This window comes from Oncorhynchus keta, chromosome 19 (assembly GCF_023373465.1).
Source record: "Oncorhynchus keta strain PuntledgeMale-10-30-2019 chromosome 19, Oket_V2, whole genome shotgun sequence".
Taxonomy (NCBI): Eukaryota; Metazoa; Chordata; class Actinopteri; order Salmoniformes; family Salmonidae; genus Oncorhynchus; species Oncorhynchus keta.
In genome coordinates, this window is record NC_068439.1 from 66349600 (window position 1) to 66421688 (window position 72089).

At 42.5% G+C, this 72089-nt stretch overlaps 4 protein-coding genes across 5 annotated transcripts; all 4 read left to right on the forward strand.

Annotated features, from left to right (window-relative positions):
- The first annotated feature begins 19469 nt into the window (after nucleotides 1–19469).
- On the forward strand, nucleotides 19470–21837 carry LOC118398719 (trace amine-associated receptor 1-like). The gene is made up of 4 exons (XM_052471060.1): nucleotides 19470–19881; nucleotides 19995–20114; nucleotides 20571–20665; nucleotides 20772–21837. The coding sequence occupies exon 4, from the start codon at nucleotides 20791–20793 to the stop codon at nucleotides 21826–21828; it is 1038 nt and encodes a 345-aa protein (XP_052327020.1). The 5' UTR covers nucleotides 19470–19881; nucleotides 19995–20114; nucleotides 20571–20665; nucleotides 20772–20790; the 3' UTR covers nucleotides 21829–21837.
- Nucleotides 21838–22362: 525 nt separating this feature from the next.
- On the forward strand, nucleotides 22363–23794 carry LOC118398720 (trace amine-associated receptor 13c-like). The gene has a single exon (XM_035794359.2). The coding sequence runs from the start codon at nucleotides 22363–22365 to the stop codon at nucleotides 23389–23391; it is 1029 nt and encodes a 342-aa protein (XP_035650252.1). The 3' UTR covers nucleotides 23392–23794.
- A 388-nt stretch (nucleotides 23795–24182) lies between these two features.
- On the forward strand, nucleotides 24183–36567 carry LOC118398721 (syntaxin-7-like). 2 transcript variants are annotated; one of them, XM_035794360.2, is made up of 10 exons: nucleotides 24183–24686; nucleotides 25568–25684; nucleotides 25947–26016; nucleotides 26139–26229; nucleotides 28312–28449; nucleotides 30918–30967; nucleotides 31505–31607; nucleotides 33236–33308; nucleotides 33682–33764; nucleotides 33877–36567. In XM_035794360.2, the coding sequence occupies exons 2-10, from the start codon at nucleotides 25600–25602 to the stop codon at nucleotides 33970–33972; spliced, it is 789 nt and encodes a 262-aa protein (XP_035650253.1). In that variant the 5' UTR covers nucleotides 24183–24686; nucleotides 25568–25599; the 3' UTR covers nucleotides 33973–36567. The 2 variants fall into 2 exon arrangements, with proteins under 2 accessions (XP_035650253.1, XP_035650255.1); XM_035794362.2 differs by having other exon boundaries at nucleotides 24185–24693; nucleotides 25571–25684.
- A 618-nt stretch (nucleotides 36568–37185) lies between these two features.
- On the forward strand, nucleotides 37186–52653 carry LOC118398722 (DBH-like monooxygenase protein 1 homolog). The gene is made up of 12 exons (XM_035794363.2): nucleotides 37186–37630; nucleotides 39178–39324; nucleotides 39517–39684; nucleotides 39897–39980; nucleotides 42610–42789; nucleotides 42934–43036; nucleotides 43224–43390; nucleotides 43618–43809; nucleotides 44833–44892; nucleotides 48416–48558; nucleotides 51782–51950; nucleotides 52178–52653. The coding sequence occupies exons 1-12, from the start codon at nucleotides 37349–37351 to the stop codon at nucleotides 52331–52333; spliced, it is 1851 nt and encodes a 616-aa protein (XP_035650256.1). The 5' UTR covers nucleotides 37186–37348; the 3' UTR covers nucleotides 52334–52653.
- The last annotated feature ends 19436 nt before the right edge of the window (nucleotides 52654–72089 follow it).

Sequence of the window (72089 nt, forward strand, 5' to 3'; positions counted from 1 at the left end):
AGCAATTATGATTAAATGCCTTGCTCAAGGCCACATCAATAGACTTTTTGCCGAGTCAGCTCGGGGTTCAAACCAGCAACTTTTCGATTAGGCGGGTGGGAAACATGTTTCCCTAGTGGGACTGAAGGGGGGAATAGGTTGGGGTTATCTTTGTGCGCATTTCTTTGATTGTTTTTGTACCTGTAACCCCCTCTCAGATTTTTTTTTACGAAACTGAATTAAAAGTTGGTCACACAAAAAAATGCTGTGTTAAATAAATAGTCATCCTGTCTTAAATTAAATAGTAATGCTGTTTTGAACTAAATAGTAATTATGTGTTAAATTAAATAGCCATGCTGTTTTTACCGGTCACTTAGAAATGTCTTTGTTTCTGAAAGAAAAGCACATTTTTTATCCATTAAAGTAACATCAAATTGATCAGAAATACAGTGTAGACATTGTTAATGTTGTAAATGACTATTGTAGCTGGAAACAGCATTTTTTTAAATGGAATATCTACATAGGCGTGCAGAGGCCCATTATCAGCAATCAGTGTTCCAATGACATGTTGTGTTAGCTAATCCAAGTTTATAATTTTAAAAGGCTAATTGATCATTAGAAAACCCTTTTGCAATTATGTTAGCACAGTTGAAAACTGCCAGAAACAAAGAACTTTCTTCTGAAACTCTTCAGTCTATCGTGAGTTGTTGGCCGTCAAGAAGGCGCTGAAAGCATGGTGGCACTGGCAGGAGGGTGCTAAACACCCATTCCTTGTCTGGACAGACCACAGGAACTTGGAGTATATTTGAGCAGCGACGAGGCTGAACCCGTGTCAGGCCAGGTGGGCCCTATTCTTCGCCAGGTTTGACATTACCTTCCATTACCGGCCAGGATCAAAGAATGTTAAGGCTGATGTGTTGTCCCGGGTGCATGACACAGAGGATCGGATGGAGAAAGTGACACCCATTATTCCCCTGTCCCGCATTGAGCCCTCACCTGCCCACTGTCCTGAGGGGTGTATCAACGTGCCCTCTGATGTGCTGTACTGCACCCAGGTATAGCCAGTACTATCGACTGTCTCTCCGCTAAGTACCGTGGCCCAGGACGTCTCTTCCTGCTCCACCTGCACACAGAGCTAGACACCTCCCCTATGGCAAACTCCACCCGCTGCCAGTTCCACAATGACCTTGGTCCCATCTCTCCATGGATTTTGTCACAGACCTTTCCCCCTCGGAGGGGCACCACCATCCTGGTCATTGTGGACCGGTTTTCCAAACGCCTGTCATTTGATTCCTCTGCCTGGTCTCCATCTGGCCCTGCAGACCATGGAGGCTCTCTTCTCTCACGTCTTCTGGCACTACAGGATCCCGGAGGACATCGTGTCTGACCATGGTCCTCAGTTCATCTCCTGTATCTGAAAGGCCTTCATGGAACGACTGGGGGTCTCGGTCAGCTTCACCTCCGGGTACCGTCCCCAATCAAATGGTCAGGTGGAAAGGTAAATCAGGAACTGGGTAGGTACCTTCGTAGTTACTGTCAGGACTGGCCGGGGGAGTGGGCCGCACAAAACTCCCTCCGTCACTCCTCCACTAACCTCAGACCTTTTCAGTGTGTTCTAGGCACTCAGCCGGCCCTGGCACCCTGGCACCCGAGTCAGATCGAGGTTCCTGCGGTAAACGATTGGTTCCGGCGCGCCAATGAGGTATGGAACACTGTGCACACCCATCTCCAGCGTGTCGTCCTCCGGCGCAGGCCGATCGTCATTGCAGTGTGGCCCCGGTCTTTCACCCCGGTGACAGTGTCTGGCTTTCTACGAAGGACCAGCATCTCCGATTGCCCTGCCGGAAGCTGAGTCTGCGGTTTGTGGGGCCGTTGAAAGTCCTGAGTAGAGACAATGAGGTGACTTACAGATTACAGCTCCCCGTCACTTACCGTATCTCACCCTCATTTCATGTATCTCTCCTCGGGCCGGTGGCAGTTGGTCCCTTGGCTAGTGCTGGACCCCATAATGCATCTCCCCTCCCTTTGATGTCGGGGGGCCCTGGCATACACCATCTGCAGCCTGTTGGGCTCACGGCATAGTGGGGGGCTTCTTCAATACCTGGATGACTGGGAGGGGTACGGTCCCGAAGAGTGGTGCTGGGTTCTGGCGCGGGACATCCTAGATGTTTCTCTCATTCGGGACTTCCACAGGCATCGTCCCGACTGACCCGCACCGCATCTCCGGGGTTGTCCCCAAGGTCGGCGGCGCCCTTGCTTTGGCTCCCCCTCCTGTCCAGCTCAGACGCTCGCCGTCTCCGGCCTTCTAGCTGCTGTCTAACCTACTACTGGCAAACGCCCTTCACTCAAGTAGACTAATGTAAAAAAATATATAATAAAAAAGTAACACAATAAGAATAACAATGACAAGGCTATATACAGGGGGTGACGGTACTGAGTCAGTTTGCTGGGGTACAGGTTAGTTGAGGTAATTTGTAAATGTAGGTAGGGGGAAGTGACAATGCATAGATAATCAACAGCGAGTAGCAGCAGTGTAGAAAAGGGAGGGGGGTCAATGTGAATCGTCCAGTGGTGAGTTTATTAACTGTTCAGCAGTCTTATGGCTTGGGGGTAGAAGCTGTTAAGGAGCCTTTTGGTCCTAATCTTGGCGATCCGGTAACGCTTGCCGTGTAGTAGCAGGAAAACAGTCTTTAACTTGGGTGACTGGAGTCTCCAGTTTATGGGCTTTCCTCTGACAGTGTCTATTATATAGGTCCTGGATGGCAGGAAGCTTGGCCCCAGTGATGTACTGGGCCATTCGTACCACACTCTGTAGCACCTTACGGTCAGATGCCGAGCAGTTGTTATACCAGGCGAGGATGCAACTGGTCAGGATGCTCTTGATGGTGCATCTGTATAACCTTTTGAGGATCTGGGGATGTCAAATCTTTTCAGTCTCCTGAGGGGGAAAAGGTTTTGTCGTGCCCTCTTCACGACTGTCTTGGTATGTTTGGACCATGATAGTTCGTTGGTGATGTGGACACCAAGGAACTTGAAACTCTCGACCCGCTCTACTACAGCTCCATCAATGTTAATGGGGGTCTGTTCGGCCCGCCTTTTCCTGTAGTCCACGATCAGCTCCTTTGTCTAGCTCACATTGAGGGAGAGGTTGTTGTCCTGGCACCACACTGCCAGTTCTCTGACCTCCTCCCTATAGACCGTCTCGTCGTTGTCGGTGATCAGGCCTACCACTATTGTGTCATCAGCAAACTTAATGATGGTGTTGGAGTCGTGTTTGGCAACAAAGTCATGGGTGAACAGGGAGTACAGGAGGGGACTAAGTACATACCCCTGAGGGGCCCCAGTGTTGAGGATCAGCGTGGCAGATGTGTTGTTGCCTACTCTTACCACCTGGGGGCGAGCCGTCAGGAAGTCCAGGATCCAGTTGCAGAGGGAGGTGTTTAGTCCCAGAGTCCTTAGCTTAGTGATGAGCTTCATGGGCACTATAGTGTTGAATGCTGAGCTGTAGTCAATGAACAGCGTTCTCACATAGGTGTTCCTTTTGTCCAGGTGTGAAAGTGCAGTGTGGAGTGCAATTGAGATTGCATCATCTGTGGATCTGTTGGGGCGGTATGCGAATGGGGGTGGGTCTAGGGTGTCCGGGATGATGCTGTTGATGTGAGTCATGACCAGCCTTTCAAAGCACATCATGGCTACTGACGTGAGTGCCATGGGGCGGTAATCATTTAGGCAGGTTACCTTCGTCGCTTCCTTGGGCACAGGGACTATGGTGGTCTGCTTGAAACATGTTGGTATTACAGACTCGGTCAGCGGGAGGTTGTCAGTGAAGACACTTGCCAGTTGGTTGCGCATGCTTTGCATACACGTCCTGGTAATCCGTCTGGCCCAGCGGCTTTGCAAATGTTGACCTATTTAAAGGTTTTGTTCAGGCCTCTCGGGTGGCGCAGTGGTTAAGGGCTGTGCCACTAGAGACTCTGGGTTCGCGCCCAGGCTCTGTCGTAACCGGCCGTGACCGGGAGGTCCGTCGGGCGATGCACAATTGGCATAGCGTCGTCCGGGTTAGGGAGGGATTGGCCGGTAGGGATATCCTTGTCTCATCGCGCACCAGCGACTCCTGTGGCGGGCCGGGCGCAGTGCACGCTAACCAAGGTTGCCAGGTGCACAGTGTTTCCTCCGACAGACACATTGGTGCTACTGGCTTCCAGGTTGGATGCGCGCTGTGTTAAGAAGCAGTGCGGTTGTGTATCAGAGGACGCATGACTTTCAACCTTCGTCTCTCCCGAGCCAGTACGGGAGTTGTAGCGATAAGACAAGATTGTAGCTACTAACAATTGGATACCATGAAATTGGGGAGAAAAAAAGGGGGGAAATTCAACAACAAAAAACTAAAAAAACAACAACAAAAAAGGTTTTGTTCACATTGACTACCGAGAGCTTTGTCACACAGTCATCCAGAACAGCTAGTGATCTCGTGCATGCTTCAGTGTTGCTTGCCTCGAAGCGAGCATAAAAGTAATTTAGCTCGTCTGGTAGGCTCGCATCACTGTGCAGCTCGCATTTGGGTTTCCCTTTGTAGTCCGTAATAATTTCGAAGCCCTGCGTCAGAGTCGGTGTAGTAGGATTCAATCTTAATCCTGTATTCACACTTTTCTTGTTTGATGGTTTATCTCAAATCAAATCAAATTTTATTTGTCACATACACATGGTTAGCAGATGTTAATGCGAGTGTAGTGAAATGCTTGTGCTTCTAGTTCCAACAATACAGTAATAACCAACGAGTAATCTAACCTAACAATTCCACAACTACTACCTCATACACACAAGTGTAAAGGGATAAAGAATATGTACATAAAGATATATGATTGAGTGATGGTACAGAACGGCATAGGCAAGATGCAGTAGATTGTATCAAGTACAGTATATACATATGAGATGAGTAATGTAGGGTATGTAAACAAAGTGGCATAGTTTAAAGTGGCTAGTGATACATATATTACATAAAGATGCAGTAGATGTAGAGTACACTATAAACATATACATATCAGATGAATAATGTAGGGTATGTAAACATTATATTATTTAGCATTGTTTAAAGGGGCTAGTGATATATTTTTACATCAATTTACATCAATTTCCATTATTAAAGTGGCTGGAGTTGAGTCGGTGTGTTGGCAGCAGCCACTCAATGTTAGTGGTGGCTGTTTAACAGTCGGATGGCCTTGAGATAGAACCTCTTAAAGCTAGGGGGCAGAATTTTCACTTTTGGATAAATAGCGTGCCCAATTTCAACTTCCTGCAACTCATTCCAAGAATATAAGATATGCATATTATTCGTAGATTTGGATAGAAAACACTCTGAAGTTTCTAAAACTGTTTGAATCATGTGTGTGAGTATAACATAACTTATGTAGCAGGCAAAACCCTGAGGACTAACTGTTCAGATTTTTTCCCCCCCTCTCTGTTCCCTATATTGTCTTTGCCATGGGATATTTCATAGGAACCTATTTTCAGTTCCTGCCGCTTCCACTAGATGTCCTCAGTCTTGGACTTTGGTTGAGGTTATTCCTTTGTGCAATGAAGAAGTAGGCCAACTCGGAACTGGGGACACTTTTGTGAGTTGCGCAAGACGTGAAAAGCAGCGCTGGTTTCTTTTCTTTCCTGTATTGAATACAGATTGCCCCGTCTACAATTTGATCGATTATTAACATTTAAAAATACCTAACGTTGTATTACAAAAGTAGTTTGAAATATTTTAGGCAACTTTTGAAATATTTTGTAGTGACGTTGCGTTTTTGTAAGCTGTTTTTTTCTGGATCAAACGCGCTTTATAAATGGACATTTTGGATATATATGGACGGAATTAATCGAACAAAAGGACCAATTGTGATGTTTATGGAGCATATTGGAGTGCCAACAAAACAAGCTCGTCAAAGGTAATGCATGTTTTATATTTTATTTCAGCGTTTTGTGTAGCGCCTGCAGGGTTGTAATATGCTAACTCCTTTGTTTATTGCTGGTGCAGATGGTGCAGGCTATCAGATAATAGCTTCTTATGCTTTCGCCGAAAAGCATTTTTAAAATCTGACATGTTGGCTGGATTCACAACGAGTGTAGCTTTAATTGAGCATCTTACATGTGTGATTTAATGACAGTTTGAATTTTATAGCATTTTATTTGAATCTGGCGCTCTCCATTTCCCCTGGCAATTGGCCAGTAGAGACATTTGCGTCCCGCCTATCCTTAAGAGGTTTTAACAGTCTGATGGCCTTGAGATAGAAGCTGTTTTTCAGTCTCTCGGTCCCTGCTTTGATGCACCTGTACTGACCTCGCCTTCTGGATGATAGCTGGGTGAACAGGCAGTGGCTCGGGTGGTTGTTGTCCTTGATGATCTTTATGGCCTTCCTGTGACATCGGGTAGTGTAGGTGTCCTGGAGTGCAGGTAGTTTGCCCCCGGTGATGCGTTGTGCAGACCTCACTACCCTCTGGAGAGCCTTACGGTTGTGGGCGGAGCAGTTGCCGTACCAGGCAGTGATACAGCCCAACAGGACGCTCTTGATTGTGCATCTGTAGAAATTTGTGAGTGCTTTTGGTAACAAGCCGAATTTCTTCAGCCTTCTGAGATTGAAGAGGCGCTACTGCGCCTTGTTCACGACGCTGTCTGTGTGGGTGGACCAATTCAGTTTGTCCGTGATGTGTACGCCGAGGAACTTAAAACTTACTACCCTCTCCACTACTGTCCCATCGATGTGGATAGGGGGGTGCTCCCTCTGCTGTTTCCTGAAGTCCACAAGCATCTCCTTTGTTTTGTTGACGTTGAGTGAGAGGTTATTTTCCTGACACCACACTCCGAGGGCCCTCACCTCCTCCCACCTCCTCTTGTCATTGTTGGTAATCAAGCCTACCACTGTAGAGTCGTCCGTAAACTTGATGATTGAGTTGCAGGCATGCATGGCCACGCAGCCGTGGGGTGAACAGGGAGTACAGGAGAGGGCTCAGAACGCACCCTTGTGGGGCCCCAGTGTTGAGGATCAGCAGGGTGGAGATGTTGTTACCAACCCTCATCACCTGGGGGCGGCCCGTCAGGAAGTCCAGTACCCAAAAGTCCAGTACCCAATTCTCACAGACCTGTTAGTTTTTCTTTAAGATCCCTCCTGTTCTCCACTCATTACCTGTATTAACTGCACCTGATTGAACTCGTTACCTGTATAAAAGACACCTGTCCACACACTCAATCAAACAGACTCCAACCTCTCCACAATGGCCAAGACCAGAGAGCTGTGTTAGGACAACAGGGATAAAATTGTTGGACGCAATGCGGAACATATCCCAATCCACGTGATCGAAGTGTGAAATCAGATTGGTCGGACCAGCGTTCAACAGACCTGAGCGCGGGAGCTTCTTGTTTTAGTTTCTGTCTGTAGGCTGAGAGCAACAGAATGGAGTCTTGGTCAGCTTTCCGAAAGGAGGGCGGGGGAGGGCCTTATATGCGTTGCGGAAGTTAGAATAACAATGATCCAGGGTTTTACCAGCCCTGGTTGCGCAATCGATATGCTGATACAATTTAGGGAGTCTTGTTTTCAGATAAGCCTTGTTAAAATCCCCAGCTACAATGATTGCAGCCTCAGGATATGTGGTTTCCAGTTTGCATAGAGTCAAATAAAGTTTGTTCAGGGCCATCAATGTGTCTGCTTTGGGGGGAATATATACGGCTGTGATTATAATCTAAGAGAATTCCCTTGGTAGATAATGCGGTCGACATTTGATTGTGAGGAATTCTAAGTCAGGTGAACAGAAGGACTTGAGTCCCTGTATGTTGTTATGATCACACCACGTCTCGTTAACCTGTTATAGCCTCAAGCTCATTACCATAACGCAACGTTAACTATTCATGAAAATCGCAAATGAAATGTTTCTCAACATTTTTACAGCCTCATCCCTCAGTCTTCCAAAACAAGTGGCGGGGTGTTGTTTTTTTAATCAAAGATTTCCCCTTTAAAGATGCATGATCAGAGCCTAATCTAAATGAGTACAAACTGCCAAACATGACATCACCGCTATTGTTTATCAACACCTTCTGAGTGGCGAGACACCTGTAAGAATGGCATCAGATAATAGGTGCTACCATGGCACTGTGGTTCCTCCATTGGCCCTCCTGTATACCAGAATCATTGGGCCTACTAACTAACATGGACCTCCTACATTTGAAATGGAATAGTTTGTATACCAGAATCATTGGGCTTGTCTTTAAGCTACCAATATTATCATATGTGTGAGTTAGTTTGGATATAGTTTAGGTGTTGTTTCGATGGGCCAGTGTCAGATGTGCATCCAGCTGTCAGGTGAAGAAAGGGCAAAAAGGGCACTGGTTATAAAATCAATATCAAAATCAAATGGAACATGCACCGAATATTAAAGGTGTAGGTAAACTTTATGGAATTGCTGTCATATTCAGCAATAAATACCTCTTCCCCCTTTTTCCTCTCTCTAACCTAACAAAAAAAAAATACATTTGAAATGGAATAGTTTGACATTGAACATATGGTGTACTTTATGATGTCAGTTCGGTTGTCATCTTTCTCACACCACCATGGGCTGAGGGCTGGGAACTGTACTTCCTCAGTGGTAGGGAGGCGAGCAGGCCAGAGGTGGATGAACGCAGTGCCCTTGTTTGGGTGTAGGGCCTGATCAGAGCCTGGAGGTACTGAGTTGCCGTTCCCCTCACAGCTCCGTAAGCAAGCACCATGGTCTTGTAGTGGATGCGAGCTTCAACTGGAAGCCAGTGGAGAGAGCGGAGGAGCGGGGTGACGTGAGAGAACTTGGGAAGGTTGAACACCAGACGGGCTGCGGCGTTCTGGATGAGTTGTAGGGGTTTAATGGCACAGGCAGGGAGCCCAGCCAACAGCGAGTTGCAGTAATCCAGACGGGAGATGACAAGTGCCTGGATTAGGACCTGCGCCGCTTCCTGTGTGAGGCAGGGTCATACTCTGCGGATGTTGTAGAGCATGAACCTACAGGAACGGGCCACCGCCTTGATGTTAGTTGAGAACGACAGGGTGTTGTCGAGGATCACGCCAAGGTTCTTAGCGCTCTGGGAGGAGGACACAATGGAGTTGTCAACCGTGATGGCGAGATCATGGAACGAGCAGTCCTTCCCCGGGAGGAAGAGCAGCTCCGTCTTGCCGAGGTTCAGCTTGAGGTGGTGATCCGTCATCCACACTGATATGTCTGCCAGACATGCAGAGATGCGATTCGCCACCTGGTCATCAGAAGGGGGAAAGGAGAAGATTAATTGTGTGTCGTCTGCATAGCAATGATAGGTACCAATTTGTAAGTCGCTCTGGATAAGAGCGTCTGCTAAATGACTTAAATGTAAATGTAAATAGGAGAGACCATGTGAGGTTATGACAGAGCCAAGTGACTTGGTGTATAGCGAGAATAGGAGAGGGCCTAGAACAGAGCCCTGGGGGACACCAGTGGAGAGAGCACGTGGTGAGGAGACAGATTCTCGCCACGCCACCTGGTAGGAGCGACCTGTCAGGTAGGACGCAATCCAAGCGTGGGCCGCGCCGGAGATGCCCAACTCGGAGAGGGTGGAGAGGAGGATCTGATGGTTCACAGTATCGAAGGCAGCCGATAGGTCTAGAAGGATGAGAGCAGAGGAGAGAGAGTTAGCTTTAGCAGTGCGGAGCGCCTCCGTGATACAGAGAAGAGCAGTCTCAGTTGAATGACTAGTCTTGAAACCTGACTGATTTGGATCAAGAAGGTCATTCTGAGAGAGATAGCGGGAGAGCTGGCCAAGGACGGCACGTTCAAGAGTTTTGGAGAGAAAAGAAAGAAGGGATACTGGTCTGTAGTTGTTGACATCGGAGGGATCGAGTGTAGGTTTTTTCAGAAGGGGTGCAACTCTCGCTCTCTTGAAGACGGAAGGGACGTAGCCAGCGGTCAGGGATGAGTTGATGAGCGAGGTGAGGTAAGGGAGAAGGTCTCCGGAAATGGTCTGGAGAAGAGAGGAGGGGATAGGGTCAAGCGGGCAGGTTGTTGGGCGGCCGGCCGTCACAAGACATTATAGTGTGTGTGCGCTGAATATTCCCCGCCTCAGTGTTGTTCTCTGAAGTAGTCAGTGGGGAATGTAAGCGAATACAGTACATATCTGTAGGAGGGCCGAGAAAGCTACTTAAAGAAATCTGAGAAATAGAGCGTTTGGCCAAATGCAGGGCTATTTCTACCTGGCGCGTTTCAGACGCGGGTTGACTCGGACATTATTAATTTCTCGAGCTAGGACAAAGTGCCAGCCGATTGAAATTCAGGAGATAAGCTTGACCAGCGATATATATCTCTGTCTCTCTCGCTAGTAGACCAAGGCACGTTTTTTGCCACGTGTTCCAGTTAAAACATCGTCAAAAAACGCCGTGATTAAATCCCTCCGCCTTGCAAACCGAAGTTCCGCTCCGGATAGTTCAGTTTGATTTCAGCGTAATGACATGTGCCCAGTATATTCGTTCATGAAGAATTATTGATGTCACACTTTCTTATGCTATCCAGACGGATATCAATGTCTTGTCTAATTGAACTAATAAGTGTAAATCTGGCAATTTACAATCTGAAATACATATTTTTAAAAAATATCCAAATTGATGAGTTTTCTAAATAAGACATTGTAAACTTTTTCCAAACTATCCTAGATGAAGCAATTTCTCAGGTTAATTAAAGTTTAATTCCCAAATAGCCTATACAGGTCTGATTTATCATTAAATTAATAAATCAGTAAAATTTGTTTTTTGCAAAACCATTCAGTAATCCAGTACTGACAGAAGCCCCGCCCCAGCGGGAAGCCCATGTGGTTTCGGCCTTGGAGAAGTGCACCAGTGTTGAATATTTCCAACATTTGATTTACTGTTTACAGTTATGATATCCAATCAATGGAGATTGTATGGATTATTGTCTCATTCAATTTAATAAACTAAATTGTTGAACATAACTTAATGATCTTCCAATCAAATGAGACACTTTTAAACTTCTCATATTAACCTAGATGAAGCAACTTCTCAGGTTATTTAATTTTAATACCCAGATAGCCTACCCAGGTAGGATTAATCATTGGCATTGATGAATTAATTAAATTTGCTTTTGCATTATTATTCACGTCCAACTTCCACATTACTGGTGCGGTACCGATGGTTCATCAACATCTATAAATAGATTAAACTTGTCTTTACAGCTTCCAATGAATTCCAAACCCAAACGTTCTAAAAAAAATAGGAACATTTTTCCTCTAAATTTTTCGAATAATGTGCAAGCTATCAAAGGAGGTGGTCACCACTCCTCCACTAGTTAGTGAACCTCCACCCATAAAAGGACTGATCTCTGACCTCAGCAGCGACACCAACCCTAATTATGCCATTAGCGAAAAAACATCCGAAATTGCGAATGCTCACCAAAATCAACCATCAAACACAGGCTTTGTGACGGTTCTCCCCACCTTTGGTGATGTATCGCCAGAAAAATGTGACATCGGTCCAATACAACAGTGCACAGCTGAAACACGTGCCAGACATGGCTAACATGAGGGGACAGGTGGGGAGAAATGAGCAACTATTGACAAAAGCAGGAAATGAAAACATTCTGCTAATCGAGAAACTGCGTTTGAAATCTGAACAATTAAAAGTAATTGCAAATACTTATGACGATGAACGAGCATAAACTCTTCAACAAAATCATTGTCTCCAGGAACAACTCGATTTAGCCAAAACTAAATACGAGGTAATCCACTCCAAACTAGATAAATCTGTTGAGTTATCTACAAACAGGAGCACGCAATTTGATAACATGCAGGCAGTTTTGTTGAACGTTACTCAGAGTAACACGGTTCTACTCAAAATTCTGCAGACCAAAGACAATCAATTGATGAACAAGATGACAAAGTTGGATGACAAATCAGCAGAACTCACTGAAGTCGCTGACCAAATGAATGATGAGAGAACTCGGGTGATGAAGATGGAAATCTTGATTTCTAAGCAAGCGGAAGAAATCTCATCACTGAATCTCTCGCTCAGTACTCAAGACCTCTATTTGCAAACCATGACAGATAAGTTTGAGACCGAAAGGAGCAAGTGCAACACTCACGTGTCCAAAATCAGTACTCTAAGCGCTCAAGTGGACTCTGCAATGCAGCAGAATACCACCGTTAGGTACCATCTGGAGGAAATCCAGAATGGTCACGCTCTACTATCCATCCAAGCAACCGGAGCCCGGGACTCAAAGGAGTGAAGACGATAGGTTTCAGACATTGCCTCCAACATGTGTCCCTCAGTCTTCTCCTCTTGGCCATTCGGCACTGAGTAATATAGCGCCTCTTGGCCAACAAAGCCAAAGCTTGGCTTCTCATCTTGGCCTTTCGGCCCCACTTTCCCCACAGGATGAAGCCAACCCTCTCCGCCCGCTTGACGCGGAATACCTTGACAAACTCATCAAGACTTTCCCCACCTTTGACCCCGTTCCAGGTCAGCCAAACGATACTGAGACGTTCTTAGCTGACATAGAGGACGCGGTGGATGGCTACCCGAACGCTATGGGTTCTGACAGGGTTCACCTGTTGAAGCGAACGTCGAATAGACACGTGACAAGGTTCATTCGCCTACAACAGCAACACGTGCTAAATAACTACGCTAAACTTGGCACAGCTATGAAATTAGAATTCAGTGGTTCTGCGACTCGCAAACACGATAGCTCACTGGCTACACGGAACCAACACCCACAAGCTTAGGCTTCGTTCAGCTTACTTTGGCCTACTCACTGAAACAGGCATGGAAGACCTGTTACCATTTAAACAAATGTTCCTGTCGAACATGTATCCTATCTTCATTACCTACTTGGGCCCTGCAGCCCACGTTGGCTTGCCTATCTTACAACTCAGAGAGCTTGCAAGCACAGCTTTTGAGGCATCAAAAGCTCGCAATGCTAAGAGCCCTGACCACTCGGTTTTGAAGTTTGACCAGGAGCACTCACTCCAGTCAGAGGGTGAATTATCAGGTATTGGAGCGTTAAGAGATGACGCACAACAACAGTTTCTACCACGAAACCATGAATCCAATAACCTCCGCGGTCTAAATAACTGTAAAGCACGTTGCCATCAAAACGACTACCGCTACAATCAACCTGTTCACTACGTTCCTGCACCCAACCCACACAAAGTGTCAGAGCACAAGGGTAACAAAGGGTTGAAGGATGATCAAAATGTAGACCAATGTTCTCCAGAAGTTCCACTACGTGAAGAATTAAAGCGAGAAACATTTGAGAAAAGTGTAAAAGATAAGTCACAAGGACTAGACGGGGAATTACCGGACACCAGGTCCACAGGAAAATTCAAATCTCTCCAACTCTCACTCGAGACCCTATCCAGGGCCCGCTTGATCAAGAAACAAGCCCACCGGCTTTGTCTATAGACTCTGATACAAAAGTTGCGAAGAAAAAGGTCAAACGCTTCGTTAAAGCCAAGCCCACTCAAAATCATAAAAGTTGATCTGCTTCCACGTTGAACAGAATTGACACATCACGTCGTTGTGAACGACCACTCCACTTTGTGGGGAATATGTCCACTAAACACGAATCGAAATGCCCATACCTACCTATTGTCATGCGTTAATTGATTCGGGTGCGACAATATCACTCATCTCTCAAACACTGTTTGATGATCAAATCAAATCAAATCAAATTTATTTATATAGCCCTTCGTACATCAGCTGATATCTCAAAGTGCTGTACAGAAACCCAGCCTAAAACCCCAAACAGCAAACAATGCAGGTGTAAAAGCACGGTGGCTAGGAAAAACTCCCTAGAAAGGCCAAAACCTAGGAAGAAACCTAGAGATGAACCGGGCTATGTGGGGTGACCAGTCCTCTTCTGGCTGTGCCGGGTAGAGATTATAACAGAACATGACCAAGATGTTCAAATGTTCATAAATGACCAGCATGGTCGAATAATAATAAGGCAGAACAGTTGAAACTGGAGCAGCAGCACAGTCAGGTGGACTGGGGACAGCAAGGAGCCATCATGTCAGGTAGTCCTGGGGCACGGTCCTAGGGCTCAGGTCCTCCGAGAGAGAGAAAGAAAGAGAGAATTAGAGAGAGCATATGTGGGGTGGCCAGTCATCTTCTGGATGTGCCAGGTTGAGATTATAACAGAACGTGGCCAAGATGTTCAAATGTTCATAAATGACCAGCATGGTTGAATAATAGTAAGGCAGAACAGTTGAAACTGGAGCAGCAGCATGGCCAGGTGGACTGGGGACAGCAAGGAGTCATCATGTCAGGTAGTCCTGGGACATGGTCCTAGGGCCCAGGCCAGTTGAAACTGGAGCAGCAGCATGGCCAGGTGGACTGGGGACAGCAAGGAGTCATCATGTCAGGTAGTCCTGGGGCATGGTCCTAGGGCTCAGGTCCTCCGAGAGAGAGAAAGAGAGAGAAGGAGAGAATTAGAGAACGCACACTTAGATTCACACAGGACACCGAATAGGACAGGAGAAGTACTCCAGATATAACAAACTGACCCTAGCCCCCCGACACATAAACTACTGCAGCATAAATACTGGAGGCTGAGACAGGAGGGGTCAGGAGACACTGTGGCCCCATCCGAGGACACCCCCGGACAGGGCCAAACAGGAAGGATATAACCCCACCCACTTTGCCAAAGCACAGCCCCCACACCACTAGAGGGATATCTTCAACCACCAATGATCTAGAAAGGGCTTTGAAGCCAACTAAACATTGGGTAAAAGTGGAACGATGCGACACTAGACTTTGAGGGGTCACTCAGACTACCTCGCCTCTCACATGGAGAGTCATGCTGAAACTACACTTCCAGGACGTATCGCTCATTCACCCTGTGTATGTTACCAGCCTCGAAACTGTACCCCTGCTACTTGGAGTAGATCACACTGTCCTCCCCTAACGCTAGTTGCAACGCAGTCATTCACGAGGGGTATCTGTCAAAAGCACCCCTTGGGAAAAAGACGTTTAGAAACCTCTTGGTGCAGAATCCGATCCAAGGAGATATTACGATATCTCGACACATTCCACCAGCCAACCTGATTGACCATTCTTGTCATGATTTCGAGCCAGCTGTCTCTGTGAATGAGCAACTTCCCTCCTCCTTGCAGTCATGCAATACAGTAGTTGAGATGAATTTCTCTTGCACTTCGGACACTTCAGCAAGCACTGCGGCTGTCTCAGCAAGAAAAACATTGATTCGCAGAGTATACTCTGCTTCCGATGACACACTTTACACTTTGTGGGGGACTGTCAACCCTTACAATGACACTAATGGCGTCAGTCCAGCAACTGACCCGATGACTCCCACTGGTGAAACACTTTGCGATATCACAAACCGATATCCTCGTCTCAGTTCGCAGGTACTGAAGAGGTTGCCACACGCGGACGCAGTGGTGACTGACATGCCTCTACAGCCACTGAGGGTGTTGAAGCACAAACACCAGGAGATTTGGTTGAAAGGGTACAGCCACTCTCATAATAACGCGGCCACTTACAACTCGAACATAGGGTCCGAACTTTTCGTTTGCGCCTCGGATACCAACACCACCCGCTGGTGGGGGGATCCCGAGACACAAAGGGGGGAATAATAGCCCAGACCCATGATGAGCCTTATCGAGGCCGATGGGGGGGTCGAGACTACGGACAACACCGTACGAGGCCGCCAGAGCATAAATCAAATCTAGTTGTAAACTCCCCTTTGAGAACAGTGAAGAGCAGACAGGCCCCGAGACGGGGATTATCTTAGAATACATCTAAGATAGTACTGAGGTGTACCACACTGGTCGTAAATGAAGTCCAGTGGACCTGTCCACCTCCAAAACAAATGGCAACAATAATCATTCCTTGCCATGTGTAGTAGTCACTACAAGACAACTAGTAAAATGCTCTAATCATGTATTCCTGTAGGATAACATTTCAGAATAAATCGGTAGGACAACTGGACCCCTTGAGTACCAGTACCAATAGCACAGTCAGTCCAGCAACACTCAGTAAGAGGATTAGTAACCTCACAAGTTAAATTGCTAATGATAATAGCGACATAGGAGTCACTCAGAGTGCAACACGGGGAAGGGAATCTCCATTGCACTCTTGCAATGGTTACACACGCCACTAATATATAGAACCCTCCGTTCAGGAGAAAAGTTATTAGAAGTCATGAACCACAATCACACCACGTACGACTGGTCTAATACTTAGAGTACTTCCATCATCAGGTTAGCTCCTCCGTGAATAACATAGCTATGAAGTATACTTCTTCATACCTACCGCCACTACACTAGTGGAAGACAGTGACTGGTAGTAAAACCGGGGCCTTCCACTCTTTCTATTCTGGTTAAAGCCAGTTTGCGCTGTTCTGTGAAGGTAGTAGTACACAGTGTTGTACGAGATCTTCAGCTTCTTGGCAATTATTGCATGGAATAGCCTTATTTTCTCAGAACAAGAATAGGCTGCCGAGTTTCACAAGAAGGTTATTTGTTTCTGGCCATTTTGAGCCTGTGTCACGTTCTGACCTTAGTTCCTTTGTTATGTCTTTGTTTTAGTATGGTCAGGGCGTGAGTTGGGTGAGTTGTCTATATTCCGTTTTCTATGTTGTGTTTTTCCGTTTGGCCTGGTATGGTTCTCAATCAGAGGCAGGTGTTGTTAGTTGTCTCTGATTGAGAATCATACTTAGGTAGCCTTTTCCCACTCGTGGGTGTTTATTTTCTGTCTAATGTGTTTTGTCACCTTACAGAACTGTTTCTGATCCTTGCTACTCCTCCTCAGAAGAGGAAGAGGAAAGCCGTTACAGCCTGTAATCGAACCCACAAATGCTGATGCTCCAGATACCCAACTAGTCTAAAGAAGGCCAGTTTTATTGCTTCTTTAATTAGAACAACAGTTTTCAGCTGTGCTAACATAATTGCAAAATAGTTTTCTAATGATCAGTTAGCCTTTTAAAATGATAAACTTGGATTAGCTAACACAACGTGCCATTGGAACACACGAGTGGTGGTTGCTGATAATGGGCCTCTATATGCCTATGTAGATATTCCATTAAAAAACAGCTGTTTCCAGCTACAATAGTCATTTACAACATTAACAATGTCTACACTGTATTTCTGATCAATTTGATGTTATTTTAATGGACAAAAAATGTGATTTTCTTTCAAAAACAAGGACATTTCTAATTGACCCAAAACTTTTTAACAGTAATGTATGTAAACAACAGCTGGTGCACGATATCTAAGGAAGTCTCAAGATTTTGCTCGCCCGAGGTAGAGTATCTCATGATAAGCTGTAATTTTTGTAGCTGTCCACATACACCACAGACCGAGGCTGGCACTAAAACCGCACACAATGAGCTGTATTCCTCCATAAGCAAACAGGAAACGCTCATACAGAGGCAGCGCTCCTAGTGGCCGGGGACTTTAATGCAGAAAAACTTCAATCAGTTTTACTTCATTTCTATCATCATGTTAAAAGTGCAACCAGAGGGGGAAAATTCTATATCACCTTTACTCCACACACAGAGACGTGTATAAAGCTCTCCCACGCCCTCCATTTGGCAAATCTGTCCATAACTCTATCCTCCTGATTCCTGCTTACAAGCAAAAATGAAAGCAGGAAGCACAAGTGACTCAGTCTATAAAAAGTGGTCAGATAAAGCAGATGCTAAACTACAGGACTGTTTTGCTAGCACAGACTGGAATATGCTCCGGGATTCGTCCAATCCTGGCATTGGTGAGTACACCACATCAGTCACTGGCTTTATCAATAAGTGCATCGAGGACGTCGTCCCCACCCCAACCAGAAGCCATGGATTACAGGTAACATTCGCACTGAGCTAAAGGGTAGAACTGCCACTTTCAAGGTGCGGGACTCTAAACCGGACACTTATAAGAAATCCTGCTATGCCCTCCGATGAACCATCAAACAGGCAAAGCGTCAATGCAGGAATACGATCAAATCGTACTACATCTGCTCCGAATCTTGTCGGATGTGGCAGGGCTTGCAAACTACTACAGACAACAAAGGGAAGCACAGCCGAGAGCTGCCCAGTGACACAAACCTACCAGACGAGCTAAATGACTTCTATGCTCGCTTCAAGGCAAGAAACACTGAAACATGCATGAGAGCATCAGCTGTTCCAGACGACTGTGAGACCTGTAAACAGGTCACAGGCCGCTGGGCCGGACGGATTACCAGGACGTGCTCGGAGTGCACGCATATGCTGACCAACTGTCTTCACTGACATTTTCAACCTCTCCCTGTCTGAGTCTGTAATACCAACATGTTTCAAGCAGACCACCACAGTGCCGTGCCCAAGAACACCAACGGTTACCTGCCTAAATGACTACCGACCCGTAGCACTCACGTCTTTAACCATGAAATGCTTTGAAAGGCTGGTCATGGCTCACATCAACACCATTGTCCCAGAAACCCTAGACCCACTCCAATTTGAGTACCGCCCTAACAGATCCACAGATGATGCAATTGATACTGCCCTTTCCACCCTGGACAAAAGGAACACCTATGTGAGAATGCTATTCATTGACTAATGCTCAGTGTTCAACACCGTTGTGCCCTCAATGCTCATCAATAAGCTAAGGACCCTGGGCCTAAACACCTCCCTTTTTTAAACAGGCAAGTCAGTTAAGAAACAATTCTTATTTTCAATGACAGCCTAGAGTGGGTTAACTGCCTGTTCAGGGGCAGAATGACAGATTTGTAGCTTGTCAGCTCAGGGGTTTGAACTTGCAACCTTCCAGTTACTAGTCCAACACTCTAACCACTAGGCTACCCTGCCTTCCCTCTGCAGCTGGATCCTGGACTTCCTGATGGGCCGCCCCCAGGTGGCAAGGGTAGGTAACAACACATCCGCCACGCTGATCCTCAACACAGTGGCCCCTCAGGGGTGTGTGCTCTGTCCCCTCCTGTACTCCCTGATCACTCATGACTGCATGGACAGGCATGACTCCAACACCATCATTAAATTTTCCGATGACACAACAATGGTAGGCTTGATCACAGACAACGACGAGACAGCCTATAGGGTGGACTCCTGATCAAATGGCCACCCAGACTATTTGCACCCCCCACACACACATCTATGCATAGTCACTTTAATAACTCTACCTACATGTACATAGCACCTCAACTAACTGGTGCCCCCGCACATTGACCCTGTACAGGTACCCCCCTGTATATAGTCTCGCTATTGTTATTTTACTGCTGCTCATAAATCACTTGTTACTTTTATTTCTTACTCTTATTCCTATTTTTTTTTTTTTTTTGTATATAGAAATATATTTATTTTTTAAACTGCATTGTTGGTCAGGGGCTCATAAGTAATCATACACCTGTTGTATTCGGAGCGTGTGACTAATAGCATTTGATTTGATTTTATCTATTTTCCCTTCAAAATTCACCAGAAATAACTATTTCACAGTAATTTCCTTAACACCTACAAGTGTGTTGACCTCAGAACCCATTGAGGCTGACCTCCCCAATATGCAACTCAAAGTTATGCATTCGTCGCCCAGTGTATACCTATTGATTCTTGAATACTTAAATGTGTGATCTTTTCTTGTGCTTGATTGCTATTTAGATTATGACAGATAATCCTGCATTATTACAATGCTAATTGTTTATTGCAAATGGGCCCATAATTGCCCATAATATGTTGTCAACTGAGTCATGTGGACTCATCAGACACAGTAAACAACATACAATAGGAGTCTCCACTGACCAAAACTCTAATTTCATTGGCTGTGAAGCAGCATCCGTCCGTTTATATAATACTCAGAGGAAAGTCTAGGTGCTCGTAGAGCCTAAGGCTGAAGGAGGGGGTACATGGTTTGCTGACTATGATTAGGTGAGATTAAACTTTTCATATGCATGATCTATATTACACACCATCATTTCATAACCAATTGTTCAACAAGTCAACATGACGACAGTGTTTACTTGTCTCTTTGTTTCCCTCAGCTGAAAGGATCCTGACCAGAGCTCAAAATCAGTGCTTAGTGTTTCCAATGAAATAATTGGGATTAAGGTATTGATTGCTGAGAACGAATTAAAGAACGCGCAATATTTGTAGATGTTAAGGTGAGTATAGGTTTTAGGTTGATTGCATGGAGTCTGTCTATTCATACCACTTTTCATATTTTCAAAGGAGCAAGAATAAGAAAGATGACATTCCAACACTATTTTCTTTCTTTGTGACCTTTCAATCAAGAACCACATACAGAATGACTAGTTGATGCTACCCCAATTATGCTTCATTAACTTCTGTGATGTGAAATTGTTGTTGATACTAGTCATTTACAGAAGTAGTGGTTCAAGTTGCATGATTACATTTACATACTATGATATATAGTATAAAAGTTTGATAAAAACTGTGTTTATTAAATGTGTAACTATTTCATGAAGATAGTAATAGCTTACTATTTATATGGGAATGTGTTACCATAGCCATAGTGCATTGCCCTCACTTGTGTTATTTTTAGAAATAAACTGGATTCCGATGGGAAGCATTATCAGCAGGATGTGTTGTATTTTCAGAAGCCCAATAATCTGACTCAGAACAACGTTTTGGACCAGCAGTTCGGTGTTCCGTCTGTTACAGTAACACTATTCTTGCAAAACTTTAGTTGAAAGTAAGTCCAGTTAATTTTGCAAACATAAATGTAGATAACCGATGAAAACATGAAAAATGTTGAAAAACACATTTAAAGATGTGATCAAATTGTTCCTTTTCTCTAGGCCTAAAACACCAGGTGGAATGGACTTCTCAAATACTTCGAACCTCAACAACACTGTGAAATCACAGACTCTTTTCTGCTACGAGTCTTTGAGTGGATCGTGTGTGAGGTTTGCTCGACCCCTGAGCGTTCAGGTTCCGATGTTCACATCGATGGTGTTGGCCATACTGGTGACTGTTATTGGGAACCTTCTGGTCATCACCTCCATTGCACACTTCAAGCAGCTTCAAACCTCCGTAAACCAACTGCTCGTCTCCTTGGCTGTGTGTGACCTCCTTCTGGGAGTGTTTGTAATGCCGTGCAGTGCTGTGCGCTCTGTCCAGGGCTGTTGGTACCTAGGAGGGTTTCTGTGTAAGCTCCACACCAGCACTGATATTATGCTGAGCACATCCTCCATCTTCCATCTATCCTTCATCTCCATTGATCGTTACTTTGCTGTCTGCAGGCCACTGTCGTACAGACTGATCATCACCAATAACACTGTATTGATCATGATCACCACCAGTTGGCTGGTCCCTGCCATTTTTTCTTATGGAATGATCTTCCCTGAGATCAATCTGAAAGGCAAGGAGGATTTCTATGAAACACATGTCAAGTGCGTTGGAGGCTGTCAGGTGTTCTTTAGTCCAGTGGCAGCTTTAGTAGCATCCTCCTTCAGTTTTTACATCCCCGGCATGATCTTGATTTGTATATATTCCAAGATATATTGGGTTGCCAGGGCTCAGGCCAGGTCCATTAAAGATTTATCTCGTCAGTTTAAAGAGGCAGACTCTGGACGTAGAGAGAGACGAGGGGCAAATATTCTGGCAATAGTAGTGGGAGTGTTTCTAATCTGCTGGAGTCCCTTTTCCTTGTGCCTCATCATTGACCCTTTCATACAGTACTCCATCCCCCCGCTGTTGGGGGATACCCTGGTTTGGTTTGGATATTTGAACTCTGCTTTTAACCCTATTGTCTATGCTTTCTTTTACACTTGGTTCAGGAGGGCTTTGAGAATCATCATCAGTGGTCACATCTTTCGCAGAGGTTCTTGTAGATTTAAATTGTATTCTGAGTAAAGTTTCAGTTGACATTGTATGATGTGTGTTCAAATAAATATATGAATTATGATGGGATGTAACATGTAACAGTTATGCAACTAAAAGATAAAGCTTGAGTGAAAATGTAACGGAAGCTGCTTTTAACCTGTTTCATATAAAGCTGTTTGCCTGAAATAAATGTATTTCAATGCCTGTCACCTTGTTTAATAGTGTTCTTTGTCTCCTCCTAGTGCCTACTTGAGGTACACACCGCTGGAACAGTAATTTTGAGCTTAGTGCTCATGACATCACTATTTTACGAAACTATCATACTGTCATGCTGTACATTACTTGAATATACACATATAATATAAACAGATGTAAATCATGTAACCTATTATAACTGGCTGGTAGCAGGGAAAGGGGTGTGCCCAAAATATGTCCAATACAGTATATAAACTCTGTCATTCTTCTAAGAAGACTGTGCTGGATTCAGCACCACTCACACACCTGCACCTGTGACTACAGTAGCAAGTGATCAGCTCTAACTTGAATGTCTTTTTGTTTTTGGCAATGGATATCTCATCTCATCAACATCTGGATCCTAAGATGTTCTGTTACCCAGAATCAAATGCCTCCTGCACCAGAGAAATTTTCAGTGAAGGGGTTCAAATTGCTTTATATATATTTTTTGTTTCTGTTATGCTGGTCACTATTCTAGGGAATGGTGTGGTCATTATCTCCATTGCTCACATAAAACAGCTCCACACGCCAACTAACATGCTTATAATGTCTTTGGCAGTTGCAGACCTGCTAGTTGGAGTAACTGTGATGCCTTTTAGTACAATTAAGGCTGTGGAGGGCTGCTGGTACTTTGGAGATGCTTTTTGTTTCCTGCATTCTGATATGTTCCTCACATCTGTTTCAATTTTCCACCTGGTATTCATAGCCATAGATCGATATGAGTCTGTGTGCAGTCCACTTCGCTATTCCACCAAGATTACTATACCAATTGCATGGCTCATGGTTTTTGCCAGTTGGGCCGTTGCTGCATTGTACTCCTATGGCCTACTATATTCCAAAGCAAATGTTAGAGGACTGGATGAATTCATTGCATCCATATACTGCCTGGGAAGTTGTAATCTTTTCCTTAATGCTTTGTGGGGCGCCCTAGACACGTTGATAGCCTTTTTCTTTCCGTGCTCTGTAATGGTGGGTTTGTATACCAAAATATTTTTGGTAGCAAAAAAACATATAAAAAAGATTGAAGACAGCCAAAAGAATTCCAATGAGGGAGGTAGAGGTGTGGTGTCTCAACGGTTAGAGCGGAAAGCAGCTAAAACTTTAGGCATTGTGGTGGGTGTTTTCATCTTTTGCTGGCTGCCTTTCTTTGTTAATTCCATAGTTGATCCATACACAAACTTTAGCACACCACCTATTCTCTTTGAAGTGTTTATCTGGCTGGGTTACTTTAATTCTACTGCAAATCCAATCATCTATGCACTGTTTTATCCATGGTTTCGAAAATGTCTTAATCTCATTGTCACATTAAAAATATTCAATAGAAATTCTTCCTATATAAATGTATTTGCTACTACGTGATCTATTGTAAAGCTACATCAATATAATATACAACTATGTGTGAACAGTATGTAACTAACTTCATGCAAAAAAATGTAAATGTTTCATAATAGCCCTTTTTTGGGCGGCAGATGAATTGTCCAGTTACTGTAATTTACTTCTCACAAAAGGATTCATGTCAATACATGTACAGTATGTGGCTTAGTGGCAGTTTTTTTAAAACATAAGCTATGACCTGTCCACCTTGGATAGTGTGTTCAATGAGGAAAATGAAGAGAAGCATTTGAGAAACCTCTTCTGAACATTATACTGCTGTCGATATTTGCCTGGTCTTCTTCATGTAATCTTGTTTAATTTATAAATCCCTTCTTATTGTATTTTGAATGTAGCGTAGGCCTACCTTAGAATAAAGCGTATAAAGTACATAAAATGTGTCTTTGGATATTATTATTTTTGTACCTCAATCATCTTGTGTCTAATCATATAATGGCTAGAGTTGAACTAAACAACCACAGGCACCCGGCTTCCAGTCCCATTGTCTGAGCTAGACATTTTTATCAAAGATGATCTATTATAGTGAGAAGACAGCTACTCTAACGATGGAAAAGCATGTCCTCGAAGATGGAAGGAGGAGGAGAGATCTAGCCATTGAGAGGGCAAATGCGCATATAAACAACAGGCACAATTTAGCTTTAGCCCCGCCGAGGCTGATTATAAAAGGATATTCCGGTTGTTAGTGGAAAAGGAAGTGCGAGCGCGTGTCGTCACCTCCGTTTTTGGACGTTAACAAGGCAACACTCTACGTCTTAACTCCTCGTCCACATTTTCTGGATTGGTTGAACAGTGCAGAAGAGAACCTCTCCTAACATTTAAAAACAAATCTCATCAAGGCCAGAATGTGGGGGATCTAGTTTCAGGAGTTTTTTATGCTTGCTGCGTTAGGTTATAAAGTTGTTGTTTTTTAAGTTACCGTAATGCCATGTGCGTCCAATTATATATGTGCATGTGTAACAGCCAAACCATTTATGAAACTTCTATTCGTTCAAATAAGCAAGACGTAACAAATTAGCAATCAATTACATTTGTGTTGACCAAATTCGACATTCTCATTAACCTACATGCACAAATTCCTCACTTCGTGGTCTTATTTTTGTGTAAAGATTTTGGGCGAAGTAAATCTTCTCACTTCACCTCTTGCACTATGATTTGATCTTTGCTGTAAAGCGGCTTAGAGTGGATCATGTGACTAGAAAAACATGACACACCGATCAGGAAGCAGAGTGTAGGCCGAGTAGACTGTCAAGACAGAACTCATTAATTAAGGTAAACGAATATTTAGTGTTCCCCGAAATTTTCCATCAGCAATGTTTGGATATGCAAATGATTAGTAAATGTCGACAAGCGACAATTAAGCTGTAATTCATGCGAGCTGAAAGGGATTTTAATGTTTACTGAAAGTTGTCAGCATTTGGTCCTTCTGTAGCTCAGTTGGTAGAGCATGGCGCTTGTAACGCCAGGGTAGTGGGTTCGATTCCCGGGACCACCCATACGTAGAATGTATGCACACATGACTGTAAGTCGCTTTGGATAAAAGCGTCTGCTAAATGGCATATATTATTATTATTATTATTATTATTTGTGCAACAATGTATCTCTCTCTTTACGCTGCAGTATTTCCTTGATCTAAATGAACATGGCTACTTTACCATTCATGTTTTTAGCGTTTGATGAAATGTATATTATGCCATACGAGTAGCAAATAGACACAGTGGGGAGGGGGCGTATTTGACATTCATCCATGCCCAGTTATTCAGGCGTTCGTATTTCCGCATTTTTCTGGTCTAGTTTTTCAGGTTGAGGGCGTTAGCTTGCCCTGCCTGTGCTCTCTTCCAATGCCTGTATCTGATTGGACGGCTGGCTGATGAACTTCAACTAACCTTTTGCAGACTGTACTCTTGTGTACATTCATGTGTTTCTCTTACTGGTGGCCTATTATGTTCCTCAACATTCATGGTTTATTCACTTAAAAACTATTTTATACAAGCATGGGGGATTTTTCCCACTTTGGCGACAGCACATATGTATGTCTATGGGAATGAGTGTTCATAATACATAAAGCAGGTGGGAGATGAATAGAAGTGAACTGAGGCAAGCCATGTGAGTGACTGACAACAATACTTGCAACATTTTATATTTCAAGGTCTTGGGGAGACTCCCAATGTGTCAACGATGGCCTACCAGTACGGAAAAGTGCAGGACCCAAATGTGCTTACTCAGACGATAATCTCCAACATCCAAAAGATCGCACAACAAAGTAATTGATACACATGGACAAACTGTGCACACAACCACGACATGTAAATCAGTACAAACAAGTTTTGTTATATCCTCAGACGTTCGTAGGCCAATAGGGTACTACTACACATATCCTATGAGGCCTGGGGGTAGACTCAAATGTATTAACATATCTACATTATATTTTTTATTTTGAATGCATTTTCAAATGTAATGCTTTTCCTGTTGAATGAACACACATGTTGTTTTGTGTCACAATATGTGTGCCTTGTTTCTGCCAGCATCTGAAATACAGAGTATTGTGGATAAGTTGGGAACCCCACAAGACACAACTGAGCTCAGACAGCAGCTGTGAGTTCTGTTTTAATCAGAATAAGTCTCTTATCTGTAACTTTTAAAGATGTTTTTACATGCAGGTATATGTATTATATTGGAATATTATCTAAATGAGGCTTTTCACTTTTCAAATGTAGGCAGCAGAAACAGCAGAATGTCAACCACCTTGCCAAAGAAACAGACCGAAGTGTGAAGCAATTTGGCTCTTTGCCTGTCACAACTGAACAGGTACTCATCACCTTTTTTTGTACAACAAGCAACAAAACGTATAGTAACAACTGTCATGTGCAATAGCAGACAGAACATTATTCACACAGTAATGTGAAAACAGCTAGGTGAACAGCACCTCAGTGCTCATTGGTCACATGTTAGGTGGGCTGGCCTGTGTTGTCCAAGCTGGTCCTAGGATGACCTGTTCCCAAGTCTCAATCAACACAACTTGTCAATAAAAAATAATTGCACTTGTAGTAGTGCCCTCCGTTCACCTTTTATGAATGTCCCTTTAATGACAAATGCAATCAGCAGTTGCTACATCCATTTTTGGACTTAATGTATCCATTGGTTCTAGAAGAATATTACTTATACATGCCTCCATGAGTTTAGTTCAACGGTCGTTGAACTAAACTCCAAAATATAAGCTTGTTTTATTCCAATGTTTGTAAACAAACACTGTATAGCATTTTTTTAAAACATGGTTAAAACACATTTTTATATCATGGATGGTCAGTCCTTGCAGCCATAGCTCTGTCGTTTAATTTGAGAGTGGTTCCATTTCCCCAGTCCCATCCCCTGCGTTAAGCCCAAACAGTGTTGGGGAGTATATGCTTTGTTTTTGTTTTAACTGCTGATTGACGCTTTGTATTTGCGTCTTTTATCTTAGCTAACTTTCAACAAACTTACCCTACATTCTCAATGTTTTACCTTTATGAGAATATAAATTGGATAACAATTTATTTTCAAAAGAAGGGGAGGGGGGGGGGGATAGAAAACGATATCTCACTGGCTGGGAACAATCCAACTCTGAATTCCAAGTCGGAAACTCGGGCATCTTTCTCACGCTCAGACTTTCCGACCTGAAGATCACTGATATCATGAGTTCCCAGATGCAGCTACCATCAGTCCGGTAAAATAAAAGAGCAAATTATTTCAATTTATGGTCCACAGTGCCTTGCAAGTGCTACATTAGAACATCTATTTTGTTATAAAAGCTTGAGTTTTGAAATCTAATATGGTCTGAGAATAACAACATTGGCAGGACAGGCATATAGCCAAAATGCTGTGATAATGTACTAGGAAATGTATTAGGTCTAGAACTGTTTTATATTAAGTTAATGTCAAATGTTTTTAGTCATGTTTAAAAATCAATCTGAGCGGTAGGTCTCTGCTTGCTTTTTGACTGGGAAAGTGATCTTGACTCTGAAAAGGTTGGTGACCACTGCTGTATATAATTCAAAATAACACTGTACTGTGCAACACTTCATATTCCCATGAAATTGTGATTGAGATCAAATGTTTGGCATGCAGATGCTACTTGGCCGTTTCACCGGTAAAACTTGAAGAATTATCATTCACGATTGACAGTGAGAAATTTGAAGTGAGGGTGACCTCAAATGTGTGCGTAAAGTACAGATAAAGAAAAGCTTGCGCAGAACGTGTTTCGAATCTTTAGCTCTGCGGCAGAAGGTTCCAGGGGGGCGGGGGGAGGGTACTTTCAGGGTGGTTACTTTTGGATCCGCCTTTATTTATATATACTGCTGGTGCAATATTCTTAAACGCATGAAGACTTTATTTCCTGTTTTCGTAGTTGTGCCTTCTCGTTCAAGGAAGGCCCAAGGCACACTGCATGTACATTTTTCTTGACAGCAGAAATCCAACAGTTTTGAAGGAATTTATTTTTGTGTGAGGTAAAGAAAGCAATTATTGCATTCTTGTAGAGCTCACAAGGAAAGGTTGGAATGCACGCCATGGCAGGAATAAAACAATTCTTACAAACATCCACATTTTCTGTTTTTCAATACTGTCCTGGATGTTTAATTTAGACAATGGAAAGACAAATGATGGGTTTAATTGCAAACACATTCAAGTTGTATTACTTGCTAACGAAAATATATATAAATATTTTTCATATAAGTCTCACAATGAGTTGTTAGTATTTCACTTCTGCTTATGTAAAGTAGGACATGAGGGCCTGAGACGGAAGTCATAAGAATAATTCTCTATCGGTTGAGATTAAAGAGTGATGCTATGGCACAGTATCATGAACACTGTATGTGATGTTAACTCATTTGTTTACATATGCCTCTCTTCCAGCGCCAGAGAAAGATCCAGAAAGACAGATTTATCAATGACTTCTCCAATGCACTGGCCAATTTCCAAAAGACACAGAGGCAGGCTGCTCAGAAAGAGAAGGCGTTTGTTGCCAGAGTCCGTGCCGAGTCTAGAGTGTCGGTTAGTAATCATCAAAAATGTACACAATCTTTACTAGGTACAGACCAGAGGAGGCTGGTTGGAGGAACTATAGGAAGACAAGCTAATTTTAATGGCTGGAATGGAATTAATGGAACTCATTCAAACGTGGTTTCCATGTGTTTGAAACGTTTCATACTGTTCCACAAATTCTATTCCGGCCATTAGAATGAGCCCATCCTCATATAGCTCCTCCCACCAGCCTCCACTGGTACAGACCACACCTTCAACATTAACGTTTTTGTTTAATGCAGGAAAAGGTTTAAAGGTACTGGATGGGTGTGTGTGTGTGTGTGTGTGTGTGTGTGTGTGTGTGTGTGTGTGTGTGTGTGTGTGTATATGTTACGTTACAGCCTTAATCGAAAATGGATACGAAAAAAAAATCTTTGTCAATCTACGCACAATAAATACCCCACAATGACAAAGCGGAATTTAAAAAAAAACATTTTTGCAAGTGTATTGAAAATGAAATACTGATACCTTATTTACATAAGTATTCAGACCCTTTCCAATGATACTCAAAATTGAGCTCCTGTGCATCCTGTTTCCATTGATCATCCTTAAATGTTTCTACAATGTGATTGGAGTCCACCTGTGGTAAATTCAATTGATTGGGCATTTTTTGGACAGGCACATACCTGTCTATATAAGGTCCCACAGTTGACAGTACATGTCAGAGCAGAAACCAAGTCATGAGGTCAAAGGAATTGTCTGTAGAGCTCCAATATAGGATTGTGTCGAGTCACAGATCTGGGGAAGGGTATCAAAAGATTTCTGCAGCATTTAAGGTCCCCAGGAACACAGTGTCCTCCATTCTTAAATGGAAGAAGTTTGGAACAATGAAGACGAAACAAAATGTGGGAAAAACTCAAGGGGTCTGAATACTTTTCAAATGCACTGTGTATATACACATTTAGTTACAATACAGCCTTATTCTAAAATGTATTATATCGTTTTTTTTCTTCATCAATGTAAATGTGATATTTCAGTTTATATTTTTAATGCATTTCCAAAAATGTCTAAAAAGCTGTCTTTGCTTTGTCATTGTGAGGTATTGTGTGGATATTGAGGATTGTGTATATATATACACACACACACAAACACATTCATACTTATTTAATATATATATATGGGGACACCCCTTCAAATGAGTAGATTCAGCTGTTTCAGCCACACCCGTTGCTGACAGGTGTGTGTATAATCAAGCACACAGCCATGCAATCTACATAGACAAGCATTGGCAGTAGAATGGCCTTACTGAAGAGCTCAGTAATTTTCAACATGGCACCGTCATAGGATGCAAGCTTTCCAACAAATCAGTTTGTCAAATGTTTGCCCTGCTAGAGCTGCCCCGGTTAACTGTAAGTGCTGTTATTGTGAAGTGGAATCGTCTAGGAGCAACAAGAGCTCAGCCGCAAAGTGGTAGGCCACACAAGCTCACAGAATGGGACCGCAGAGTTTTAAATCATCTGTTCCCGGTTGCAACACTCACTTCCGAGTTACAAACTGCCTCTGGAGCAACATCAGCACAAGAACTGTTCGGCGGGAGCTTCATAAAATGGGTTTCCATGGCGGAGTAGCCGCACATAAGCCTAAGATCACCATGCGCAATGCCAAGCGTCAGCTGGATTGGTGTAAAGCTTGCCGACATTGGAGTCTGGAGCGGTGGAAACTAGTTCTCTGGAGTGATGAATCTCGATTCACCATCTGGCAGTCCGATGGAAGAATCTGGGTTTGGCGGATGCCAGGAGAACGCTACCTACCAGAATGCATAGTGCCAACTGTAAAGTTTTGACGGAGGAGGAATAATGGCCTGGGGCTGTTTTTCATGGTTCGGGCTAGTCCCCTTAGTTCTAAGGGAAATCTTAACGCTACAGCATACTGACATTCTAGATGATTCCGTGATTTCAAATTTGGGGAAGACCCTTTCCTGTTTCTCACGTGACAATGCCCCCATGCACAAAGCGAGGTCCATACAGAAATTGTTTTTCTGTGTTGAAGAACTTGACTGTCCTGCACAGAGCCCTGACCTCAACCCCATCGAACACCTTTGGGATCAATTGGAACAGCGACTGTTAGCCAAGCCTAAACGCCCAACATCAGTGCCCTACCTCACTAATGCTCTTGTGGCTGAATGGAAGCAAATACCCACAGCAATACTCCAACATCTAGTGGAAAGTCTGTTATAGCAGTAAAGGGGGGACCAACTCCATATTAATGCCCATGATTTTGGAATGAGCTGTTCGATGAGCAGGTGTCCACATACTTTTGGTCATGTAGTGTATTTACAGCCGTTGATTGGTGATAGGAGGAGTAGTCAGTTATTTGGTTGTCGAGAGGGGAGGAAATGTAAATGTTTCAAGTGTGGTCTTTCCTCCCAAACTGTAGTCACTTTACACATAAAGCCATAAATTAGAGAGCATCAGACTGACTGTTCTGTCCACCCTCAGGGTGGCTATCCTGACGACAGCTTTGGAGGAAATGGAAACGTCTTTGAAAGGTCAGAGTTCAGCATTTCAGTGGTCTCGTGCTTTTTGAGTGAAATAGTACACATACATGCTGCACTAAACATACTGTGCAAGCTGTTTAAATTACATCCCACTGTCTGTTGCCACATAAAACTGCATGCCGACAACAGAGGAAGGAACCACTGTAGACACTCATATTTAATTAATTTACCCAGAGTTTATAATCCTGATTCCTCTATTATTGCCTACAGTTGTGGAGAATGTAAACATCCTCTTTTACAGTTAAGATAATATTTTTTATTTGGTCTATTGGGGTTTAGCTCTCTTTTTTAATGTCCTGACCTTTTGTTCTACTATGAATCGCATAACCATTAAATTAATATTCACATACAAAACCCACAGTTGACTATTCTCTAACTGCTAGTTTATCTAAACATCCACTTTAGTGTTAACATGTCAGTCTTTATAGGCCCATCAGGCCCATCTCTCTCTATCCCAGACAGACGTAGTGGGAGGTGAGTGTTTGCTTTGGGTGGTTCACCACGTCTTCCCCATGTCTGACTCTACAGTGGGGGGCAGGCCCAGGTCCAGTCACAGTCCCAGGAGGTGGCCATCACTGAAGAGGACCTGCAGCTCATCCAGGAGAGAGAGACTTCCATCAGACAGCTAGAGGTGACAGCACTCCTAATACTCACCATTAGTGAACAAGATTCAGGGTTAAATTCTGATTTTGCTGGATGTCTTTCATTCCTTTAAATGATCTTATACCATAAGCCATACAGTAATCATAGCTTATTTGGTCCGAAGGCTATTTTATTTGCCCCCCTATGTTTTCAGATAATTATTTTTTGACATAATGCACTGTAAAAACACCCTAAAATCAGCTCCAAGTGATTTTAATTTCAGAAATCAAATCAAACATTATTTGTCACATGCTCCGAATACAACAGGTGTAAACCTTACCGTGGAATGTTTACTTACAAGCTCTAGAGTTAAGAAAATATTTATTAAAGTAAAACATTTTAATAAAATCAAAAAGTAGCACAAGAAAATTACATTAGGAGGCTATATACAGGGGGTACCGGTACAGGTTAGTTGAGCTAATTTGTATAGTGACTATGCATAGATGATAAACAGCGAGTAGCAGCAGTTTAAAAACAAAGGGCGTGGGGGTCAATATAAATATTCCAGGTGGCCATTTTATTAATTGTTCAGCAGTCTTATGGCTTGGGGGTAGCAGCTGTTAAGGAGCCTTTTGGTCCTAGACTTGGCGCTCTGGGACCTCTTGCCTTGCGATAGCATAGAGAACAATCTCTGAATTGGGTGACTGGAGTCTTTGACCATTTTATGGGCCTTCCTCTGACACCGCCTTGTATATAGGTCCTGGATGTCATGAAGCTTGGCCCCAGTGATGTACTGGGCTGTACGCACTACACTCTAGTGCCTTACGGTCAGATGCCAAGCAGTTGCCATACCAGGCATTGATGCAAATGGTCAGGATGCTCTTGATGGTGCAGCTTTGATGGTGCAGCTGTAGAACTTTTGAGAATCTGGGGACCCATGCCTAATCTTTTCAATCTCCTGAGGGGGAAAGGTGTTGTTATGCCCTCTTCACAACTGTCTTGGTGTGTTTGGACTATGATAGTTTGTTGGTGATGTGGACACCAAGGAACTTAAACCTCTCGACCTGCTCCACTACAGCCCTGTTGATGTTAATGGGGGCCTGTTTGGCCCTCCTTTTCCAATAGTCCACGAACAGCTCATTTGTCTTGCTCACTTTGAGGGAGAAGTTGTTGTCCTTTCACCACACTGCCAGGTCTCTGACCTCCCTATAGGCCCATCGTTGTCGTTGATCAGGCCTATCACTGTTGTCATCAGCGAATTTAATGATGGGGTTGGAGTCGTGCTTGATCACGCAGTCGTGGGTGAACAGGAAGGGACTAAGCATGCATCCCTGAGGGCACCCAGTGTTGAGGATTAGCATTTCCAAATCTGTTCCCAAGTATTCCCACGCATAATAGAGAGACACGTGAACTTATACCAATGCAAGCGAGGTTTGAAATGATTATGTTTTAGTAAAATATTGGGCTTCTTGCTGTCAATTTGCAGTTTATAAATTACTTGTAATTATGTTCTGGCCCCCCAACCATCCTCTCAAGAAAAAATTGGCCCGCGGCTGAATCTAGTTGATGATCACTGCCTTATGCTATCCTGCAAATCACACTTACATAATGGATTTATATCCAGTCCATTTAATTTGTGATGTCTGTTTATTCAATGCTTGTTTTCTCTTTTTTCAGTCTGATATTACAGATATAAATGAAATATTTAAGGACTTGGGAATGATGGTCCATGAGCAAGGGGATGTGATCGGTAAGCATACATTCAGTCATTTACTCCTCTAAACTTCTGACTGTTAGAAACTTTTCCACTTTCAAAACATTGACAGCATACCCCTACAGGGATCAAATACTGCATGTTTAGGAGTCTTTATGGAGAACAGTCTAATGAGTGTTCTGGGAAAAGAGGATGACAAACAGCTATGCTAGCTAGACACACACGATTATGTCCCACAGTTAAAACTGAAGGGATGTTAACGTGATAATGACATCATTTGAGAGGCTAGTCATCGTCATGGTGTAAGTCAAATGCTCTAACTTTTTCAGCAACATTTTCAAGAAAATATTAAACCAAAACTGAACCTCTGGGAGAGAATGACCCTTTCACTGTGCATTTATACCCCTAGACAGTATAGAGGCCAATGTCGAAACTGCTGACATTCATGTTCAGAATGCCACCCAGCAGTTAGCACAGGCTGCAGACTATCAGGTAGGTAACATAAGAATCATTATTTTGAGGGTGAATAAATCATAATGCTTTTTCTTTATATTTTACAATACAATTTTCTTATAACGTTAAGTGTTTCTTTTGCCCCTTTCAGCGCAAATCTAGGAAGAAGATCTGCATTCTCATTGTCGTTCTGGCGGTTCTTGCTGTTGTCATTGGTTTAATCATCTGGGCATCAGTCAAAGGATGATGATGCTTTTCATATACTCTTTGGTCCTGGCATTTTATTGATTATTTAGGACTAAGTTTGAGTTACAAATCTCATGGCCATAATACTAAGAAGAATACACACAGCATAGACCTGGAATAGGCTTATGTGATACAGTACCTGCTAATTATTATGGACTGTAGCCTAGTCTATGCACCAGAGGCCAAGAATTGTGCAATGCTAAGTAATATCTTGCATCACTTTTGCTGTCAAGTTCCTCAGTGCTGGCTTATTTTTCTCTTCAAGCCTTTATTTTATATGAAGCAATTTATGCATTTTTATTTAATCTCACAAAGATTCTCACTGTATAAATAAATATGTACAGTGCCTTCAGAAAGTATTCATACTGCTTGACTTATTCCATATTTTGTTGTTAGTCTGAATTCAAAATGACTTAAACTGCTTTTTTCCCTCACCCACCTACACACCATATCTCGTAATGACAAAGTGAAAACATGTTTTTGACATATTTGCAAATGTATTGAAAATGAAATGCTGAAATATCACATTTTCACAAGTATTCACACCCCTTAGTCAATACATATTTTGAATGACCTTTGGCAGCGATTACAGCTGTAAGTCTTTATGGGTAAGTCTCTAAGAGTTTTGCACACCTGGATTGAACAATATTTGCAAATTATTATTTTTACAATTCTTCAAGCTCTGTCAAGTTGGTTGGTGATCATTGCTAGACAGCCATTTTCTTGCCATAGACAACTTAATTGACAACTGCAACTAGGCCACTCAGGAACATTCAATGTCCTAGTGTCTGTTGGAAAGCAGACTGAACCAGGTTTCCTCTAGGATTTTGCCTGTGCTTAGCTCCATTCTGATGTATTTTTATCCTTAACTCCGTATTCCTTGCCGATGATGAGCATAACATGATGCAACGTTTTCTGCAGTTTTACTTTAGTGCCTTATTGCAAACGTGGAATATTTGTATTCTGTACAGGCTTCCTTCATTGAGGTTAGTATTTTGGAGTAACTACAATGTTGTTGATCCATCTTCAGTTTTCTCCTACCACAGCCATTAAACTCTATAACAGTTTAAAGTCACCATTGGCTCCATGGTGAAATCTCTGAGCGGTTTCTTTACTCTCTGACACCTGTATCTTTGTAGTGACTGGGTGTATTGCAGCACCATCCCAAAGTATAATTAATAACATCACCATGCTCAAAGAGATATTCAATGTCTGCTTTTTATTTTTACCCATCTACCAAAAAGTCAGTGGACTTTTAATCCAACTCAGGAGGTGCGCACACCACTCACCTCTTCCGAGTATATTACCCGCTAATGTTCAGTCTCTGGATATTAAGGTTGACGAGCTCAGGGCAAGGATTTCCTTCCAGAGAGACATCAGGGATTGTAACATACTCTGTTTCACGGTAACATGGCTCTTGGGATAAACTGAGTCCATTCAGCCAGTTGGGTTCTCAGTTCATCGCGCAGATGGGAATGTATATCTCTCCAGGAAGAAGGGCGAGGGTGTAAGTTTCATGATTAACTACTCATGGTGTGATTGTGATAACGTACAGGAACTCAAGTCATTTTGTTGACCTGACCTAGAATACCTCACCATCAAATGCTGACCGTATTACCTCCCAAGAGAATTCTCTTCGTTTATAGTCACAGCCGTGTATATTCCTCCTCAAGCCAACACCATGACAAAGAACTTCATTGGACTTTATGCAAACTGGAAACCACATATCCTGAGGCTGCATTTATTGTAGCTGGGGACTTTAACTGAGCAAATTTGAGTAAAACATTACCGAAGTTCTATAAAGGCTTTTCGCTACACCCGCAATAACATCTGCTTAACACGTATGTGACAAATTAAATTTGATTTGATAGGTGCCCTTTGTGAGACATTGGAAAACCTCCCTGGTCTTTGCGGTTGAATCTGTGTTTGAAATTCACTGCTCGTCTGAGGGAACTTACAATTATCTGTATGTGTGGGGAAACAGAGATGAGATTCAAAAATGTTAAACACTATTATTGCACACAGAGTCCATGCAACTTAGTATGTGAATTGTTAGGCTCCCCATAAGAATGGGGATGAATACTTATTGACTCAAGACATTTCATTTTAAAATGTAATACATGTTAGATTTCAGGCTGTAACACAACACAAGGTGGGAAAAGTCGAGGGGTTTGAATACTTTGAAGGCACAGTATGGGTTATACAATTATTGTGGAACTGTGAATGTTTTTGCTGCCTCAAATGTTATCTGTTTTTATACAGCTCTTTCCGTTTTCACTTTCTTCAATAAAAAGCAGTGCAGCACTAGATGCAATGAGCTCTTAATTGCTGGCTTCCCTTTTTCCCCCATTCTGACCTTTGCCTACTAATCATCATTCTTCTTTAATTCAGTGTGATTTGGTCGTACTTTAGAAAGTTGTGTAGCCTATCTGCTTTGTGTTTTCAATGGAAATGTTACATATCAAAAGTTTACTATTTTTTTTAAGATATACTTTTTCTTTTTGATTCTTGGTCTTTACTGAAGCTTTACTGTACAATATACTCCTGAAACATGATAAATGAGCTCAATCAATAAAACCCTGATTTGTGTACTCAATCTCAAATGCTTAATTGCATTTTTCTTGTTGAACAAGGATTTTAGTGAAAATGAGCATATACAAATTCCAAGACATTTACCATTTTATGCAGTGGGTGATTTGATTTCCTCACCTCATCTTGCATGTATGTGTGTTTTCTGGAGGAGGAGCAGTTCCTGGAAGTTTTGCCAGTTTTTCTCCCTGCAGTTGATCTCTTGACAGATGAGGCTGCATGTACAGACTGGATGGCACAGATACATTTAGGAAAAGTTCAATTTAAGAAAGATGTTTACATTTTCAAACAAAATTTGACAGGGTGAAATATGAGAACCAGGCCTTCTGTATGCTGTTTAAAAACGACTGGCAAAAATTATACAAAACATCTAGCATCACTTTAATACTCTTATTTTATATCCTCTCTATTCTATTTTAGCCTGATACATTTACGTGGAGCTTTTTTACATTTTTATCTCTGGTTGGCATTTAGGCAAATAGCCTAGTATGTCCTTCCTTACATGTTCAGAGATGATCCATCCAGTTACTCTGCCTAAAGTCACAGCCACCTGTATGGTAAGGCCTGACCACAGGAGTAGCAGTGTGGGACGTGTCTCTATGAAGATCAAAGGGGCCAGCACAAGTTTCGACAGTTCTAGTGAGAGGATGAGAGAAGCTGCTTCCTCGCAGATGAGTGTGCGTGCTTGGTCGCCCGCGTACAATTTGCAAACCAAACACTTATAAAGAAACCTAATTTGTGTCTAAACAACGACATTCTATTTTTTGTTTGTAGTAGTTTTTTCGTCAATGTTCACGATGTTACCCGCGAAATATAGTAGTGTTATAGTTTTCTTCACAACTTTTTGGTTTTACGCAACCGTGACACACGGGAGTGGATTTAGTCATTCAACTATTTTGGACCCTCATGGGAAGTATAATCTAAAGTGGAGGTTTGACCGGAGAACTATTACTTTTGAAATAGAAGTGGAAACTAGAGGATATATAGGATTTGGTCTATCTCCCAACGGTGCCATGGCGTCGTCAGACATTGTCATTGGTGGAGTCACGGATGGGACACCGTATCTACAGGTATGTTACTCACCTGGGTTTTATAGAATGAAAGTGACGCACGGTATGCCTTGCAGTTTCATCACATGAGAGGTGGGCTACTTTCACTGTAATTTAACATTACATAGATAGTTCAATTGTGCAGCTATATGAAAATTATGATTTATATTACATTTATGTTTAGCTATTTTCACATGGCACTTGGGTATATTTGGGGTGTTTACCTGATGAAATAGTATTATCCAGAGCCATGTATTTAGATGAGACATGTATTCCTAAATACATCGCTTTGGATCTAAAAGTAGATTAAATAATAATTGAGAGTTTCCAAATTGAATTTATGGTTATTGGTTAGGTGTAACAAGCTGTTATTGTTAGTCCGACCCACTGCCTTATGGTAAACTTTTGTGGGGCACAGCCAGCCACTCATGGATTGACTCAAACAGGGTAAAGGGTCTGGATATTGCTACACATCACAGGAAGTGCACTGTGCCTCTGGGATCTGGCAATGATGCCACACAATCTAACACAGTCCCTCTTATTGTGTTACCAGAGGGTCAGGGTCTATGAGGAGACAGCAGCTGTAGTTTTGTGCCAATGTTGTTGTTTGTTGTCATGTATTTACAAGCAATGCTTGGCAGTGATACGGACAAAGACATAACAGCCAGACACTTGCCACAACAAAGCCCTGTATATACCTGGTGCTAAAGTGTCCTGTTTCCTGATCTTGTCCACATTCTGATTGTGCCCACATTTTCTGAAATGTGTCTACACATGGTATTAAAATGTGTCTGTTACCCGTCCACTGTGTCTGCATTGTGACCAGATTTCCTGGTCCATCCTTGTATGCAAATCATTTCACAGCTATTCTTTCAAAATAATTTGTATTTATTTTAATACTTATATTGATAGACAGTCATTTATATTTCAGATACGGAACATAAGACACATTTTCTGAAGCTTTAATAGGAAAACTAGCTTTTTAGATGCTTCCGTTTGCAAATATATACACTATATATTACACACACAAAAGTATGGCATAAATCAATTAGCCACCTTGTCAATGATTTTAAAGTGTAGGATAATGATGATTTAAATGGTTTCACTGTCCACATGCGTTTGTCCACAAAGCGTGCCTGACTACCTCCGGAGGTGGTCAGGAAGATCTGATCACAATGCGTATTTTAATCATCTACACCTGTCTAAAGATGTGGGTACTATCAGAGTGTGGAGAAGATCAGGACAACGGAAGCATGTTGGTACCAGGTATAAACGGGGCTCAAGGCAGTTGGTTAACCACAAATGCAGCACAGTCCCGTGGTAATAGTCATTTAGCTAGTTGTCATCCTAGCTAATGTAATAATACAGTAATAGATCAGTAATTAAGCAAAGTAATGTAATTGTCTACCGTGCTCTTTCAATTGTGTCATTGGAACACTGGTTCTCCCAAAGTTTTGTGATTTACATCTATGAATGTATTTTTACAATGAAGGCTCTCTTGTCCCCTCGTTCAGGACAGTGTTATTGCAGACAGGACAGTTGTATTATATCCGTCATGCTTTCAACAGGATTACTTTGCAGACGCCAACAGAAAAGTGCACAGAGATGTGCAGCAGAACTACAGGCTGCAGTATGGCAGGGAGAACAGTACACACACAGTCCTGGCTTTCAGCAGGCACCTCCTGACCTGTGACACAAGTGACAAGGACATCACGGTACGTGGGTGGTGGAAATGTTTTATCAATGGGAAATGTGGAGGTTGATGTTTGCGTGTTTGAATGTGTGCTTGTGTGAGCGTTTTAATTTAAATGTCAGTTCATGCCCGGTGTGTTATAGTACTTCTTACCGCATTTTAAAATCGAAAGTCACTTCTAGATAGAAGATGTGTATGTGTATTGTCTGCCCAGGAAAGCACAGTGAGGGTGATATGGGCCTACCACAGTGAGGATGTGGGACCGTCAGGACCAATGTATCATGGAGTGAACAGGGGGAGGAAGAGTATGCGGCTACTCGACCCAGGAAGTAAAGCTAATATTTCCTCTGAGATGGACTTTTTCAACTTGCAAAACATAAACGTAAGTGTGACAGCTGGAGAAGAAAAGGTTACTTCTCTCACCCACTATCCATCTCTTAAACAAACTTGATACCACTTCTAGCTTTTATTACTTCACAGGACCTTTTGTACTCTGAGACTGTATTTGCACTGTGTGAGATTTATGATCAGTCCAATTTTATGGAGAGTAAATACAGTATCAGTCTCTCTGTCTGTTTGTTCCTCTCAAGATAGGTGCCAGTGCCATTCAAGGACACTACCTACTGGTGTCAGATATTTAAGATCCAGGAGGTTCAGAAGAAGCACCATATCATTAGAGTAAGTACACACCTGGAATTCATTGAGCAATATTAACAACACAGCAGAAAAATTATAGCAAATCGACCTCAGGCTTTCCCTTGAGGAAGGAGTAGCCTATAGTTCAGTCAGCATGCAGTCATCTTGTTTACCTTTTTTTAAAGGCATCTCACCTGGATAATTTATTTTTATTTGTCTGCCTGCCTCCTGTCATCTGAAGTGGGTTCCTCTTTCATTGCAGTCATCTGTAGTGTGTTCCGTAGAGAAATCTGTAGATATTTCTCCCACTTCTGAGGCACACCTGGCGCTTGTTTGCTGCTCCAAATTGCTATTGTGTATTAAATGAGCCATTATATAAATTATATATTCCAAACATAGTTGAACTAGTATGAAACCAAAAAGCTTTAAAACACACTTGATTAAAGGAGGTAGCACATACAATTTAGATTCAAAAGAATGGTACGATGACACATTCCTTATCCATTTCTTGTTCTAATCCTTAGTGGGATTTGTCATAAAGACCAAATGTGCTTTTTTAAACTAGATGTTGATGTTTTACTAAAGGGCCTTAGTTATATTAACATAGTATGGAATAGTAGTTCTGTACTGTATCGTGTTATCATTGGTCAGATCACTTACAGTAGGACTTTTCTGCCAAGTAGAAAACATGAGAGTTGCTTTTAAAGTTGCCATGGCTATGACCTCTGACTTTAGAATCCTTGAGCTCAAAACAAAGTCTTCAGTCATTAAGTGAACCAGAGCCAGAAATATATAAATATAGCTAGCTCTCTCTTCTCTTACTCCCCCTCCAGCACACAGCTTACTGTACTATACATTAATCTGGCTCTTCTGTTCTGCAATCTGCCACTCTGATGATGACAATTAGATCATAGAATGAGAAACACCAGTACCATTCTATCAGAAAAATATGCTCCACTGTCCTCATCCAATTTGTCAGAGGAGTTGTGTAAAGGTTTCAGAAAAGGTCTGGAAAATCCTACCCTTATTAAAAAAAGGTCTGGAAAATCCTACCCTTATTAACAGCTGCAGGGCTCAGAGGATCTCTGATTCCACTATACATAACACAAACTGTTGTGATATCCCACATATTGTTGTGAACTCTTATTTTGGAGGGAGCTCTTTGCGTGACGAAATATTGTAAGATGATTAAAGTGTTGCCTTTATAGAATTAGTAGAGTAAAATGGAAATCATTTCAGTATCCAAATGCCACGTGGGAGTCGGACTGTTGGGATTAAACATTGTTATTTTTCCATCCCAGATGTTTTCATGTGCGTGTGCATGATGTGTGAGTCAGTGAGTGAGAGGCAGTATGTAAGACATCTGTTATTATGCGTGATATGAATGGGACTGTCTCCTCCAATTCATCTGTGGTCTATAAAGAAACGCTACTATTGTTCTTTTGGGGTTTTATGGCATTTATACAGAAGTTTAAAAGGCCCATCTAATTTTCCCTGTGCACGTTATACCAATAATCCTATCTTGACACTTCAAAAAGACCCCATTCCCATGATATTTTCTCAGTCACGGTTTCTGTCCCTACCCTCTGTTCCACCTCCTTCGTTCCTCTGGGGGATTTGGTCTTTCACCACCTCACTCCACAACTCTATTATCTTGGGCACCGCAACCTCACCTCCTGTTTAGATGACTCTATGACTTTCAAGACTTCCTGAAAACTGTCTACATGACATGCTTATTTTAGTTTGATAGATGTATTCTATTCAATGAAGTTCTTTATTCAGAGAAAGTGGCATATAAAGTGTTCTATGAAGGCAGAGTTTGTTACACAGTGTACCAAATCGTCTAACAAGAGAGGCGCTATCCTTCCTCTCTCATGGCACAATCTCAACCTCAAACTTAGACTACCACAGCTGCTTCCACCATGAATAAATATATTTGAGAAAAAGTAGGAAGAATGTCTAAATATTAATAGGGTGTTCATGGGCCAAGCTTTGGTCTTGTGTCCTGTTGGTTTTAAAGGAGGCCTCACAGTATGATGTCAAGGTTTGCCCAGCAGGCAGCAAGCTGCTTTTCCCAGATTCTAAGTCCAACCTAGAGGCCCCTAGGCCCATTGAGGAAAAACGTATTTCTTTACATTTATTTTTCACTACTTTCATCCTGAAGTGAGCAGGGCCTACCCAATCCTGTTTATCCCCTCTTGTGTGAAACCTACTGTTGAGAGCAATATAATTGAGGTCTAACCCTTTCCTGCAGTCAAATGACTAAATAGACTTCTTGTGGCCTCATGGGTGGAATGTTGTGAAAAAAATGTAATTATTTTATAATTAATAAACTGCAAAAATGTGGTGTTTCAATGTCAAGTGGTTTTGTTATATTTCAGTCTTCTCTGATGTATATAAAGTGTAATATTGAGATGCAAATTCAAAATTGAATACATTTCAAAATACTAATATCTGACATGGTACAGGTGTCTTGTTTTTTTTAAGCCCATAACCATGTGTGTATTCTTTTGTTTCAAAGTAGATTTGTTTTAAGACTACCAAGAAATAATCTGTGTGACCCTGATTTAGCCCACTGCAGTAAATGTTAAGGCAAGTGTAAGCAATTCAAAAGAAGCCAACTGGGGTTAGAATACAGTAACATTTACTACTTTCTTCTTTTTGTTTACAGATTGAGCCTTTGATTCAAAGGGGCCATGAAAACCTGGTTCATCACATTTTGTTGTATCAATGTGATAGCACCTTGAATGAGAGTGAGCTCAAGGCTGGCCATGAATGTTACCATCCAAATATGCCTGACTCCTTTCTCACGTGTGAGACGATAGTCTTCGCCTGGGCCATTGGTGGCGAGGTGGGCAATTGGTTTAAATTTGTAGTCATTTTTAATTCAGTGTTCTAAAACTTTTCATTAGCCACTTGTATTTCCATGTATCAGAGTAATCATGTAAGCTTCCTTGTTAACATGTTCAGTATGCCTCTCAATCTACCCTTACAGGGGTTCACCTATCCACCCCATGTTGGGCTGTCCATTGGCACACCAATAGACCCTGTCTATGTCCTGATGGAGGTCCACTATGACAACCCAGCCTTTCAACAAGGTATAGTACACCCACAAGGACACGTCATGTTGCATTACAAACTATCAATGTGACTTGTCTGCCTTGACTCTATTGTAATTTTCCCGTTTCACCCATTCACACTCGTGTGGCCAAGTGATATCTACAGCACTTTACAGTTCAACAGTCAGTTACCCTGTTCATTCTAATGTTACTGTTTCATTGTCAGGAGTGGTGGACAGCTCTGGCCTGCGTCTGTTCTACACCCCAGAGTTGCGTCAGTATGACGCAGGAGTGATAGAGACAGGTGTGTGGGTGAGTCTGTACCACATGCTGCCTCCAGGCATGCAGGAGTACATCTCAGAGGGACACTGTACCCGCGAGTGTTTGCAGGAGGTAAGAAAGCCAGCTATGGCGGAGCGATGCCTGACATTCCCATTTCACTAGGGAACAACAGGAGTCAAACATCCACTGTTAAATTACTGTTATGCTATACCACCAACAGTGACAAGCCTCCATTTTAGTCTTGCTACGTGTACAAAATAGTGATCATCCAAAAGTGCAATAAAACTAAAAAGCACTTTCTGCATCTGTGAGAGAATATCTATTTGCTCCTCCATCAGTCCCTAGGCCAGGAGATGCCCAGCGGAGTTAGGGTGTTTGCTGTTCTGATGCATGCTCACCTAGCTGGCCGCGCCATCAGAACCAGACACTTCCGGGGACAGGAGGAGCTGCAGCCCCTGTCACATGATGAGGAGTTTGACTTCAACTTCCAGGAGTTCCAGCTGCTGAAGGACGAGAGGCTGCTGTTACCTGTTGGTACTCTGAAATACTGTTTAGCTGACACATTAAAGGTAGACTCAGTGATATGATGTAGGTGCACAAAGTAAACAGAATAGTGGGTCAATTTCCACAACAACTAAGAGTGTTGAAGAGTAAGGATAAACTTCTCCACTGTTTTCGTCCCGTACCTACCACGCTCTAACAACGTGAAGCGAACACATGCATATGCGCAGGTACTGTGTGTGACCGTGAGAGATAATTCTTGCATCTCGCTCACCGCAATATCTGTGGTGCTGCTCGTGGCAACATCATTTTGCTGAGTCTACCTTTATATAGTGTAGGAAATATGGGATTATAAATTTACCGCTTGAGCTTGCCATGCAGGTTGAGGCATGTTCCCCTCTCCCTGTGATGAACAGTAATGATTGATGATTGCATGACTTTGATCCACCTACATAGATAAAGGACATAATTAGAGAATCAACTTTTGGCTGTTGCCTCGTACCGTCGACCACAGCATAGCCAAGCTAAAACCACAGGAAATCACACCTCCTTGTACTGTATATTACTGCTTTAGTGTTATTGTAATTATGTACTTTTGTTTGATGTGGGGTTCTGTCACGTTCGTCATAGTGAGGAGACCAAGGCACCACGTGATTTGAATACATTCTTCTTTTAATAACGAAGAACACGTAAACAAAACGAACGTGAAGCTATATACCACGAGTTCTGAAACAGGCAACTACACATAGACAATAACCCACAGATAAACCAAGGAATATGGCTACCTAAATATGGTTCCCAATCAGAGACAACGATAAACAGCTGCCTCTGATTGAGAACTAATCCAGGCAACCATAGACATATAAACCCCTAGACTATAAAAACCCCTAGACATACAAAACCCCCTAGACAATAAAAAAACTAAACACACCACCCTTGTCACACCCTGACCTAACCAAATAAAAAAGAAAACAAAGATAACTAAGGTCAGGGTGTGACAGGTTCTAAATTCACAACCACAGAAGAGCCTTGATTTTAATCTTTCTTTTCAGGGTGACAATTTGATCACAGAATGCAAGTACACCACAAAAGACAGACAAAACATGACCTGGGTAAGAATGCACTACTCAGAATCCACATGGATAAATGAATACTTATTTTGCTAGCTTTCTCTATTATTTTATTCCTTTTGCTTTTATGGGGCCTTTGAAACTGAGCTGTCAGCTCTAACATGGTGAATCCAGCTCATCCTTAAGATGTGGCTTCTTCCTAATGATCTGTTTTATGTGAGTTTACAGAGATCACCTCATTTTTTACATGTGTTCTATTGTTCCTCAGACGGAGCCTATTTGAGCTTATGTTTCAAATCTGTCTCTGTGTATCTATGATTTGATGATTTGGTTGATTGCAGTACGGAACAAAAATCATCATGTTCGTGACAACATTACACAACCCTTCAGGGTAGAGCTATGGGGTTATTGCTTTGACTTCAGATGTAACATAAGATGGACACAAAGCCCATATTGTTTTTGAACCATTCTTACCTTTGAAGAAAAATTACACAGAAGGATGTCGTCATTCCTATTACACAATTACAAATGAATAGATCACTAGAATTAGTATACTTAAATGGAATGGAATTTAGTGTTCTGTACTTACCGGTATAGAAATGAGTTGTGTTTCCCCTGCATGAACCTCTTGGTTGATACTTTCAGACATACAGTGCCGTCAAAAAGTATTTGCCTCCTTTCTGATTTTCTCTACCTTTGCATATTTTTGATACTGAATGTTATCAGATCTTCAACCAAAACCTACTATTAGATAAAGGGAACCTGAGTGAACAAATAACACAACATATACATACTTATTTCATTGATTTAATTAACAAAGTTATGCAACACCGAGTGCCCCTGTGTGAATAGGTAATTGCCCCCTTACACTTAATAACTGGTTGTGCCACATTCAGCTGCAATGACTGCAACCAAATGCTTCCTGTAGTTGGTGATCAGTCTCTCGCGTATCTGTGGAGGAATATTTGGCCTACCTTTGCATGCAGAACTGCTTGAACTCAGTGACATTTCTGGGTTTTCAAGCATGAACTGCTCGTTTCAAGTCCTGCCACAGCATCGCAATTGGGATTAGGTCTGGACTTTGACTAAGCTATTACAAAACTTAAAATGTGTTGCTTTTTAGCCATTTTCATGTGATTGTGTGTTTTGGATCATTGTCTTCTGCATAACCACACATGGCCTGAAATTCTCCTGTAGAATTATCTGATACAGAGCAGAATTCATGGTTCCTTCTATTAAGATAAGTTGACCTGGTTCCTGAGGCAGCAAAGCATCCCAAAACCATCATACTACCACCACCATGCTTGACCATTGGTATGAGGTTCTTACTGTGGAATGCAGTGTTTGGTTTTTGCCAGGCATAATGGAACCCATCTCATCCAAAAAAGCACCTGGATGATCATCAAGACTCTTGGAGGAATGTTCTATGGACAAAAGTCAAACCAAACACTACATTCCACAGTAAGAACCTTATACCAACGGTCAAGCATGGTGGTGGTAGTGTGATGGTTCGGGGATGCTTTGCTGACTGGACGACTTACCTTAATAGAAGGAACTGTGAATTCTGCTCTGTATCAGAGAATTCTACAGGAGAATGTCAGGCCATCCGTTTGTGAGCTGAAGCTGAAGTGCTGCTGGGTCATGCGGTAAGACAACGATCCAAAACACACAATCAAGTCTACATGAAAATGGCCAAAAAGCAACACATTTTAAGTTTTGGAATGGCCTAGTCAAAGTCCAGACCTAATCCCAACTGAGATGTTGTGGCAGGACTTGAAATGAACAGTTCATGCTTGAAAACCCACAAATGTCACTGAGTTCAAGCAGTTCTGCATGCAAAGGTGGGCCAAATATTCCTCCACAGATACGTGAGAGACGGATCATCAACTACAGGAAGCATTTGGTTGCAGTCATTGCAGCTGAATGTGGCACAGACAGTTATAGAGTGTAAGGGGGCAATTTCTTTTTCACACAGGGGCACTCGGTGTTGCATAACTTTGTTTATTAAATAAATGAAATAAGTATGTATATGTTGTGTTATTTGTTCACTCAGGTTCCCTTTATCTAATAGTAGGTTTTGGTTGAAGATCTGATAACATTCAGTATCAAAAATGTGCAAAAGTAGAGAAAATTAGAAAGGGGGCAAATACTTTTTCAGGGCACTGTACTGTATGTGTTACAGGCTGTCTGTTCTTGGCTGAACAATCTGTCTGCAGATACCCCCCAGGACCACAGATGGGATCTTGGTTATATAGTTGTTTGCAGCTACTGGCATCGTTTTTTACAGAGACATCAAACGACTGATGACTACAGTCGTAAAACGGGGCTCCTTCTCTTCTAGAGTTACTCTCTACTGTTCAGGAGTAAACATGCCAACCAATTGTTATTCTGGAACAATATAAAACAGAATTGTATTCCGTTACAACTTTGTCACCACAAGGCACTGTTATTGTGTCAGCTTCGTGTTAGACATAATACAGCCTGAAGTGGTACTTAATCTATATCAGTCACATGTTTTCAGAAACAGATTTTCATGATTTCTTAGTGGTTTACAAGGACCCTGGTGCCAAATCTTAGTGTTTGTTGAAGTTCACGATTGTTCATGATTGTTAGATATCCATGTTGTTGTGGGGCTAAATAGAAGTGTAATTTGAAAACAGTAAAGTAGAGTAAAGGCAGTGGTGCAGATTACACGCTGTGCGTAGGACCCCAGCGGCCCCCCACCATCATTTTGTAAATGCTATTGTAAACAACATTTTAGGAACTGAGTCAAGGTCTCAACTTATTGTTGAGAGATAGCATACTAGAATACACAATGTGCAATTTTGTAATTTGGTTGTGCATCAGCAGATTTTCTCTTGTCATGTCACTGACAGTCACTCAATTATCCCATATCAGCTAACATTTTATAAGACTGCAAGGATTATAAGTCTAGCCAGCTATCTAAACCTTCATTGCTGAATTAGGAAGGGCACATGCCCAGGGGCTCTGACCTCCAGGGGCCCCCATTGATTTTGTTAGTCATCCAGATGTTGTATGAACATGGCATAAGCCAAGGCAAAATGTTGTACAATATCAGAAAAGTTTCTTTAGAACAGCAACATTTTCTCTCCACCCCATATAACATTTTGTAGAATTGTTGGAAAATGGCATTAAAACTGCAAAATGTTCAATCCTCTGCCAAGAGGGAGGCCACTAAAATGCCTGCGAGGTGGGGGGAGGGCAACCAAATCTCACTTAGGGCCCGCAAAAAGGCTATGTAACCTTTAATATTGGTATTTAGTATACAGAATAGGGAAAGGGATTATCTAGTTAGTTGCACAACTGAATGCATTGAACCGAAATGCATTTAACCCAACCCCTCTGAATCAGAGAGGTGTGGGGGCTGCCTTAATCGACATCATCGGCACCCAGGGAGTAGTTGATGTTGGGGGTTATCTGCCTTGCTCAAGGGCAGAACGGCAGAATGTTCTACCTTGCCGGCTTGGGGATTCGAACCAGTGATGTTTTGGTTACTGGCCCAATGCTCTTAACCACTTGATTTTCCCTCTGGCTATTCTCTCAGGGTGGTTTGACCACCAGGGATGAGATGTGTCTGTCCTACCTGCTCTACTATCCCAGAGTGAATCTGGCCAGGTGTGAGAGCCTCCCTGAGATCATCGGGCAGCTTAAGTTCATCGGAGTCAAAGAGATCCAGGTGCCTGTCACGTAAGTAAGAGGCTCTGTACTGCGACTGCAATACCCATGTAGCGGTTCAAGTTGGAACCTGTAATACCAATTGGGGAAGATCATTTTTATGTGAAGTGTTTTCTCTGCCTGGAGCACCTTACAAATGTCAAAGGTCATACACAATGCATTATCATGGAGAAGTTATGTTCCAAATGAGTTACTGCATGATATAGAGAGAGATTAAATATGTCCCCCCAGGCCTGGGAGAGAGAATAGGGGAACGACTGGAAGAGGTTTATGGTACAAAGAGATTGCATGTCATAGGAAGGAGGAAAGGACTGAGGAATATGGGGTATCGTCCCAAAGAGCTCATAGTCACACTAGCCCAGTGGGGTCAACATGTGGAGCACATCTGAAGTTGAGCACAGTGGTACTCTTTTTCCTGTTTTAGATGGTTCTGTTTTGTTTTACCAGTTAGCATGCTGGACTTTGACAGCAAGATATACAAAGCAAAAGTTTATTGTTTTCCTTAATATGTTTTTGCTCTTGCATTCCATTCATTTTGTTCAAAATAACATACTGTTCATCCATTTCAATTAGAAAATGCACAATATTTGTCTCTGTAGCTAGATTCCCATTCAATTGGTGACAATTTTTCATAGGAATATTCTCAAATCTGAATAAAGAAAATATGCGCATTTTCCCTCTAGTGGTGATTCCACCAAACTAACTTGTTGTAGAGAAAAATCTGTGCATGATGACAGTGCACACAAAATGTACATTTTTGCTTAAGTTTTCATTACCGAATAAAAAATCTAAAGGTCAACTGATAGTTTTGTCACAAAAACTGTTGCGTTAAATAGCAAATATGCCTACTCTGGTTTTAGCACCTGCGCTCTAGGCAACAGCTCACATACAAAGTGAGGGTAGTCTAGTCTACATTATGACGTTATTATGGATGCAGGAGAATTTTTGTATTTGTCAAACAGCAGTCAAGCATCGATCATCATGTCACCAGATAAGACCCTTTGTATTTATTGGAAGGGAGCATCAAGCTCTTAGCGTGCACTTTCAACACCCACTTCATCTGGAGCCTAATAAACTGTGTGGTTTCCCGAGTCGTAGTATCACATACCATATCATCTTATAGAAATCGTTGATATCATCACATGACTCCAAGTTTGCTTCCATGTGATGGTTATTATATCAGTATTTGCGCTTACAGGCGTTTACACTGCTATTTCTCGCATAATACATTTTACCGACACCCACCACTGTCGAATAAACATAGTATCTGTAGGTATTTATCAAATTGTACAGAAACCTGTTTCTATCACAGCTGTTCTGTTTTTTTTATACTGTATGACTTTACTTGCATGAAAACTGGATGATAGCATGCTTAGTGAAACAAATCATTTTACCATTATGTTTTTCCACCTTTGCTTTTATGCAAATAAAATGACAATGGCATCAAAAGCAGATGTGAAATCCTGAAACATAACATCAATCTACTTCATGTAATCATTAGATTACCTACAAGTCAGTTCATTGTCAGTATGTCAGTAAATTAAATAAACATAGTGCAACCTATTCCTTAACTGATGCTACTGCAGGTAATTGTAATGTGTCCATGGTGTTTCCTGTCCATATGCCCCTGAGTGGTAAGTTGTGTAAGCGAAACCTTAGACCTGAGAATAGTTTGTAAAAAAAGGCCTGTAAATGAGTCTATTTGATGGGTTGGGCTGCTGGAGTGTGTTTTCTGTTCCTGCTATTAATGCATGGCTACACTCCTTTTATTCCAAGGAGCCTTGTCATGAAGAGGAACACCAACCATCTATAAACAAAAACAGGCCTTAGCAGGAAACAGCAGTCCCACTTTCCCTAATGTCTTCCTCATGGAAATGCTTTTGGAAGGATTTAGTTAGCAGCTGCTGTTTTTCCTTCTGACCATAAATTGTAAAAATGTTTAACAATGTAGATTGCATTCGGAAAGTATTCAGACCCCTTCACTTTTTCCACATTTTGTTACATTACAGCCTTATTCTAATAATGATTCTATTGTTTTTTCCCCTCCTCAATCTACAAACACAATGCCCCATAATGACAAAACAAAAACAGGTTTTTAGAAATGTTTTCATATTTATTTAAAAAAAATCTGAATTTAAATATCACATTTATATAAGTATTCAGACCCGTTACTCAGTACTTTGTTGAAACACCTTTGGTAGCGATTACAGCCTTGAGTCTTCTTGGGTATGACACTACAAGCTTGGCACACCTGTATTTGGGGAGTTTCTCATATTATTCTCTGCAGATCCTCTCAAGCTCTGTCAGGTTGGATGGGGAGCGTCGCTGAACAGCTATTTTCAGATCTCTCCAGAGATGTTCGATCGGGTAGAAGTCCTGTCTCTGGCCGGGCCACTCAAGAACATTCAGAGACTTGTCCCGAAGCCACTCCTGCCTTGTCTTGGCTGTGTGTTTAGGTTCGTCATGTGCCTTTTACTGGGGAGTGGCTTATGTCTGGCCACTTTACCATAACGGCCTGATTGGTGGAGTGCTGCAGAGATGATTGTCCTTCTGGAAAGTTCTCCCATCTCCACAGAGGAACTCTAGGAGGAACTCTAGGAAGAGCTCTAGGAAGAGTCTTGGTGGAAGAGTATTGGTTCTTCCATTTAAGAATGATGGAGGCTACTGTGTTCTTGGGGACCTTCAATGCTGCAGAAATATTTTGGTGCCCTTCCCCAGATCTGTGCCTCGACACAATCCTGTCTCTACGGACAATTCCTTCGACCTCTTGGCTTGGTTTTGTCAACTGTGGGACCTTATATACTGTAGACAGGTACTGTAGGTGCCATGTCCAATCAATTGAATTTAACACAGGTGGGCTCCAATCAAGATGTAGAAAAATCTCAAGGATGATCAATGGAACAGGATGCACCTGAGATCAATTTCGAGTCTCATAGCAAAGAGTCTGAATACTTATGTAAATAAGGTATTTCTGTTTTTTATTTTTACTAACTGTCGTTATAGGGTATTTTGTGTAGATTCGTTTTTTTAAATTATTGAATCAATTTTAGAATAAATCTGTAACGTAACAAAATGTGGAAAAAGTGAAGGGGTCTGAATACTTTACAATGCACTGAACTTGTATACAGTGGCTGATATATTGTGCATCAGCATGTGTATGGTAAATATTCTACCTTTTACATTCTTCATTTTACATTCTACCTTTCACTTACTGTATATTCTTCTTCTGTCATAGGACCTGGCCTTTCATGATCAAGAGCCCAAAGAAGTACAGCAGCCTCTCCTTCACAGAGGCCATGGACAAGTACAGGTGGTCGAAGAACAGAGGGAAGTCCTTCAACCAGATGGTTCTACAGCTGCCCATGAATGTGCGCTGCTCCAAGTGGGGGCAGGACGAGTGGACGGTGAGTGTTCAGTCAGGGCTGGAGTTGATGTAGTGCTTTCAATTAGTCACTGACTAGGGAACCAATGAATCTGTGTCCTTTCATTCTTCTGGGATGTTGATTTATATAAATGTTGATCACTTATTCGTTTAAAACGGTATAATATATGATTGAATGTGTTTTAAATAGTAATCTTCCTCACTGTATTTCATAGTTATACATTTGTCCCTCTCTTGTTTCCCCTCCAGATTCAAGGGACAATAGTGTCACCACCAGTGGTGAAGTCCGAAGTCAAGCCTCCCTCCACGATGTGCCGTTCTGCCTCAGAGCCACACAGTGGAGTGGTTCTACTCTTTACCATGTGCCTCACGTACTCTATAGTCCAGACCTGTTTAAGCCTTTAGTCTATAGCCAGACCACTGTGTGAATCACACCACTCACTCTCTCACACCGGCTGTGGAAGATGTTGTTTGACTGAAGAAGACAAGACATTCCTCCGCCCTATCCATTCATTATGTGTTATTGGGATGTCTGTTGAATGCAAATTCAGTCTTTGATCAGCAACAATAGAACATGGTTCTAGAATGACTTCTCTGACTTGATCGGAGGTATCGGAGTGTGAATTATTATAAGGAATCTTCCATTGGATGGGCTGAAGTTCACATGTTGGAAAAATGTTTTGTTGTTGTCTAAATATATACATGTATAAACCATACTTTTTATATTCTGTGTGTCCAAAAGTTAATACATGTTTAAAAAGTTTTATTTTGTAGTTATAATTATTACCTATGGTCAAGTTTGGGTTGTTAGTTATTTATTTTGACCCTTTTGCTAGTATTGCTCATGATGCGTTCTTCATAGCCTATGATTGGAATTCTCTAGACCTGAGTACATTACTTGACAAGTCTACATAGAAACATAGTAATAGATGATTTCCCTGATCCCATTATCCTGTGGCAGCTCAGGGGGGGTTTCAGTACTGTAAGGCCACTGTTATGGCCTTGGGCTCCCTGGTACCGCTAGGAACATCTCTCCCTAAGGCCGCAGGGCCACCAGCACCACTAGTCCGACTTACAGCGATTACTCTGACTGACTAACTCTCATGTGCCAACGTCCCATATAGTCACAAACAGGTCAAAAAGGAAGGTCTCATTCTTGCTTTTCTGCATGTGTGATGTGGTTAGTGTTTGGAGAGAAGAGTCATGGAAAATGGAATATTGTGTTATTTACAGATCACGTGGATTTCAATGCATGAATATTTGAATGGATGAATGGATGGATATTTAATCTAATGGATACAGCAAGATACATCAGTGGGATAGGGAAGCAAGAGAAGGTATGTGAATTATTAGATTACATGGGACCATTGTGAAAATGTACTGCCATCACTGTCTTTTACTAGGTTATTGAGTGTTTTGTTTCTTTGTGTCTCTAGTCAGGCTGGATTATTTTGAAAAGGTTGTTTTCTCACAGGGGATGGACTTAGCTGTTTTGAATTTGCCACCATCTGCAGTGTGGGACTGATGTATTGTTTGAGATAGTCATGGGTGAAAACATTACTTTTCCCCCCCTTGGGCTACCTCTCTGTCCAAAAGTTATTCTGTCTGTGTTCGACACTTGGAAAAAAAGGTGACATCTAGAACCTAAAAGAGTTATTTGGCTGTCCACATAGGAGAACCCTTTGTAGAACCCTTTTGGGTTCAACGTTTAACCCTCTGTGGAAAGGGGATCTACATGGAATCCAAAATGGTTCTAGATGAAATCCAAACAGGTAGCCCAACAGTGGTTCTCCTATGGGGACAGCCGAGGAACAGTTTTTTAACCCTTTTTTCTAAGAGTGTAGGAGTCTGTGCCAGCTTTCCTCTCTCTCTGTGTCAGTGGTGCCTAAAATCGAGGTGATACCATAGTATAACAACAGTATGAGATAGTAGCCACCCACCCTCTCTTAAAACTGGCAAATCAAGACCACCTATATTTAAGGACATTTTTTATATAACAAACAAGAAATCCAAGTTAATTAAGGATTCCCTGAGGATAAGCAGTCATTGAGGACTGCTCCTGTTGCAAGGTCAGGAACCATGTAAGAGCATTGCAAAGTTATTTGGTTTTCCTGACTTTGATGCCCTTGTCAAATGCCATGGGACATGAAAGAGCCACTCTCAAGATGGGGCATGTTTCGAATAAAGGACGTGGCTGTGGTGCATCACAGCAGATTGGTGTAATCTGTCCAATGAGTTTGTTAGATGAAATTCAATTTACTCCTTAGGCTGATTCCTCTGTTGCTGCTACTGTCCTGAATGTCATTATGTCAGTGTTGTACAGTAGCAGATGTTTTTCATTGACCTCAAAGCTCATCCTGTCTGAGTAGACCAGCACAATGCTTCTTTGAGGTCCAAATGATTCCAGATATCAATTCCAAAGGCATCCAACAGAGGTCAGTATTCACTTGCAAATTGCTGCACCACATCCTCAAATCCAACGCTGAGAAATAGTGTGAGCCTGATCTTGTAGCATCAAAACATTGCAGACACTGATCCTCCATAGTAAGCCTTGTCATTTGTGTATCATTTAAAACCAATATCAAAAGGATGACATCCCCACTGGGCAGAAACTGGTTGAATCAATGTTGTTTCCACATCATTTCAACCCATAAAATGAATGTGATGACGTTGAATAAACTTGGAAAACTGATTGGATTTGCAAAAAGTCTTCAACTTCAGGACATTTCAGCTTTTTTTCACCCAACCTTTGTCCTAAATCCAATGACGTGACATTTATGTCAAAAACTAGACTTTAAACTGATGCCTATGCTCAGTGGGTCTCCTTTACGTCAGATTGTGTAATATAAGGTCTTGGCCCAGGATGCCTGCCAATTCACATTTTTATTAGGAGCTCTATCCTACACTGGGTTTGACTTGCTGACAAATCTTTGGATATAAACACTCTGATCCCTCATAACATATCCTTCATGTACAGTATGCCTCAGCCTGGTCTCAGACACAGACACACCCAATCCCCCTGTCTGGGAGCTGCATGGAAGCATTTTATTAGATTTCGTAATCAGTCTGGGGGGCCAGGAACCCTCTGGACATGTTTGCGAGACCATTGGTTCCTCTTCCTGTGACAGAGAGATTATTATTGAACCCAGAGGAGGCTAGTGAGAGAGACTCAGAACACTGTCATTTCTCAAGGCCTCACAGACAGACTGCTGTGGGTAGTGTGTAAATATACCCGTCTGGCCAAACCACCAGGGAATGACCTTTTCCCATCCTATCCCATTCCTCCTCCTGTCCTTGGACCAGCAGACTTACAATCAACAATTGGCACTCCCCTCGAATGGCATTCGCTGGTCCTCAAGCCACAGAGACATGCTTATTTATATAAGACAAGAACAGGTCTACTACTACAGAAGGTGCTGTTTTCTCCTGGCTGGCTGGAAGATATGGTGGGAAACAAATTAGCGATTGTCTGCAGGGAATTGAAAAGGACATAAAGCAAATTACTCAATCACACAGTATGGGGCCAGCCAGGAAAATGGCAACACAGGACATCTATCTACTACAGACTTAATCAATAGTACACAGTGTAGGCTAGAAAATATGTATTGTTTGTATGGCTGTCCATCTGACAACACATGTATATACAACATTGGTCTTTTGGTGTTGTTTATCTAATTCAAATGAACAGTAAATCAACCTGTAATAATTGCACCTAATAATATTTAACTTCTGACCAAAGTAGACTGACCAGTGTAATCCTGTCTGGTGGATTATAGATGACATTGGGGCCCTTGAAGTGGACTTTCCAATCCGAGTCCTCAGAAAACCTTGACTTTTTCTCTCCTCTGCCCATTCTCAGCCACAAATAGCTTTCAGAGCCACATCTGCAACGATTGAGCTCCAATTAAAAGTGACTACAGAGCTGTATAAAATCATAAATGTTGATTTATATTTCATTTGATAGGACTATTTTAACAAGACTGCAACAAAGGAGATTCCAATACATGTACAGTGTGTCATGCGGGTGGTACAGTATGTCACGCGGGTGGTACAGTATGTTCATCCAGGTGGTACAGTATGTTATGCAGGTGGTACAGTATGTTATGCAAGTGGTACATTATGTTATGCAGGTGGACCAGTATGTTATGCAGGTGATACAGTATGTTATGCAGGTGGTACAGTATGTTTTGCGGGTGGTACAGTATGTTATGCAGGCGGTACAGTATGTTATGGAGGTGTACAGTATGTTATGCAGGTGTATAGTATGTTATGGAGGTGGTACAGTATGTTATGGAGGTGTACAGTATGTTATGCAGGTGGTACAGTATATTCATCCAGGTGGTACAGTATGTTATGCAGGTGATACAGTATGTTATGCAGGTGGTACAGTATGTTATGCAGGTGGTACAGTATGTTATGCAGGTGGTACAGTATGTTCATCCAGGTGGTACAGTATGTTCATCCAGGTGGTACAGTATGTTATGCAGGTGATACAGTATGCTATGCAGGTGGTACAGTATGTTATGCAGGTGGTACAGTATGTTATGCAGGTGGTACAGTATGTTCATCCAGGTGGTACAGTATGTTATGGAGGTGGTACAGTATGTTATGCAGGTGGTACAGTATGTTATGCAGGTGGTACAGTATGTTATGCAGGTGGTACAGTATGTTATGCAGGTGGTACAGTATGTTATGCAGGTGGTACAGTATGTTATGCAGGTGGTACGGTATGTTATGCAGGTGGTACAGTATGTTATGCAGGTGGTACAGTATGTTATGCAGGTGGTACAGTATGTTCATCCAGGTGGTACAGTATGTTATGCAGGTGATACAGTATGTTATGCAGGTGGTACAGTATGTTATGGAGGCGGTACAGTATGTTATGGAGGCGTACAGTATGTTATGCAGGCGGTACAGTATGTTATGGAGGTGGTACAGTATGTTATGCAGGTGGTACAGTATGTTATGCAGGTGGTACGGTATGTTATGCAGGTGGTACAGTATGTTATGGAGGTGGTACAGTATGTTATGCAGGTGGTACGGTATGTTATGCAGGTGGTACAGTATGTTATGGAGGTGGTACAGTATGTTATGCAGGTGGTACAGTATGTTCATCCAGGTGGTACAGTATGTTATGCAGGTGATACAGTATGTTATGCAGGTGGTACAGTATGTTATGCAGGTGGTACAGTATGTTATGCAGGTGGTACAGTATGTTCATCCAGGTGGTACAGTATGTTATGCAGGTGGTACAGTATGTTCATCCAGGTGGTACAGTATGTTATGCAGGTGATACAGTATGTTATGCAGGTGGTACAGTATGTTATGCAGGTGGTACAGTATGTTCATCCAGGTGGTACAGTACGTTATGCAGGTGGTACAGTATGTTATGCAGGTGGTACAGTATGTTTTGCGGGTGGTACAGTATGTTATGGAGGTGGTACAGTATGTTATGGAGGTGGTACAGTATGTTATGCAGGTGGTACAGTATGTTATGCAGGTGGTACAGTATGTTATGCGGGTGGTACAGTATGTTATGCGGGTGGTACAGTATGTTCATCCAGGTGGTACAGTATGTTTTGCGGGTGGTACAGTATGTTATGCAGGCGGTACAGTATGTTATGGAGGTGTACAGTATGTTATGCAGGTGTACAGTATGTTATGGAGGTGGTACAGTATGTTATGCAGGTGATACAGTATGTTCATCCAGGTGGTACGGTATGTTATGCAGGTGGTACGGTATGTTATGCGGGTGGTACAGTATGTTCATCCAGGTGGTACAGTATGTTTTGCGGGTGGTACAGTATGTTATGCAGGTGGTACAGTATGTTATGGAGGTGTACAGTATGTTATGCAGGTGTACAGTATGTTATGGAGGTGGTACAGTATGTTATGCAGGTGATACAGTATGTTCATCCAGGTGGTACGGTATGTTATGCAGGTGGTACAGTATGTTATGCAGGTGGTACAGTATGTTATGCAGGTGGTACAGTATGTTATGCAGGTGATACAGTATGTTATGCAGGTGTACAGTATGTTATGCAGGTGATACAGTATGTTATGCAGGTGGTACAGTATGTTATGCAGGTGGTACAGTATGTTATGCAGGTGGTACAGTATGTTCATCCAGGTGGTACAGTATGTTATGCAGATGGTACAATATGTTATGCAGGTGGTACAGTATGTTATGCAGGTGGTACAGTATGTTATGCAGGTGGTACAGTATGTTCATCCAGGTGGTACAGTATGTTATGCAGATGGTACAATATGTTATGCAGGTGGTACAGTATGTTCATCCAGGTGGTACAGTATGTTCATCCAGGTGGTACAGTATGTTATGCAGGTGATACAGTATGTTATGCAGGTGGTACAGTATGTTATGCAGGTGGTACAGTATGTTATGCAGGTGGTACAGTATGTTCATCCAGGTGGTACAGTATGTTATGCAGATGGTACAATATGTTATGCAGGTGGTACAGTATGTTATGCGGGTGGTACAGTATGTTATGCAGGTGGTACAGTATGTTATGCAGGTGGTACAGTATGTTATGCAGGTGTACAGTATGTTATGGAGGTGGTACAGTATGTTATGCAGGTGGTACAGTATGTTATGGAGGTGTACAGTATGTTATGCAGGTGGTACAGTATGTTATGGAGGTGTACAGTATGTTATGCAGGTGGTACAGTATGTTATGGAGGTGTACAGTATGTTATGCAGGTGGTACAGTATGTTATGCAGGTGGTACAGTATGTTATGCAGGTGGTACAGTATGTTCATCCAGGTGGTACAGTATGTTATGCAGGTGATACAGTATGTTCATCCAGGTGGTACAGTATGTTATGCAGATGGTACAATATGTTATGCAGGTGGTACAGTATGTTATGCGGGTGGTACAGTATGTTATGCAGGTGGTACAGTATGTTATGCAGGTGGTACAGTATGTTATGCAGGTGTACAGTATGTTATGGAGGTGTACAGTATGTTATGCAGGTGGTACAGTATGTTATGGAGGTGTACAGTATGTTATGCAGGTGGTACAGTATGTTATGCAGGTGGTACAGTATGTTATGCAGGTGGTACAGTATGTTCATCCAGGTGGTACAGTATGTTATGCAGGTGGTACAGTATGTTATGCAGGTGGTATAGTATATTATGCAGGTGGACCAGTATGTTATGCACGTGGTACAGTATGTTATGCAGGTGGTACAGTATGTTATGCAGGTGGTACAGTATGTTCATTCAGGTGGTACAGTATGTTATGCAGGTGGAACAGTATGTTCATGCAGTTGGTACAGTATCTCATGGAACAGGCACACAGGCTAAGGTTCATCTTTCCATTACTTTTCTATAAAATAAACATAGGAAACCTATTTTTGATACACAGCTGCCCGTTACTCAAAGCCAAGAGATGTTTAAAGGATTATAACCGAATTGGCATTGTCTTCTCTATAGTTTTTATTGTTGGGTTAGCTGACAGGACACGAGCCACACCAATAACTGTCCAATGGGAAGATAGAAGGATCTGGTTAAACCAACCACCAGTGTCCTGGTTGAGGTGGGCAGGGCTAAGGATCCAGGCCCAGGGCCCGGGGAAAGGGTCTCCATGTAAATAGAGGATTCTGGGTGAGTACCACATATTTGTAACAAAAATACTCCCAGATACACTCGTCTAAACTGTGTTATTTTCACTTCAATCATTTCTCACTCTCAATTGATGAGCATTAGAAAAACACCCTGGTGATTTATTGTAGATTCCAATAGAAAACAAACTCCATTCCTAAGCCAGATATCCTCAGAGTATGTTACGCTGACAGTATTTTTAGGCCTTGCTAAAGCCCACGGGAAATACATCTCTTTATTTACCTTTTCGTGAGCATGAGGAAATAGCTACAGACCAGCAGTTACAACTGTGTTGGCATCGTACATTCCTGCTCTGCCCAATAAAGTGGCCCCCACTGGTAATACCCATGGCCTCATGAAAAGACAGCCTCGCAAGAACACATTCCAACAGATTCATCGAACCCCCAAAGGAATGTAAACTTTACTTTGGAGCTGGTCTGTTGTTCATGCTGTGCTAGATCTATGTACCAAGGAATGTTGTATTTGCTATGAAAGTGTGCACTGCGGTGGCTGTTCTGAAAGGGCATATTTTGAAAAAAAGTAATAAATAAAGATGAGACCCCTCTCGTCCTCTGGCAAGTTTGAACATAAAATCACTTTTATAGAAAGGCTTCAGTATGCTGGTAAATATTTATGTTTTTCAAAACCTCCCAGAGATTTGTGGCCCTTGGCCAACATGCCTCTGGTGTTTTTGAACTGAAGTCACTCTCCCAGGCAGTCTTTGAAGTTGTTGGTCTGCTCTAAAAATCTGACAGGATATTTCATTTGGCGGGTACGTTTTGAGGCTAATATGTTTCACACCAATAGCACGCCTGGCCTGACAGTCATCACTGTGCTATTTGAGGTAATGAAACCCTCAGTAGGAGAGCATTGGGCCAGAAAACATCCTCCAACATACCTACTATACTGCCTCCTAATCACAGCAGGTTGGTGACACCTTAATTGGGGAGGAGGGGCTCGTGGTAATGGATACCAGGTGTTTGATGCCATTCTATTTGCTCCATTCCAGCCATTATTAGGAGCCGTCCTCCCCTCAGGAGCCGCCACTGCTCCTAATGCACTGCCTCCTAATGGCAGCCAGCCACTCACTGTCCAGAGCATTTTCCATGTCCACCATGAACAGCAAGGTTGACCACATTCCACTGGAGTCTGTGAAAAATCTGAAACATTTGACATGGCAACTTTAGTGACGCGCAGCGCCGGTGCAAACCACTGGTTACGTTGTGTCCTGCCACAATCTGCAACATGAGCCCTTCCATGTACTTTCCTGTCTACTCTACTCGCTCTCCAGGACCAGCCTGGGTGAGCACTCTGTACACTGTCGACAGATGTTTCCCCTTTTCATTAGCTACTTGCTAACCGTTTTAGTTAGGGTTAGGGTTAGATGTGTCATAACAAAATAATTTCCAAACTAACAGACTTCCTATTTGAAATTCATCTTTGCAGGTCAAGGTGTTTTCTTGAATAAAGTCCCATGTTCCTACATCCTCCTATAAAGGTTGGATGTGGTAAGATGTGGTTGAAACCACAGAAATGCCACAGGATGCCAGTGGTATACAGGTTGGTGAAAATGCAGTGAGGTGACGGTCTCATAAACAGACTGCTGTAGTTCAGCCCTCCTGACGTTGCCAAACAAAACGGGGTACACTATTATGAGTTATCTACATGTTACCATGACAACAGACTGTTTGTTTCTGCAATTACACAGTACAGTAAAGGAGGGAAAACATTGATTGTTGTAAAATTTAAATATTCACCCATGACCCTGCACTGTAGTTGTACAGGAACCACTATTGAACAACCACACAAAGGTATTCTCGCAAATCATTTCCACTTCAACCAGAGACCCTGAAATACACAAGTGATAAATCTTGTGACAATAAAATTTAAGATTACATGGGCCCCTTTATAAAGCTTGCTACATACAGATCCCAGACCATTCCTGACTGCACCTGACTGAGTCATCTAAAGGAGGGAAAATACTTCCAGAGAGAGTTGATTTATGTCTTTGTATCAGCTCCCAGAGGCAGGGGCGGTAGGCCAGAGGTCAGGCCACAGTGTGTCTGGTCTGGGTGGATGAGGGAGGAAAGAGACAGGGAGAGGGAGTTCTAGTACATCTCCCATCTAGTGCACATCCGTAGTATGAAGCCTACTGTAATCACCACGGCTCCAGCTGTCTAAATGACATCCCCCTGGTTGTACGCACTCTGTTTGTTCACAGGCCATCGTTACTTTCGTCATGCCACACTCACTGTGATACACAGACGTACTCGTTTCCGCTTCTGTGTTTTTTTCTCCTCAGGTTTTCCACCGGTGTGGTTTGAGGGGAATTACTGTAGGAGTAGTGTGGTGATCAATGTTAGATTTCCACTGGGTTTGGTCATTTTACAACCTAGCTGTGGAGGTAGAAAAAAACTTCAATTGCTTCAGACTCCGACACTAGGACTTCAAACTACTATAACCCAAAACTATTTACAACAGGTATGTTTATTCCCCAATAGGTTGTTGCTCTTCTCAAACCAGTTTGAGCTGACTCTCTGCAGGACATAGTTCCTTAGCATCAAAATATATTTTTAATCAAGTGGTCGAAAGCGATTGCACAAACATTCTAAAGTAGCTTTCGAAAACACCCTCCCAGATCCAGGGAAGAGAGAGGCCTTCTTCTGTCGGCTGGAATGCGTACAAGGGCTTCTTTCCACATTCACCATAACACAGGATCTCTTTGTAACCGCCAGGCAACCACACGGTATGGTGGACCTCGCAAGAATTTGTTTGTTTTCCTTCAAATTTTTTAATATACTTTAGGCATATATGTGTGAAGTGCATGTGTTTGCATGAATATAGTATATGCTTCCTTGTACATGTGTACGTTTTAAGAAAACACAAAGTTCACGTGTTTGAACTGTGATCTAGTATAAATAGAAACGAGAGACTTAACTTTTTTTTAAATCAGTGAGAGGTGTTTGTTTTATTTAAGATTCCAAATGAAGCTATATGTATTTTGGAATGAATGAACTTCTCCTCCAACTGGCTGGCATACAGATTAAAGGAAATGATAATCAAATATAAATTACTGAGTTTAAAATAGCACAGGTTATTTTCAAGGGATGCAGGAACATTATACCTCGTCAGTCATGTGAAATAGGGCTTACTTTTGGTAAGGTGCTTATGTGTACCCAAATATTGTTTATGTGCTCCTGCTATGCAATGCACTTACCATATGTAGCCAAAAACTGTTGATGTGCTCTTGCCATGTGTAACGTGCGTTGTTTGAAGGAGACCAAGGCGCAGCGTAATTTGTGGTCATCATATTTATTAAATGAGAACCAGCAACAAAATAAGAATGTGAAACCAAAACGACCGTACCGTTCCGTAGGCTACAAGAGCTGTACAAAAACAAGATCCCACAACATAGGTGGGGAAAAAGGCTACCTAAGTATGATTCCCAATCAGAGACAACGATAGACAGCTGCCTCTGATTGGGAACCACACTCGGCCAAACACAAAGAAATACAAAACATAGAATGCCCACCCCACATCACACCCTGACCTCACCAAATAGAGAAATAAAACAGCTCTCTAAGGTCAGGGCGTGACACCATGCAATGATACAGTAATAGCTTAATTCAAACTGGAGAGTGGGCACATGTTGGGTTGCAGGGTTGTGTTCAGAAAGTAAGATTAAAGTAATGTTCTACTCAAAACAGCATATAAACTCAGTTTCTTAGAATCCATTTTTTTTATTAAATCGCCTTAATGTTCCACCATAATCTGCCCCTCTGTTCCTCATATAGATATTGGCAAAATAACACATGGAATGTTCGAGCTTTCCACTAAAGTAATAGTGATGCCTGTTAACTTACAGGGGCTTAACGGAAGTTATTCAGACTTATCCCAGCCAGGGATTTTAATGCTCTGTTTCCCTGATCTAGCACTGCACAACCGGAACGCTGTGGGTCTGTCCCAAATGGCAGCCTATTTGCATCTATTTGCACTGCTTTTGAAAACAGCCTTATGGGTCCTGGCAAAAAGTAGTGCACTACATAGGGAATAGGGCGCTATTTGAAAAACAGCCTAGCCTGTAAATCTTGGACACGAGAAAATGATTAGCGTCTCCTGACAGGCTTAATGGAGATCACTCACTTCCAACCAGGGCAGTAACAGGCCTGGGCAATAGAGGCCCTTTCAGAGCCAAATTCTCTGTAGAAGCTCATTAGCATCACCATGAGCAAACAGTGACCCAAATGAAGAAGCACCATGAGGTAGCTACTTATGGTGCATACATAAATGAGCTAAATTGGGAAATACTGTCTCTGCTCAATTAAGAATGTACAGTATATACAATGTAGTCGTATACACATTGGCCATGTACTGTATCTGCTCATATAGTTTTGTGGCCGTATGCATTTTAGGATGTTGTTTTTTTTCTTCAGGGAAAATATCTTAGATGCAGCAGCTCTGTTGGGAAGCAATTGGATGTCAGCATAGTGCATATGGTAGCTTGGTCGCTCACAAAGAGGTTCATCTCCCTATCAAGTTGCCTCAAATTGCCTGTTTCTAGAGAATAACACATGGCACATCAAATGACACTCTGAAATGATCAGCCAGCTAGACTAGTCTGATGACCAGGAATGGGCTGGTCCATTTTTTGTCCAGTAGGCCGGTCTAACTTGTTGTTTTCTTTGCTGCACAAAATCATAATTATCTGGCCAATAAGGGGGGCCTCAAGAAAAAAAAAGGACTGTTGTGTGGGCGTCGTGGAAAAACATTGGCTGGTGTGGGGCCTCATGGGGAAAAATGGGCTGGTGTGTTAGAAACGCCAGGGAGGATTTGTGGTCACAGACAGCCCTGCTGATGATCAACTGACCTTTGGAGCTGGAATATGCATGCACTCTAAAGTACAAAAGGATAACTGTCAACTTCTTCAGTTTTCAAAATAGTTAATGTTTTGAAGATCCCAAGAGTTCACAATGCCAGTGAATTATCCATGTATTTTCCTCCTCCACAGCAGGCCGTTCCATGGACACTAACAATGACATCATACCCATTAGATTTGGGTTCATGATGAGGGAACAGTAGAGAAATTATATGAGGTAAACAAGCTGTCCCCAAGGTGCTGTGAGACGGCTCGGTTTACAATACTGATGATCACATGGGGCTAGTAATGCTTGGCTCAAATAAACCATGATGCATCCAGAGGAATTTAAAGCTTGTCTTGTGTGGTGAGGCAACGTCTTGGTGAGCTCATCCTCTGAGCTTTGATGCAGTGTTGCTGTTAGAGAATAGCTTGCTGGCAGCACGTTTCCTCTTTATCTTATCCCCGGGACTAATCATGTGTCTGTGTTGTGCTTGTGAAACCCTGTATCACCAGTCATACGCTAGGTTTCCATACAATTGGCCACCGATCTGCAAGAAAACAATACGTGCATTTTCCCACCAGAGATGTGTTTCCATCAATTTGACTTGTTGCAGATAAAAGTCTATGCGTGATGACTTAGTGCACATAAAAATACCTTTTGCGGTTCAATTCCTATGTGCCGAATAAAAAATACACCTTAAATGGGTTTCCATTGCATTTTCAACTCTACTGCTGTTTTTCTCACAAGAAAATGTTGCGTTATATAGTAACCATGCAGTACTGTATCTGTGCGCTGTTGGCCAGAGCGCACGTGGAGCCTACGTTATGAGATTATTATGGACATGAGAGCGAGATTATTTTGGATTGTCATGCAGCCAGGCATCGATGATCATGTGACCAGAGTAAGACCCCCGACATTTATTGGAAAGTAGCATCAAACTCATCACCTTGCACTTTCACCGACTTGTGAAGTTCATCATAATTTATTTAATCTGTAAATGAAAAACTTCATGCTTTCCCAACGTAGTGGGAGGACCACACAACATGTCATCGTGTGACTTGGATATGATGGTTATTATATCAATATTTGTTCATAAAAGCGTTTCCACCAACATTTCTCATATTCATGTTACCGACTCAAAAAGATCCCACCGTGTCTAGTGTATTTTGTTTTGTCGAACATTTTACATTTCCCGAAAAATGTTCTGTTTCCATTAAGCCTGTCATTACTTTTTTTTATCCAACATATACTTTACTCACATGAACAGGTTGGATGGAATCCTTGTTGTCACAAACAAGGCCCAAGTTAAACTGGATTTATGGCCACTACATGAGCTCTATTGCATTCGACCCTCATTTGTGTGAATAGAAAACCATTATTAAGGGAAAGAGTCCTCGTTAGAGGTTGTTTTTCTCTTTTCAATCCATTGAGAGTGACCTGAGGTAACTTGGCCATATGGCAGTAAATCCTGTGAACAACATTGGGAATGTCCAGCTAGCTGGGGGCAGGAGAAGACACTGTTGACCTCAGGCAAACACCATCAGGCTACACAGCCCCGGCCCAATGTTGAAACATCCCATTCTGTACAAACAGCTCACACTTTTACAGAGGTATATTTTTTTCTTCCCAGTCTACCGTTTTTTTCCAAAGGGGAGGAATTTATCATGCTGTAAACATATCCTCCTGCCGAGGGTCCGTTTTGCATATAGGGGCCATGAGTCACTGGCCAGGCAGCGCTGACATTTATCCTGCTACTCAACATTTGTGGGGGAAAAATGCAAGCCACAGAGAGGCTTGAGACCTTTCCTCAGGTTAATATGTTGACATAGACCCGAGACCTTTTCTAGCCATCTGCTATTGAGAGAAGCCACTGGTGGTGTAAAGCAGAGGAGGCGGGTGGGAGGAGCTATAGGAGGACAGGCTCATTGTAATGGCTGGAATGGAGTACCATATATTTGATTCCGTTCCATTAATTCCATTCCAGCCATTACAATGAGCCTGTCCTCCTCTAGCTCCTCCCCCCAGCCTCTGGTGTAAAGCAGAGAAGAGAAACAATATATTGTGCTTTGGCCTAGACTCTATCCTGTACATGTTGAATGCTTTTCCCCCCACAGACTTTAGAGTACATTGCTTTTTTCCACTGAAAAATCTTGAAAATGTTTTTGGAGTAGTGTATTTTGTTTAGTTTTGCTGATGTAAAAAGAGACTTGGTAAAGTACAATGCCCTGTGAGTGACTCTCTGAGATAAAGTACAGTGTTTATAGTCGCAAGCATCAGAGATTACACAGAGTCCGGTGAACAATTTCTTGATGATCTATTGTGTAATCCGATCGCCAAACGATGTGCTTATGATGTGGTCATTGACATCTTGGTTGTGCCACACATGGGATCCTTTATCTCTCCAAGGTGATCAAACAGAGATTACAGATAATACTGTACCTCACCCTACCTCACCCTACCTCACCCTATTGTCTGGCTGGCTGTTTTGCTTTCTCAGCAGTAGAAATGAGCGTCTTAGCAGCTTTAGGCCTGATGAGGGCCCTTCCCACCCAGGTCAGAGAGGGTGTGAACTGGGCCGAGCTCTCAGGCCCATCTGGTCAGTACAATGCTAATAAGTCAACCTCCACCACTAAAGAGAGCATAATATTATCATGGTCAGAAAACACCTGACAGAAATGGAACTGTTACTGGTTCCCACACTTGACCAGCCGACCGCTGCCGGTCAGGGTTGAATCAGAGGAAATCAACTATCCTGTTAAATGGTTCTTTGTAAGCAAATATGGTTTCAGAAGTATTGAGATGTTTCAGAAATTGTATTGAAGATCTCATAACTGAAGGGTCATTTTAGATTTCCTGCAAGCTTCAAGTTTGTGTGTCTGTGAGACCATTATTAACGGCATTATAAAAGTGCTTATATAATCTGTCATATAATCTATGTTTTAAACTCACACAGCAACCTATGAGATGATTAGCCAACTGTACATGAGTTACAGTGGGGACTGTTACAATTGAGCCTCTCTAACTTGTCATTCATTTTAGTATATGACACACCACATACATCACTACGGCAGAATACAACACATGCAGGGTCATTTCCGCTTGTCTCCTTCTCTGAATATGCAGCATATGACACAGAGGATCTCATCAGAATACCCACTCTATGACATGACGTCTTTATCTACAGAATGTGACCCCAAGGACACCATGTGACCTTCTGACACTGTCCAGTATATTAATAACACAGACTGACCAGGTGCATCTGCAGCAGTACGGTCCTCCCTTATGTGTGTCATAATCCCATTTATTTTCTCCAGGAGCTTGGGCAGCAGACAGGGGTTGTGCCATTTATTTAGAACATCCTGTTGCAAGGACAGCTGCCTCCTGGCTGGCTCCCAAAGCCCCAGGGTTAGTATATAAAAACAATAGTTCTGTTTAGATTCATCCCCTCACAAAGAACTAATTTATTTTTTCTTCTTTTTTTTTACTCGCCATCTTTTGCTGTAATTCGAGGAGTGGTCTCTTTTGCATACATTACACTGTGTAGGATGAATTAACTCACACAAGCTAGTCTTTGATGTATATGATTTGTTAGTGGGTGTGGAGAGGTTAGCTAGATGTTTTTCAGCGTCTCCGCCAGGGTAATGCTTTATAGTCTTATATCTCAGGGTTGACCCAACTGTAAACCTCCCTCCCTGAGCAAAGCTCTGCTCTGGCCTGTCTGTCATAATTGCAGTCTAGCAAGCTCTTGTGTGGACCTTGAACTGCACAGTTCCCGTGAAAAGAGGAAATACCACCTTTGGGCAGTCCCACTCAAAATGCCTGGCACCTGCAAAAACATACTGCAATCTGTTGAGTGCAACACTAGCAGCAGACACCCTGCGAAAAATATCAAAACATTTGAGGACAGACATACACAGTCAGTCCACAGACAAAAACATTTAGTTGCACAACAGAGAGCAAAGCCTTCTCTACTTTCACAAATTCACACATATTGTTTGCTTTGCCTGAAATCAAAAAAGCCAAAGTACTGTACCCAAGACCCTCCCTTCTCCCCCTGCCCCAGGCTCTAAAGACAAGGCAGAAGGCTAGGTTAATAAGCCAAATGGAGCTGCATAGGCAAACATCTCTTATGGTGGCCTCTGGACTGCCTTGCCTTTCTGTTAATGCCAACACATCTGCACCTCGGCACCTGACCACACATGTTTCTCAGGCCCAGTCTGCCAACTGCTGCCTGGCCTTCCGGACTGCCCGGCAGGCTCTGTTTAGTTAGGGGCTGTGTCTCATTTACACTGCCTACAGTCACATCATAGACAGAAGAAAACATACATTTAGAGGGATACACAGGAAAATACCAGGATGAATGGAAGAGGTAGTATTTGGAATAACATACTGTAACGTGTGGCATGAAATAAGACCTTGTGGACCGATTAACGCTCAACAACTCAACGTGGTCCTTGAGAGCATCTGTTGTTGTTGGTTTTCATCCTTTTTCACACTGAAATGGAAATAATGATCTGTAGTTTGTTAGTCCTGACTGCGGAACGAGGATGTTTGGGTGTTGTTTTATTCAGATGTTTTCACATTTTTATAGTGTGGAATATGTGATTTATTGGGTGAAACCAGGTGCAAAGATATACATAAGCTGTCGATATTTGTTCCTACTTCCTTTATAGAGAGGGGTAACCAAGTGTGTTCTTAAAAATGTGAAGTGAAATAGAGCTCGAAGAGAAACAAAATACATAAGCTTGCAATTACCACTCCCTTGCTTTTAGAGTCAAGAATCTCAACATAAAATTAAAACATTACTTTTTCTCATTGATTTGATCATGCTTTGCTTTTCCTTTTTGTTATGTCTTTCTCCTCAAGGCCCACTGTGACCAATTAAGGCACTTGGATCTGTCTGGTTTTATTTCCAAAGTCTCCTTTTTCTTTTACAGCTGCGATTGGAAAACTCCACACTGATGGCGACATTGCCAAGTAACTTTTCTATTTTACTCCTGGCAGGGAGAGGACTGGAGGAGGCTATGCTCTGATCCGGGCTGGGTGGCAAGAGAGAGAAGCAAACGGATTGAGGTGGGTTTCTTAGGGAAGGCGTTCCTCCTCTGAACTCCATGCAGCCCACGCTGCACGTTCTCACCCACCCAGAGGAAACCAGTGCCTGTACACTACCAGACCTCCAGAAATGCCTTTGTCCAAATGATCAATCCTGGGGCCGACTTCGTCTCTGACACTTTATCTTGGACCTCTTTCCTGCCAAACCATTTCCCCCTTAGCAACACCTCACAGGGCGGGGCAGCGTAGCGAGCTAATCATCCCTTTGTGGCAGCTGGTGAGTTTATGGTGTGATAAGTCAACATAGCGTGGCGAGTTGGGAAAAAAGTTGAAAGAGACTAATGTATTTGTGGCACGAATATTGTCATACCCCACGTCACTGAGGAGAAGTTAAAGAGAGGCTGAACCCTTAAGAGGAGTCGCACCTTAAAATCCATCTGCAGCCCACTAGGTATTGGTTGGGGGCAAACCAAAGTCCAAAATTGCTATAGTTGCTACGGTGACAATACACATTGGCCTTGGTCAATAATTACTACAATAGATGTGAAAATGGACAATGGAAATTCATCATCACAGCACATCATTATCACTTTGTCACGCCAAAGGAAGTAGGGCAATTTATCAGTTGAAACTGGATATGATAATAACATTTCCAGTTGCATTTTGAGGATATAAAGACCCTCTATAAAACATCTATAAAGCCCTTAAGTCCATTCCTCCACTCAAGTGTCCAACATTGTCATATAAAACACTGTACCAAGAGTGATTTCTAATCTCATCTGCTCCAGTTCCAGAGCATTCCTTCCTGGGCATCCCCAGTGTTTCCCTTTCTCCTGTGTCATCATGACTCTCTGAGAGAGTGGAATGGAGCAGGCTGGAGGCTTCAGACCTGAAGTGTCCCTGAGGGACAGCTACAGTCTGTGCCTGCTGCCTACTGCCTCCTGGAAATTCCTCCCTGGATTAAGAGTTCCCCAGGTCCCCTAAACGGATCAGTCGCTGTCGCCACAGAGTTCAAGTGCGAGAGGTGTTGGAATACCTGTCACTATAGCTGCATTCGCACGACAAACAGGACACCTCTCATGGCATCAGCCAAACCAACAGTCCCTCACTGTGCAATCCCAGAACACTCCACAATCAGGCCTGTATGTCCGCATACCGAGCCAGCACAGGAATGCTGACACTATATGAGTTTTTTTTGTCTAAAAGATCACGTTTTTGGACCATTAGTAACCTGGACTGGTCTAAGGACTTCAAAATAATAGTGTGACCGGGAGGAATTACACCTGTATATCATAATTTCACACATTGTAAAACCCAATTGTAATGATTATGTCTGTGATGGTATTTCTGATTATCTGCTGTCTGAAAAAATTACATGTTATGTAAAGTTATATGTTATGTAAAGTAATATTTTGTGTAAAGTTATATGTTGTGTAAAGTTATATGCTCATCTGAGGGGCCTCCCGAGTGGCGCAGTGGTTAAGGGTGCTGTACTGCAGCGCCAGCTGTGCCACCGGAGACTCTGGGTTCGCACCCAGGCTCTGTCGTGACCGGGAGGTCCGTGGGGCAACGCACAATTGGCCTAGCGTCGCCCGGGTTAGGGAGGGGTTGGCCGGCAGGGATATCCTTGTCTCATCGCGCACCTGTGGCGGGCCGGGCGCAGTGCGCGCTAACCAAGGTTGCCAGGTGCACGGTGTTTCCTCAGACACATTGGTGCGGCTGTCTTCCGGGTTGGATGCACGCTGTGTTAAGAAGCAGTGCAGCTTGGTTGGGTTGTGTATCGGAGGACGCATGACTTTCAACCTACTTTCAACCTACTCCTGAGCCCGAGTAGCTATTAAACAATTGGATACCACGAAATTGGGGAGAAAACGGGGTAAAATTTAAAATAAAAAAATGATATGCTCATCCTAATAACAGTCAGCAAAATGGACTCAAGGATGTTGACTTCAATGTTATCTTGACCAAGTTAATTGCTGATGATGCTATCTGCGGTTACGTCATCTGTTCTGACTCTAGTCTGTACTGACTTTTTTTGTATCTGTCTGTGTATCTTGTTATTCTTTATTTGTTTGTCTCTCCGCTGGGACTGAGCCAGTTCTCTGGTAATCTCTGGACTGGTGCCCCACGCCTCCACCCCCGCCCCTCCACTTGGCTGTCTGCACATCTGGGCCTGGTGCCAGCGTCTCAGAGTTAGGCTCAGTGCCACGGGCCAGCAGGCCAGCACAGGGCCTCTATCGTCTGCTGGCCACCCCTGGACCTGGGCCTGGGCCCATCCAGCCTGCTGCTTCCACCTGCATGACGCTGGAGTCTGGCATTCAGTAGTATGTCCTCTACTGCAGGGTCACTTCATCCTCTAACTTATGATACAACTCCTTTGTGTTGATTTCTCTAAGGATTTTAAGCCTATCTTGGGAGGGCGTGCTGGAAAAACTGACTGTGCAAAATTAGAATTGTTTTTGAATAAAACCTTTATATAACTGCAAACATTCCATGGCGATGTGTTCCTGCCAGCGTGATGATTGAATGTTCTCCACCACAGTTCTAACCCCTGTGATTAAAGAGCCATTGCAGCATGGCTGTAGAGATACATATCAAATATAAGACACACAGAGTCAGAAAAGGACTT

What these genes read in the sequence shown, in the direction of transcription:
- LOC118398720 (XM_035794359.2), top strand. Translation starts at nt 22,363, where the DNA reads ATGGATATCTCATCTCATCAACATCTGGATCCTAAGATGTTCTGTTAC.
- LOC118398719 (XM_052471060.1), top strand. Translation starts at nt 20,791, where the DNA reads ATGGACTTCTCAAATACTTCGAACCTCAACAACACTGTGAAATCACAG.
- LOC118398721 (XM_035794360.2), top strand. Translation starts at nt 25,600, where the DNA reads ATGGCCTACCAGTACGGAAAAGTGCAGGACCCAAATGTGCTTACTCAG. An exon ending in ACTGAGCTCAGACAGCAGCT is followed by an intron (nt 26,017 to 26,138) that starts GTGAGTTCTGTT and finishes TTTCAAATGTAG; the next exon opens with GCAGCAGAAACAGCAGAATG. An exon ending in AATGGAAACGTCTTTGAAAG is followed by an intron (nt 30,968 to 31,504) that starts GTCAGAGTTCAG and finishes CTGACTCTACAG; the next exon opens with TGGGGGGCAGGCCCAGGTCC.
- LOC118398722 (XM_035794363.2), top strand. Translation starts at nt 37,349, where the DNA reads ATGTTCACGATGTTACCCGCGAAATATAGTAGTGTTATAGTTTTCTTC. An exon ending in GAGATCCAGGTGCCTGTCAC is followed by an intron (nt 48,559 to 51,781) that starts GTAAGTAAGAGG and finishes CTTCTGTCATAG; the next exon opens with GACCTGGCCTTTCATGATCA. An exon ending in GGGGGCAGGACGAGTGGACG is followed by an intron (nt 51,951 to 52,177) that starts GTGAGTGTTCAG and finishes TTTCCCCTCCAG; the next exon opens with ATTCAAGGGACAATAGTGTC.